The sequence below is a fragment of the Spermophilus citellus genome (assembly GCF_964194105.1).
Source record: "Spermophilus citellus genome assembly, chromosome: 16".
NCBI lineage: Eukaryota > Metazoa > Chordata > Mammalia > Rodentia > Sciuridae > Spermophilus > Spermophilus citellus.
The window spans coordinates 9,450,219-9,521,490 of record NC_138196.1 but is presented as its reverse complement, the minus strand read 5'-3'; the positions used below and the strand labels follow the sequence as shown (position 1 = coordinate 9,521,490).

Genomic DNA, 71,272 nt, shown 5'->3' with positions numbered 1-71,272 from the left:
AGAGAGAGATTTGGATATATATATATATATATATATATATATATATATATAGAGAGAGAGAGAGAGAGAGAGAGAGAGAGAGAAGGGGGGAGAGGGGGGAAGGGAGAAATAAAAAAAATCCAACCATTGTATTCCTTGGCTTAATATCTGATAATTTTTAAAAAATCATAAATTAGTTTTATTTATTTATTTATTCTTTGTACAGGTACATGGCAGCAGAGTGTATTTTGACATCATACATATATGGAACATAACTTATTCTAATTAGGCTCCCATTCTTGTGGTTGTGCATGATGTGGAGTTTATTGGTACTGAATATGATCATAGGAAAGTTATGTCTGACTCATTCTATTGCCTTTCCTATTCCCATCCCAGTCCCTTCCCTTAATTCCCCTTTGTCTAATCCAATGAACTTTTCTACTCCAAAACTTTTCTACTCCCTTCTTATTGTGTGCTAGCATCTGCATATCAGAGAGAACATTTAGCCTTTGGTGTTTTGGGGATTGCTTATTTCACTTAGCATGATAGTCTCCAAGTCCATCCATTTACCAGCAAATGCCATGATTTCATCCTTCTTTATGGTTGAGTAATATTCTATTGTGTATATATACTACATTTTCTTTATCCATTCATCTGTTAAAGGGCACCTAGGTTGGTTCCATAGCTTATCTATTGTGAATTGAACTGTTATAAGCATTGATGAGGCTACGTCACTGTAGTGTGCTGATTTTAAGTCTTTTGGGTATAAACTTAGGAGTGGGATGACTGGGTTAAATGGTGGTTCCATTCCACATTTTCTCAGGAATCTCCATATTGCTTTCCATGGTGGTTGCACCAATTTGCAGTCCCATCAGCAATGTACCAGTGTACCTTTTCCCCCACATCCTCATCAACATTTATTGTTGCTTTTATTCTTGATGATTGCCATTCTGACTGGAGTGAGATGGAATCTCAGTGTTGTTTTAATTTGCATTTCTCTAATTGCTAGCGATGTTGAACATTTTTTTTCCATATATATTTGTTGATTATATTTCTTCTGTGAAATGTCTGTTCAGTTCCTTTGCCCATTTAGTGATTGGGTTATTTGTGTTTTTGGTGTTAAGTTTTTTGAGTTCTTAATATATCCTGGAGATTAATGCTCTCAGGTGCATGTAGTAAAGATTTTCTCCCATTCTGTAGGCTCTCTCTTAAAATTCTTGATTGTTTGCTTTGCTGTGAAGAAGCTTTTTAGTTTGATTCCATCCCATTTATTGATTCTGGATTTTACTTCTTGCATTTGAGGAGTCTTGTTGAGGAAGTTGGTTCCTAAGCTAACATGATGGAGATTTGGGCCTACATTTTCTTCTAGTAGGTGCAGGGTCTCTAGTGTAACGCCTTGGTCCTTGAGCCACTTTGAATTGAGTTTTGTGTAGGGTGAGAGATGGGAGTCTCATTTCATTCTACTACATATACATTTTTCCAGCACCATTTGTTGAGGAGGCTGTCTTTTATTCAATGTATGTTTTTGGCGCCTTTGTCTAATATGAAACTAACTGAATTTATATGGGTTCGTCTCTGTGTCTTTTATTCCACTAGTCTCTATGCCAGTTTTGGTGCCAGTACCATGCTGTTTTTGTTACTGTAGCTCTGTAGTATAAATTAAGGTCTGGTGTGTGATGCCTCTTGCTTCGCTTTTCTTCTAAGGATTGCTTTGGCTATCTGGGCCTCTTACTTTTTCCAAATGAATCTCATGACTACCTTTTCTATTTTCATGAAGAATGTCAGTGGAATTGTAATAGGAATTGCATTAAATATGTGTAGTACTTTTGGTAAGTATGGCCATTTTGACAATGTTAATTCTGCCTATCCAAGAACATGGGAGATCTTTCCATTTTTTAAGGTCGTCTTCAATTCTTTCTTTAGTATTCTGTAGTTTTCATGGTAGAGGTCTTTCACCTATTTTGTTAGATTGATTGCCAAGTTATTTTTTTTATTTTTTGAGGTGATTGTGAATGGAATAATTTTTCTAATTTCTCTTTCAGTTGATTCATCATTGGTGTACAGGAATGCAATTGATCTATGGATGTTAATTGTGTATTCTGCTACTTTGCTGAATTTATCTATGAGTTCTAGAAGTTTTCTGGTGGAGTTTTTTGGATCTTTTACATACAGAAATCATGTGGTTGGCAAATAGGGATACTTTGAGCTCTTTTCCAATTTGTATCCCTTTAATTTCTTTCTTTTGCCCAATTGCTAGGTCTAGAGATTAAAGAACTGTGTTGAATAGAAGTGGTGAAAGAGGGCATCCCTGTCTTGTCCCAGTTTTTAGAGGGAATGCTTTCAGTTTTTCTCCATTTAGAATCATGTTGGCCTCGGGTTTAGCATGGATAGCTTTTACAATGTTGAGGCATGTCCTCAGTTTGGGTAGGTCATATGACTTTAGAAATTTGTTGATGTCTTCAAGATTTTCTATTTTATTGAAGTATAAATTTTCAAAATAGTTTTTGATTTTCGTCTTGTATTTCAGTAGTGTCTATGGTGATATTCCTTTTTTATGATGAATTTTAGTAATTTGAGTTTTTTCTCTTTGTTAGCTTGGCTAAGGGTTTATCTGTTTTATTTATTTTTCAAAGATCCAGTATTTTGTTCTGTTGATTTTTTTTGAAAATTTAAAAAAATTTCATTGATTTTGGCTCTAATTTTAATTATTTCTTGTCTTCTGTTGCTTTTGGTGTTGATTTGTTCTTCTTTTTCTAGGGCTTTGAGATGTAATGTTAGGTTATTTATTTGGTGACTTTCTATTCTTCTGATGAATGAACTCAATGCAATGAACTTTCTTCTTAGAACCACCTTCATAGTGTCCCAGAAATTTTGATATGTTGTGTTGATATTCTCATTTACTGCTGAAGTTTTTTTAAAATTTCATCCCTGATTTCTTTCTATCATTAAATATTTTTTTTGTAGTTCTACATGGACAGCATACCTTTATTTTATTTGTTTATTTTTATGTGGGGCTAAGGATTGAACCCAGTGCCTCACACATGCTAGGCAAGTGCTCTGCCACTGAGCTACAGCCCCAGCACCTCCATCGATCATTTAATATCATATAACTTAGTCTCAAGGTGGTAAAGTGGCTTCTATTTTTTATTTTATCATTGATTTTCTAATTTTGTTCCATTATGATCAGATAGAATACAAGGTATTATCTGTTATTTTGTATTTGCAAAGAGTTGTTTTGTGGCCTAAGATATGGTCTATTTTAGATAAGGATCCATGTGCTGCTGTATTCAGTCATTGAAGAATGAAATATTCTATATATGTCTGTTAAGTCTAAATTATTAATTGTATTTTTTAGTTTTATAGCTTCTTTATATAGTTTTTGTTTGGATGACCTATCCAGTGATGAGAGGGGTATGTAAAATTCACCCACTATTATTTTGTTGTGATCTACTTGATTCTTAAAATTGAGAGGGTTTATTTGATATATGTATGCATGTACTCAATTGTTTAGGCATAAATATTTATGATTGTTATGTCTTGCTGATATATAATTTGCTTAAGCAGTATAAAATGACCTTCTTTGTCCCTTCTGATTAACTTTGGCTTAAAGTTCACTTTATCTGATATGAGGATGGAAACCTCTGCTTGTTTATGAGATCCATGTGAATGATATGCTTTTTTTAAAATCTTTTTACCTTTAGTCTATGGATGTGCCTATGAGGTGAATCTCTTGAAGACAGCATATTATTGGGTCTTGTTTTTTAATCCAATCTGCCAGTCTGGGTTTTTTTTTTTTTGTATCAAGGATTGAACTCAGGGGCACTCAACCACTGTTTTGTATTTTATTTAGAGACAGGGTCTCACTGAGTTGCTCAGCACCTCACTTTTGCTGAGACTGCTTTGAATGCACAATCCTCCTATTTCATCCTCTTAAGCTGCTGGGATTACAGGTGTGTCCCATTGTGCCCAGCCAGTCTATTTTTTTTTTTTTTTGGTACTGGGGATTGAACTTGGAGGCACTCAACCACTGAGCCATATCCTCAGCCCTATTTTTATATTTTATTTAGACACAGGGTCTCACTATATTGCTTAGCACTCACTTTTGCTGAGGCTGGCTTTGAACTTGCGATTCTCCTGCCTCAGCCTCCCAAACTGCTGGGATTATAGGTGTGCGCCACTGTATTGATGAGTTTAGGCCATTTACATTCAGTGTTATTATTGAGAAATGATTTTTATTCACTGTCATTTTGATTTGTTTCTAGTTTTAATTTGAATTATTTTCTCTTTTCGTTGACTACTCTAGTGTTCCTCCCTTTCCTGATTTTCAATTTTCTTTTTCATTTCTTCTTCATGGGATATTTTATTGAGTATGTTTTATAGTGTAGGCTTTCTAGTTGTGAATTCTTTTAACTTTTATTTATCGTGGAAGGTTTTTATTTCATCATCAGTTCTGAAGCTTAATCCTGCAGGGTGTAGTATTCCTGGCTGGCATCCATTTTCTTTCAGAGCTTTGTATATATTATTCCAAGACCTCCTAGCTTTGAGGGTCTGTGTTGAGAAATCAACTGAGATCCAGACTGGTTTCCCTCTAAATGTGACCTGTCATTTTTCTCCAGCTGCCATTTATTTATCAATCTATTTATTTTTTTTTTTTTGGGGGGGTACTGGCAATTAAACCCAGGGTCACTTAACCAGTGAGCTACATCTGCAGTCCTTTTTTTGTATTTTATTTAGAGACAGGGTGTTGCTGAGTTGCTAAGTGTCTCGTTACGTTGCTAAGGCTTGCTTTGAACTCCTGCCTCAACCTCCTGAGACGCTGGGATTTCAGGTATGCGCCACCACACCCAGTTTCTCTGGCAGCCTTTAAAATTCTATTCTTATTCTGTATGTTAGGCATTTTCATAATAATTTGCCTTATGTGGGTCTGTTGCAGTTTTGTGTATTTGGGGTCCTATAAGCTTCCTGTATTTGATTTTTCATTTCATTCTTAAGATTTGGGAAATTTCCTGATACTGTTTCATTGAAAAGATTGTGCATTCCTTTGGTTTGTATCTCTGAGCCTTCATTATCCCAATAGGTTATTTCATGTTACCCCAAATTTCTTGGAAGTTCTTTTCTTTTTATTTGTTCTGTTTAGATATACATGACAGTAGAGTATATTTTGACATATTATACATACATGGAGCATTACTTACTTGGAAGTTCTGTTCATGATCTCTTAACAATTTTTCTCCATGGCCAACTTTATTTTCAAGATTATATATTTTGTCTTTATTGCCTGAAACTCTATTTTCCAAGTGGTCTAGTTTGCTGGTGATGCTTGCCATTGAATTTTAAATTTGGTTTATTGACTCTGTCAATAAATCAGAAATCCTCTCAAGGATTTCTGCTTGTTTCAGAATCTCTCTTTGATCTTTCACTTCATGTATTTTCTCTCTGACTTCACGACTTACTTCATTCTTTATCTTGCATATCAGTTTAATTATGATCATTCTGAACACCTTCTCTGACATTGATGTTGTTTTTCTCTACTGGCATATTCATTCCACCTTCTATATCTTTTGTAAAATGCCTCTTGACTGCACATTCCCCTTCACATCTGTTTCTTCCTTCCTAATGACTCTCTGAAAGAACTATCTACTTGCCTTGCCATTTCTAACTCCTCTGAACCCACTCCAGTCCAGGGTTGGCCTCCATTACTATAGAAAAACAACTCTTGTCAAGGTTGCCAGTAGCCTCCATGGTGCTAAACCCAGTTGTCAATCCTCAGTCCTCATCTTACTTGGTGGGTCAGCAACATTTGACACTGTTGTTGATAATTCCCTTTTCCTTCATGTGGCTCTTTCAGTGCCTAGTCCTGTTGACCCCTCTACCCCCCATGCTTTTCTGTCAGCTTTTGCAGATTCCTCCTAAATGTTTGAGAGCTCCAGGGGCTCTGTTTCCAGACTTCTTTTCCTAGGTTGGAAATCTTATCTAGTCTCAGGACTTGAAATACCATCTGCTGATTTTTTTTTTCTTTTAAGTTTCTAGCCTGGTTCCTTCTCCTGCACAGTACAGATTATTATATTTTTATATCCAACTGCTCATTCAGCCTTTTTACTTGAGTGAATATATGTATTTCAGATTTAGCAGTGCTTGTTTCACCCCAGAACTCCTCTTGTGATCTTTCCTGACTCAGTTTTTCCAGTTTCTCAGGCTGAGAACCTTGTGTTCATTCCTGCAAGTCCTTCAAGGTCTGCTTTCAGAACATACCTAGGACTTGATCGCTTCTTAACGCCTCCACTGTATAGGTCTAAGTGACTTTGCTTTTGGATTTCTGTGGCAAATTCTTGTGTGGTCTCTTGCTTCTGTCCTCACCCTCTTCTCGCTTATTTTCTGTGTAACAACTAGAGCATCTATGTCTACATTATGTACATCTCATCACATCAACTCTCTGCTGAGAATCTTACTGTAGATTCCCATGTCATTCAGGTTCAGGACCAACACAGTAGTTACCATGTCTAGGAAGCAGAAATTCCTACAAAGGTCTGTGCGAACTGGGCCTCCATTACTCTCTGACCTCATCTCTTAGTTCTCTCCCCTCATTGTTTGAACACACAGGAGCCACTGGTGCCGGAGACCCTTGGCATTGCTGTTTTCTCTGCCTCACTCACTTCCCCCTGGGTGTCTGCATGACTTACCGTGTCTTCTCTCACAACTCTCTCCTCACGTGTCACCTTCTTGGTGAGGCATGCTCCCACTGCTGCTGGCACTGTCTGTTCCCCCAAGTCTATACGGATTGTCATCTGACACACTGCAATTTAACTCTTTATCATTTACTTTGTTATTTCTCCCACTGGATTGTGAGCTTCATGAGGGCATCAGCTTTGTTCACTGCTGTGTCCCCAGTTCTTAAATGAATACTTGACATATAGTGAACACAATAAATTTCGGTTGATTGAAGGAATTTTAGTCAGCCTCTCAGAAATATCAATTCTTTTTATATCAACTGTCAAATATCAACTCATCACACTGGCTTTAACCATATAATTTACTTTTTCTCTGCTCAGTTACTCTTCTTTCCATTCTTCTTTAAGCCCTACTCTGACTTCTGTTACGTTGTAGAACATTTCCCCCTTATCCTCAGTTCCTTCCTAGAAGACCCCTCTGTTTACATTTCTTTACCAACAACTGGTTTTCCTTATGACACATGTCCTGTATTCTGAGGATTACTAGGAGGACGTGGTGTCTCTGTCAGTGTTCCCTAAGTAGCTGGTGTTCCAAATAGGTCCTCGGACTGTGCAGGTGCTCGTGAATGCTCTCATTTGTTCAAGGTCCATGTTGTATTCTGTCAGTTTTCCATATGTATTTGGAGAACTCTGACCCATGGTTTATAGTCTTCATTTTTGAGGTGTAATTTTCTAGATGGTGTCATTGATCATAGTGAAACCAGAGTTTTGAGATGAAACTCAAATTTTCTTCTTCCACTAGCAGGTGAGACGGATTTTTTTTGGATGAGGTCTGCCTCAGGTGCAGGTCTCTGCAGCCAGGAAGTGTTGCAGCTCTCAGTGCTGGGCCATGCCTTCCAGTGTTACAGCAGTAGGCCCTAGGCACTCACCATCAGTTCCTAATTCTTTATTGGTCCAAATTTATGTTAATTAGGGTTTAGAAATGTACTTATGCTATTGGTCGAAATTTATGCTAATTAGGGCTCAGAAACATAGTAATGCTATTGGCCAATACTTTTTTGTGAGTGTGGTGCTGGGGATTGAACCCAGGGCCTTTTATATGCAAGGCAAGCACTCTACCAACTGAGCTATATCCCTAGCCCCCAATATTGGTGAATTCTTGAGTCCCAACTGTCATTCAAGTCTGTCCCACTTTCATTTTTTTGTGCCAGGTCAGGAAACTGGAGGTTGAGGTTGTGGAATGGGACTTCAGAGCTTATCCACTCTGTGTGTGTGGATGAGTTTGCTGGTGGGGAGTACGTGGGGGGATGGGCCGACGCACCTTGGCTCCCCTTTGCACTATGAGCTGTGCCTGGAGCCTCTACCTAGCCTGTCTGGCAGGCTCCAAGCAGCCTGGTGGCTTGCTTTGCTGGAGTGAACAGTTACGCCCCGCTCCCCACATTGATTTGTGATGCCTCATTTATGTTAAGTTTTTACATAATAGAATCTATTTCATTCATCTATGAATTCTTGTTGCCAGCACACACTTTGTCACTGAAGCTTCCCTGTGTTTTGATATTTAGTAGGTAGTGGATTCTCATCGACTTTGCTTCTTAGACTTGTTGGTGATAGTCTGGTTCTTGACACCTCCATATGATTTTGAAAAACATTTGATCAAGTTATGAAAAGAAAACTCTCCACTGGGATTTTTACTCCCTGGAATAGTATTAAATGGATTAATTGATGAGGTCACATAAATTAGTATTTTAACAAAGCTTTATATTAGCAAAATGTCTAAAATTTTTACTTTTTTTTTTAAAAAACTTGATTTTATTTGTTCTTTCTTTATATGGTGCTGAGGATCGAACCCAGGGCCTCTCACGTGTTAGGCAAGCACTCTACTACGAGCCACAATCCCAGCCCCAAAATTTTACTTTTGTATAATGTAAATCCTTTTCCCTATAAATGCTAAAAGATGTATCTTGTATTAGTTAAGAAAAAGGCAAAAAAATGTAAATGATGTGTTAAATTTGTTTTGTTTCAGATATGTTTTCTTCTTTTTGCCATTCTGTACATTGTTTCCTACTTCATCATCACAAGGTACAAGAGAAAATCAGGCAAGTACAAACATTTTTGTTAAAGCTTAAACCAGGTCAACATCAGACTTGACATTTGCAGCCTGCTAAGGATCAGTGAACAGCATCCACAGTTGGGGGGTGGTGGTGGTAAAGACTACTTCTAAGAACTCACATATCTCAAAGATTCCATTCATCTCTTAAGGCAAAAAAGCAATGCTTATTCATTTCACATCTGTGTAGTGAGTAGTTAATCTGTGCGAGGCACTTTTCTAACTTTCATACTGAAGCAACAATTTACTAATAGCTAAAAATATTTTTTTTAAAAAAGACTATCAATGGACCTTTTCATTTTATTCATTTATATGTGATGCTGAGAATAGAACCCTGTAGTACCTCACACATGCTAGGCAAGCACTCTACCACTGAGCCACAACCCCAGCCCCCTAGTAATAGTCTTAAGCTAAGTCTCTTTTTGTAGAGGTCCTGGAGATTTAACCCAGGGGTGCTCCACCACATCCCCAGCCATTTTTGTGTTTTTATTTTGAAACATGTTCTCACTAAGTTGTTGGGGCTGGCCTCCAACTTGCGATCTTCCTGCCTCAGCTTCCTGAGTTGCTGAGATCACAGGCCTGTGTCACTACACCTGGCTATTAAGCTAAATATTTTTAAAGCATCAGTCACTGCTCCCTACTCATCTCTCCAACTCCTTGATCTTGTTAAACAACCTCAGCAAGATCAAGGAGTTGGGGAGATGAGTGGGGAGCAGTGAGTGATGATGAGATGAAACAGTCATGAGCTTTTCCTAGAAAGCGTCCCTGTGGAGTTAGAGAGCATTGTGTGGATATGGAATGGAATGAGAATGGGAAAGTGACCTTGAAGTGCCTAACACGGGGCGGGGGGGGGGGGATAAACAGGAATCCCACTAGCTGGGGAAAGAGGAAAAAAACAGCAAAATAGAAATTATAGAGTTAAATGAAAGGAGAAAGATCACCAGTCTCTCAGCCAAAATGTGGGTGGCACAATTTAGTCCCTTGATGTCACTGTTGAGCTGCTGGAAAACTCACTTGGAAGCTTACTCTATGTTCCAAGCTGCTAATTACGTGAACTTATTTCCTTACTTTTAAGCTACTCTGAATTTTCTTATTTAGTGGTGAGCTTCCTAATAGATACACCCAGTTTCACAGATAGGAACGCTAGGTTCAGAGAAGCATACACTTATAGGGGTGAAAAATTGAGAGAAGAAAACTATAATAAAATTTTGGAATATAGCAGACCTGAGAGAATTTTGGAAAAAGCCAATTTAGCAGAATCAAGAAAGCTGACACCTAAGCCAGGTGTCTTTGGTCTATATGCTAGTCTCCCCCAGAGTCTCAAAGGGTGGCACCACCAAGCGGAGTAGTGAGAGCTCAGTGAGGAGGGCTGCTTGAAAAGCCTATTGGGAAGGGGTCTCAGTCCCACATCATCTCCCTCTGAGCAAGGTTCCAGGCACCTGTCTCCCTCCTGAGGAGAGGAGTGAGGGTTACTCTGAGGGTAACACAGGGCAGGTCTTAGCCCAGTACAGTGAGGGTGGGAGTGCCACAGACGAGATGCACAGGCTCCCTGTCCTCACCTAGACAGCCAGGCTTCAGTCCTGTAGGGAGAGAAGGAGGGTCTTAGCTGAGGATCTGTCTTGTCTAGGAGGAAAGTGCTACACATCCAGCAATAAGCAGTTAGCTAGGTGATTCTACAGGAAGTGTCACCATTGTCAGTCCAATCCACAGAGTCTTGAGCTTCAAATTGGCATTTTTGTTGCTTCATTATTTATTTAAATAAAGAATTTAACCTTTATTTATTTTTTATGTGGTGCTGAGAATCAAACCCAGTGCCTCACCTGTGTTAGGCAAGTGCTCTGCCACTGCGCCCCAGCCCCAGACCTGTTGCTTCATTCTTAAACAGGAACAGACAAATGAGGTTCACCAGACTGTCTGAGGAAAGCCTCTCTGTGGCACAGCAAACAAGACCACTTGGGGGACAGAATATGCACGGGAGAAGAACAGCTCATCATAAACTCCCTCTTCATATCCCTAGGGACAGGGATTGTATTCTTGAGAAAGGAATCTTGTAAGCAGGAAGGGATTCTTGAAAATTAGAAACAATAGCATACTTAGAATATTGAACAATAAAGAAAAACTGTTCCAGGAAATTGGTCAAAATTACAAAAATAGGGAAAATAGGAGAGTTAATATTAGAGAGCTACTTCAGGAGATCTGATATATGGCTAGCAGGAATTCCAGATAGGGAGAAGAGAAGGAATAGTGCAGAAAAAATACAAAATCAAGAAAATTTTCAGTTTGAGGGACATGAGTTTGGAGATCCAGAGGGAGGGCTCGTCTTGCACTGAACAGCACATATGAAGATGGACTCACAGCGAGAACACCGGGAACTCGGATGCTGTGTACTTCACAGTGGGACTCACAAGCACGACTCATAAGACACACAAAGGGGCAGGAATGAGAACAGCAGCAGGCTTCTTAATGTAGCAGTGGCTTCAGAACTCTGAAAGAAAAGTTTTAGCCCAGTACACACCCAACTCTGTATTTAACCAAATGGCGAGAGAAAGGTATTCCCATTTGTGCAGTCTCATGTGATTTTCCTCCCATTCATCTGTTCTCAGCAAGCCACTGGAGCACACGCACCACCTAAGTGAGGGGGAGAGGATGGGCCTTGCAAGAAGGGCAGCCCTAGATGACCATGTGCACCTGGCAGGGCCAGCAGTCTCCGGAGCGGGCAAGTCCCAGACTCTAGGAGAAGCTCTGTCAAGATAATGAAATTCCAAAGAATATAAAACCCAGGAGAAAATAGAGACTATTGGTGCAAAGTTTGAATTGGTGATAAATACATAGAAAACTAATAAGTAAATGAAAAGAAATAATTTCTAATTCTGGGGGTAGAAGAATGTTAAAAAAGAAAGGAAAGCTGATCATAGTTTTCTACAGGGGCAAGCAGTGGGTAGCATTTCTGTTGTTACAGTGATGTGTACAGTGAGGAAGGTGGAAATGGAAGTGTACCAACTGCCACGCCGAGTTATTCTAAAGGCAGAATCAGATCTTAAGGATGTAAACCACCTGAATTCCACTGTTACAGAGCAGGCCCGGTCAGGCTGGGTCCTTCAACATGTGTTCCTCATGTTGGCTGCAGGCTCCATTTGCCCTTTCTTCCAGGAAAGCACCTAACTTTGACTTTGAGTTTTCCCATTAGATAAGATCTGTGGGATTGCTTTTCAAAGTTCTCCACCTCTTCTAGCCAAGGAACTGAATCTTCAAGGGTCATCTGAGCCCTGTCCTTAGGACACTTGCTCAAGGGTCACTCTGAGCCCTGTCCTTAGGGCACTTGCCCTGTGGGCTTTCATTCCTGACCCCAACAGCTTAAAGACTGAAAGTGGTTGGGCAGATTCCTCTTGCAGTGACCGTGGAGGGGGATCCTGATGGTCCTGCGCTGACGCTTCCAGCTGCCTGGTGTCCTCTGTTTGCCTCACTGGCAAGTTTCTTGCTATATCTCATGAGTTCCTTTTCCGTTTTAACTAGGGAATCAACTTCAGTTACAATAACCAATGATGTGGGTTTTAAACCTCAAATAAGTTTCGATTGGATAAGAGAAAACGTTTAAAATGAAAGGCGTGCGTGTGTGTGTGTGTGTGTGTGTGTGTGTATAGGTATGTGAATATGCAAGCAAGACAAATAAAAAAGATTAGAATTTAAGGCCATAAAATAGAATTTTAGTTATAAAGCATTGCAGATGGGGGTCACATGAAGTGGTAAAAGGTGTGATTCATAATGAAGATGCAGCAGTGATAGGTATGACAACAAAGAGAAACCTCAGCAGCTAATACAGGTTCATGAGGAGAAGCTTCTGCAGAACTGAGGAAATCTGACCAAAGCACAGGTGTGCTGGGGATTTTAACTTATCTGTCGCAGAGTTTAAAAGAATAGGGAGATATTATGTGCAAACCATTAGAGAAAGCAGCAGAAGACCTGAGTAGGGGGGATGCCCAGGTGGAAATGTGGTCAGTCACATCAAGGAAAGGACGTGTTAAGTAGCAGTGGGAAGGTACTTGTCACCCATCACTTCCAGTGCTGGGGAAGAGACTAGAAAACAGGTACTTTCAAAAGTTATTGATGGAAATATAAACTGTTACAGTAAATTAAATTATTACAGTAAATGACACTATTTTGGCAATGTAACCTTTAAATATCTAATAAAACTAAATGCTCACACCTTTGACTCTGATATGAATTTAGAGAACTTGTCATACAAAAATAATAGAATCAAAACATACTGGATGTGCAATGATAATTTTTATTACAACATTGTAGTGGCAAAAAATGAAGAAAACCTGAATATTCACAAATGGAATAATTTTGAGTAGAATTGTAGTACATTCCTATTATGGAATAACATTCCTATTATGGAATGTTATTCAGCTATTGTGGAGTTGGCCCTATGTGGCAACTTGGATGTAGCATTGAAAAGGACAGCAAATGGTCAAGTAAAGCTTCTTATTTGGTCCTACTAATATAAAATGCACAACAATATATGATGAAAGCTAAGCGCAAAAATGAAGAAAGGTAAGGAAGTGTCAGCTGTGCTGGTGATGGTGGTCACTAAGGAGGTGAAGGGAGGGGAGGAGACCTTGGTTCTTTTCCACTTGGTACAGTAAGCATGTGATGCTCTTACAGTTAAGAAAAGATAAAAAAGAATTTTATCAACTTAAGAAATTTTCTAGGAAACATTTTTTTCTTTTGAAATGTATTTCTTCTTTTTATTCTGATTTGTTATAATAGGACAGCATAATGCATTACAATTCATATTACATATATAGAACACAATTTTTCATATCTCTGGTTGTATACAAAATATATTCACACCATTCGTACATGTGCTTTGGATAATGATGTCCATCTTATTCTACTATCATTTCTAACCCTATGCCTCCTCCCTTCCCCTCTCAACCCTTTCCCTATCTAGAGTTCATCTATTCCTCCCATGCTCCCCCTACCTACCCACTATGAAACAGCCTGATGCAGGTTGTTTTAATGAATCATAATAATAGCCATTATTTATCAGGTGGTTAGTATGTTAGGAAACATTTTTAATCAAGAAGAACCTGGATGTCTTAAATAATAAAGATGTGAATGTGCTTTTTATAAATCACAGCAACATTTGTTTTTATTCCCAATTATCAGGATTTGCAGTAATGTTCTAATGTGCTAAGGGTTCTGTTGTTATACTTCTAAATATTTTTGCTTTGGGTAGGTCTGTCTTCATCGGTGGAATACAACATAATGGACTTGGAACAGGAACTTGAAAATGTAAAGGCCCTTAAGACAAAACTAGGTACTGTACTTCTTTTTCTTATGTATTGATCTTTAAAGACCTTTCTTATGTATTGTCTTTAAAGACCTTTCTTTGGTGTAGTCTGAAATACTAGAAAATTTGCAAAATCTTTAGATTATGTTAGAACTTTCTGTGTGAAGTCATTAGTAAAGACTGTCTTTTTGTTTGGGAAGAGGACAGTTATATATTCACTCACTTTTTTGTGTGTATATACTAATAACTTTCAAAGATGCTAATTCTCAAAGGTGTTACTCTTCTGTCTTCTCATTTACATTATTTATGATAAATAATCTGTAATACTTATCTTTTTTAATATTAATTTTTTAGTTATAGGTGGGCACAATATCTTTTGTTTTTATGTGGTGCTGAGGATTGAACTCAGTGCCTCACGCATGGTAGGCAAGTGCTCTACCACTGAGCCCCAGCCCCAGGCCATATTTATCTTTTAATATATCTTTTTAATGTATCTGCTATTAGGATACCTCCTTAACTGTTAATTTTGGGCAATCTGCTTATGATGAGCCTTTCAGTGTGCTGTATTCTTTGGATTTATTGAGTCTCTCAGATCTGGGAATTTATACTTTTCATCTAATTTGGAGAATTGTTGGCTGTTAACTTCTGCAAATATATTTTTCCTTGTCTCCCTACCCTTTTATCAGGAGCTCAAGTTATGTGTAGATTAGCCCATAGCTTGAGGATGCTTCTGTGCTTTTTTATCTCTTTTCTTTTTGTTTCATTTTTGACGGTCTTTGACTGTCCTTTCACTAATCTTTATTCTACAGGTCTGACCTGCCTTCTGCATGTCTGACCCATGTGTGTTTCTATTCCCAGTTACTAGGATTTATAATTTGCATCAGAGAGTGCAGTTTTCATTTCTGTAAGTTCTCTTTGGGTCTGGTATCTTTCACACCTCTAATTAACATTTCAATCTCTGTCTTCCACCTTTATGAAAATAAGGAACATAATCATGACACCACTTGGAATGTTTTTGTTTTATAAGTCTAACATTTGTGTTGATTCTTGAAAAGTTTGGATTGATTTTCTTCCTCATTATTGGTAGTATTTTGTGCTTCTTTGCATGCTTGGTAGTTTTTGATTTGAAAATTTTGGGGGTGCTGTTTTTTTGGGGGATATTGGGGATTGAGCTCAGGGGCACTTGACCACTGATCCACACCCCCAGTCCTGTTTTGTATTTTATTAGAGACAGGGTCTCACTGCATTGCTTAATGCCTCGCTTTTGTTGAGGCTTGAACCCATCCTCCCGCCTCGGCCTCCCAAGCCACTGGGATTACAGCTGTGCACCACCTCACCTGGCTTGGGTGCCATTTTTGTTACTTCCAGAAGTGAGGCGTTTTGTTTTGGAGAGCAGCGAATTCACTTGTAAACCATGTGATGTTACTGTGTCTTGGTGTGAAGCCTTATGAGGCCGGATGAGAGCTCTACCACATTCAGGGCTGATTTTCCCCTGCCTCTTAGGCAGCCACTGTTCTTGGCCCTTGCTGATTGCCAAGTTCTGTTCCCTCCGACTTTTGTGTGGAGTGTTTCCTGACGTGTCTGATCTGATCATTACTGAGCACATGACTGGCCCTTTGCAGGCCCTGGGCGTTCTTTGCCTGTGTTGCAGTCTCCTCTCAGGGACGGTGCTCTGTATGCGTCAGCAGATTTGGTCCCCTCAGGTCTTCTGCTCAGGAATGAGCAGATCTCTCCTTGGGTTCATCTTCCCTGTGCCATGGTCTGGGGACTCACAAGAAGGTTGGTCAAACAGACTTATACTCTTTGTTTCCCTTCTTCAGGGATCACTGTCCTGCCCCAATAAGAAGTCAACTGTCTTGAAAACTGTCATTTCAAATATGGGTTCTTTCTGGTTCTTAATTCTTTCAGGCTGGATGGCAAATCTGTGCCCTGTCATTCCATCCTCAAAAGTCCAGAATTAGGTTTTCAAAATCAGATATGTTCATTTTAATTTCTGTAAGTAATATTATATTGCCTCAAGTTATCTTAGTCATTTTACTGTGGATGGATTTCAGATATGTTTCCAGTATTTTGCTTTTAAGAATAATGTTGTTTAAGCATTTTTGTGCGTGTCTTTTAGTGTATGTTTTTTTCAGGACACACTCTAGAAGTGAATTACATTGTACTTAAGTATATTCACTTTTGTAGATAAATGCTAAGTTCTTTCCTAAGTATTTGCATTATTTTGCATTCCTACTAGGCATAGTAGGATTCCCTATTGTCCCCATCCTTGCTAACACTTGACAATGTAGAACTTTTAAATGTGTACCAATGTAGTGGATGGACATGGTGTTCCATTGGTGTTCTCATCACATGTTCCATTCTGTGATTGCAGGGCCCTTCTAGCTTCTGCTTGGAAACACTCTTTGGAATTTCACTTAGTACATGTGTCCTGCAGTGATTCTTTCAGTTTCTGTTTGTCTGGAAACATTCACTTTGTAGGGCATTTTTTAACAGAATGGAGAATTCTTATTTGTTACTTTTCTGCATTATGGAGATGTCATCCCAGTGTCTTCTGGTTTCTGGTTTAAAGTCATATTGTTGGTTTTCGAAGGGCTTTCGATATTTCCTTTTTGTCTTTGTTTAGCTGTTTTACATTGATGTGCTCAGATTTTTGTTTGTTTGTTTGTTTCATGTGTATGTATTTTTTTGGTTTCTTGATTATGGTTCTTAAGATGTCTGTGCCTTCATGACTGTGGCTTGATGTCCTTCACCCACTTGGGAGAATTATTGGTCATCATCTCACCAAACACTGTTTCTGCCTCATTCTCTCAGTTATATACATGGCAGACATTGTCACTCTTATTCTTGTCCATATGTCCCTCCTTTTTCATTTCCATGTTTCAACTGTGATACTTTCTGCAAGTCTTGTTTTCTATTTCACCATCTTTTCAGCTATGCCATAACTATTCCAAACTATCTGTTGAACTCTTAATTTTTGTTATAGTTTTTTTTTCTAGTTCTAGAATTCATGTTTGGTTATTTTTATTGGTTCAAACTTACTTGTGAAATTTCCCATTTTGTCACTTACCTTATTGAACCTATCAATCATTTCAGGCCTCTTTCTGATAAGCCCATAAGTGGATCAACTGAGGGTCTGTCTTGCTCTTTATCCTGCCTTCTGGACATGCTTGACTCAAAGCTAGACTTTTCTAACAGAATCATAGAAATTGAATGCTGTTTTCTTCTTTCTGAGCAGTTTCACTTTGGCCTCTGGTGGGCAGTAGAGTGAGACATAACAACTTAGTCCTTCTGGGCTGGTCTGTTTCCAGCATGACCTTGATCCTGGGTTATGGCATTTCATTGGTCCTCACTGAAAACCTGGCTATTTTGATCAGGCTTTTTTAATGAACTCTAGCTTGCTTCTCAAGAAACTTGAGCCAGCAGAGCTTTGCTGGGCTTCCAGCCAGGGCTCCATCCTTCTGCTCTCCACAGTCTCTTGGCTACTGAGGCTTTCTGGGAGAGTGGGTCTGCATGTCAGGTTCTCTTCTTTGCCCTTCCTTTCTCTCTATAATGGTGGCATCTCAAATTCTGGCTGCCCTGGTAGCCCCAAACTCCAGGGTTTGTCTCCCTGGCCCTGTTGAGTTTTCTGAGAGTTTTGCTTTAACTTCGTTGTCTCCTGACTACTGATTTCTGCTTGATCTCTGAGTCTCATGGGTCCATGCCAGCTGCTTATTGGAAAACACCTTTGGGATAAAGTGGTGTACATGGGGGGGCTCACCTGCACACAATTCAGAGAATATTGGCTCCTAGTTCTCCTATCTGGGTAGCTTTCTGTCTTAATGTAGATGCTTTAAAAGTGGAATTTCCTTTGTCCAGGTGTTCTTGGCAGGGGTACTGGAATAGTTCATGGTGTCCTTGGTATCTAGCCATGGATGTCTACTTCTAGCCTTCAGAAAGCTGGGAGTGTCCCTGAGACTAGAGGAAAGTTTATGTATGTTATTGTACTCATTCAAGGGTATGTCTATGTCAGTATGTATATCTATACCAAATGCAAAGCTTTCTGTATTTCAAGTAAGCTGTATATTTACAGTATGTTTACATAAAAATGGAATTGTCTTTACAGGGATAAAATTTAGGCCTCCCAGAATTGAGCTGTTTAACACAGTGAACTGATTTTTTTTTTTTTTTGTACCAGGGATTGACCTAAGGGGCACTTAACCACTGGACTACATATCCAGCTCTGTCTTTATTTTATTTAGAGACAGGGTCTCACTGAGTTGCTTAGCGCCTCACTTTTGCTGAGGCTGGCTTTGAACTTGGGATCCTCCTGCCTCAGCTTCCCTAGCCTTTGGGATTATATGTGTACGCCACTGCACCTGGCACAAACTGATGTTAAAACTCTGATTTTTGTAATTTATGAAGGAAAATTGAAAGTAATTTATGCTTTTCAAAATGGGAAAAAATAATGTATACTGCTAATATCATGATGGGATGAAAATATAAATCTGGAGATAATTTTTAGAAATTTCTGAAATTTTTGTCTTGTTTTTTCCTTCTAATAGAGAGGCGAAAAAAGGCTTCAGCATGGGAAAGAAATCTGGTGTATCCCGCTGTTATGATTTTACTTCTTATTGAGACAGTAAGAATTTATTTTCATTCTTCGTAAAGCATATTATATTTTATTTACTTTAGCCTTTGAGTATTGTAGCTTTCAGCTAAATGGTTTCTAGTGAACAAGATTTTCTATTGAACAAGATTAAAATGCGTTTATACTTTTGTTAGAGCAAAGATGGAAGGTAATGCCAATTAGAAAAAGTCCTCAATTGTCTGTTTCCTGAGGAAATTCAGACTTTTGTCTCATTTGAGAAAACAAGATGTTGTAGAAACCCTAGTTTAAACTTGGTGAAAGGATATGAAAATTACATTGTGAAATTAATTCTGTTGATACTTTACATGTCTGAGATCTGTAGAGTTGTGGGTTTCCAATTGGTGAGACTACTTAGTGAATGGTCTATCTCATTATCTTTTGTCATAAGCTTTGAAATCATAATAATTTGCAGAATTTTAAAGAATTTACCCTGGAGCATTTATACGTCATCTGCTTTGTTTGTGGAATTTGGTCTTGGCTGCTTTCCCTCTGTTCTGGAGCATGCATTTGGTCCTGTAGACTTATCATCTGCATGTTGGAACCAAGAGCTGACCCAGCCCAATCTTTGTGTTGCAGGCTATCTCGGTCCTACTGGTGGCCTGTAATATTCTCTGTCTGCTGGTTGATGAAACATCAATGCCGAAGGGAGCAAGGGTACAGTAAAGTGCTTTCCTCTCTTTTGCAAATGTGTTCTGTGTATAGACCTGAGTGTTTTTAGTAAGTGAATGAAAACATTTGCCTTTCTGTGAGGTCAAGTTGTATGACTTTCTTTATGGAAAGAGTTTTCAAACAGTGTTTTTATAAATATTGATTTCTCTATTTTTTTTTTTTTTTACTTTGAGTTGTCCTTTTTTTCAGGTTGCAGAGTTCTCTTTAAACTCTGGTATCAGAGTTAAACTTGGTTTTACTGAAATTCCTATTGGTGATTCTTTAAGAAAATGCATGCTCTAAAATAGTGATGTATAAAGAGTATACCTGTTAGACTCATTGGATTTTTTTTTTAACCCAGGGCCTCAGGCATGCTAGGCAAGCACTCTGCCACTGAGCTGCATCCCCTGTCCACTCACTGGATTTTTCAAAGATCTAAATATACAGCTATAGGGACTTATACTTTAACTGTATCATACATTTTGTGAAACTATAACAAAATATACAGTTACTGGATAAAAGTATTTCTTTTCATGAATTAACTTTTTTCCTGATTTAAAAATCGATGATGTTATTTAATTGTATTGATGAACCTCTTTGAATATATTATTCATATGTACTATAGTTATCCTGATGTATTCATATTTGCTATTCTTTTTTTATATATTACTACAAAAGTTTGAATCCTTAAAGTGGCATTTAAATTTTGAAATTTTATTTTATTTTTCCCAAGTCACCAGCTTTTGCATTCCCCATAGCCAGATTCATGATATCACTGATCCCTCTCTGACCCAGATGACATATCCTTGTCTCTCATAGGAACAAGCCAGTGTCTGTCTTAATTCCTTCCCTTCGGTTTCAGAAAAAGATCCCCTGTTCTTTCAAAGACCGATTTCTTTAGCCATTTTCTTGATTCACTCAACCACCAGCCTGCTTGGGACCTTGTGCCATCTGCCACTGCCATCGCCATACTTAGTTGTGCAAACCTACCGACTTCCCAGGTGCCTCATTCTGCACAATAAACAAGATGGTACTCCTTCTCCATCTTAGCCTTGTCTTTGTATCTCTCAAACCATGGGTTGACCAGGAAGTCATTCCTGTATTGACTGCCCGTTGACTCTTTAATCCATTTTAATATGCCATCAAGACAAAGTAAGTCCCAAGCTCTGTGGCACATTTTTATACTACCCCCCTGAGTGGATATTAGAGAGTGACATGTACCTTTAAGGGCTTCCTGTATGATTGTACAGATAAATTAGTTCATCTTAATCCTGCTATAGCTTTCTCTTAAAATGGAATATTCCAAAAATATTTTCCATTTTAGTCAACATGGATTTGCAGGGGAGTAAAGTGTCTTTTCCTCACCCAGCGTACGGTTCATGAGAGGTCTCTATATCAAAAGAGATCAATGAGAGAAAAGTGAACATATTTATTTAACATAAGTTTTATGTGACACAGGAGCCTTCAGAAGTGAAGACTCAGAGAAACAGGGAACCCTGTGTCTTTATTCTGAGGTTTGAAGCAGATTGGTCAGTGGAGTGGTGGCCCTAAGAGGGTATGGTTTACTTGGTGTGTCCTTTGTCTTCAGAGAGGGGAATTCTCCTGGTATCTGGGGTTAGAGAAAACCTAGGGTCCTCCCTTTGTCCCTCCCCACAATAAGGGTCCCATGGTCTGCTTCAGAGAACTTTGAGAGGTCAGAGAGTGATCTTTGTAGGTCTTCTCAAATACCGAGGTGTCAGGTTTTGGGGTAGCATGTTCTAAATCCAATCATTTTCTATTGACATCATTCTTTTTGTCTTCAAAATATTGGCAAGAAATTGATAAATTCCTTTCCCTTTGTTTATATCTGAGATTTTCATAGCTACTCTTACATTTGTTGGCAAAATTGAGTGGATATATAATGTGTATGATAATATTTATTGGCTTATTTTTTATTAGTCTGACTACACATTCTTATCTCTGGTGGTGTTATATAAGCTGACTAGTAGAACAGTAATTCATATGCAGATCATTCCTTTAATATTTAGTTGTAAGATTTGAAAATATTGTTTGCAATTTACTAGGGAATTATATTTTGCCTGTCAGGGCTCATTAAATTAATATATTTTGTCTGGTTTGATTTTTTTTTTAAAGTTCTAGGTTTTGAAATAGATGTGACATTTAGGGGAAAAATGATGCATTACTTTTTAACAATCTGTGTTAAGTTATATTTTTTGTAACTCTGAGTTTCTAAGAAAGATTTGGGGAAGGGAAATAGGATAGGCATCTACTTTCTTTCTAAGCTTAGCTTAACTCTGACACAATTAATTTGTGTAATTCTGTATGTTGCCTTAGCCTTCAGATGAGTATATTTTCTATCCCTATTGTAACATTCTATTTGTAAAACATTTATCCCAAGAATATTTAAGATCTATTTTCTCAAGTAGCAAATTGCTACACTTTTTAACAGTAAGTATAATATCATTTTGGCAAGTACATTAAATTACATTTGAGGTAAATCAGATTTTTTTTTTGAGCTTGTTAAAGTTGTTAACATGGTAGCTGAATTTGTTGATGAATTCAGTCTGATGTCATGTTTCATTGGCCTTTGAAAGCCTACATGTTATTTCAAGGTATTAAACATTCTTAGTTTCAACTGTCTAATGTTTGTGAAACAACGATTTTAGGAAAACTAAATATAGTGGTGTCAGTGGATTCTGAATTTTTTTTTTTTCTCTTCCAGGGGCCTGGAATAGGAAATGCCTCTCTCTCTACATTTGGTTTTGTGGGAGCTGCACTTGAAATCATTTTGATTTTGTATCCTTTCTTTAACTGAATTTTCTGTCTGTTAACAAGTTTTCTGTCTAGTTTCTGGGACAGTGGTAATTTACTAAGACACTTGTCTGGAAGAGAAAACAGGTCAGTCTTCCCCAAGCACTCAAAGTGGTGTTTTGTTTTGTTTTGTTTTTGCTGTGGGCCTTAAGACCTTTGGGAGGTTGCTGAGAACTCATGGAAACTCGCATTCTTCTGAAGAGTTTTCCTTGATTCTCACAGCTATCTTATGGTGTCTTCTGTTGTTGGTTTCTATAGTCTCCGATTTTTTGGAAACTTTACACCCAGGAAGGATGACACAACTATGACGAAGGTAAGGTAAAGTCTGAGGCAACTGTGGCCCTCTTTTGCCTTACAAGACAAACGGATTGTTTTATTTAGTAATTGCTCCGAATGGTTCATCTGCTGTGATAGGTGTTGGTTTGCAAGCTAAGTAAACACAAGCAGGAAGATTTTCAGAATGCTGAGTGAGTGGGAAAAAGGATGAGCTCTGTTTGATTTGGATGGGGTCCATTCACTTGTAAATGCACAGAACTGCAGAGCTTGTTCACTGCTATAGAAGGGTCCTGAAAGGACTCTTTTGCCTATAAAGAAAACGTATTGCTAATGAGTAACTTTGATTGTACTAACTCTACTTCTGGGAGCTTGTCTGAAATCTGAAGAACTTAGTTGCTACAAGTAGTAGAGACAAAGTATCTCAAATTTGAATAATTAAAGTAAGTCAGAAGAGTTTTATTCAGAAACATTTTGTAGTCTGAGGTTAATTTGACTTTGTACAATATGTCATTGCCTTCATAATAAAGGCTGTTATCTTATATAGTGATTGAATCTCTGGAAAATGTTCCCACAGGCTGACAAAGAATGACTAATAAGAGTTGCTGGCTTACTTTTTTCTTCCATCGTATGTTTCTTATTTTTAACTTATTTAAAAAGGAGAAGATATATTACACACACACACACACACACACACACACACACACACACTTACACACATATATAGTGTTACAGCTTCTTTAAAGTCAGTAGTTGAGGGTTTTTTAAAATCTAGTTTAAATGATCGTAAGTATTAATAAACATTTCGCTCCTCTTATTAAATGTGAACAAATAGCCTAGGACACCTTGAAAACGAGTGACTAAGTTCAGATGTTTAATAGCAGACACTTTTAAAATTAGATCTTAAAGAGAAGTAGATCTTACATAAGAGAACTTGAACAGTAGTCTGGTTTTAAAAATATAGTAAGAAGAATCAAATATATTTTTTTATATTTGACAAGCAAAGCTTTTTGAAATTGGCAATCATACCAATAATGTGAAGTATATTGTCTAAGTGAAAAGTGACATGAGTGTTCCATGACTGTGTGTGTGTGTGCCAGGTACTGTGAATATTTTATAGAATTCACAGTTTTATTCTCGCAGTTCTGTCCTGAGCAGTCAGCATCGCTCAGAAGCTGGCTGAGTGCGGCAGTGACCCACAGGGTGGGTGGTGCACTGTCATCCTGCTGCCCGGTTGCCCAGTATTCTTTCTGATCTCTCCTCATAGATCATTGGTAATTGTGTATCAATCTTAGTCTTGAGCTCTGCTCTACCTGTGATGTCAAGAACTCTGGGTAAGTTTAAATGAGAAATGTTCATTTAAAACCTTTTTTCTTAAAGATACTGTTACTAAACCTTTTTAACTTTTATTTTTTCAACTCTTTTAAAAAGATCACCTTTAAAATATAATGTTTCTTCCTACATTGTTATACCTTTAGTTCTGTACTTGGCCATACCAAGACAAACACTTTCATCAAATAAAAACCATTAAAAAAAATTTAAAGTGTTTCTTCTCCAAACAATAGACTCCCCCCCTTCTCAGCCCCCACCACATTCACAACTTTTGAATCTTCCAGTGAGGAAACTGTCTTTAAAAAAACATTTTCATCTAGAAAATATTAAACTAATGTCTTTTTTTGAATGTAAAATTTAGTATGTAGTTTAAAAAACTGGAAAATTGTAAACTCATTTTAAGCTGCTTTGTATCCATGAGAGTAGAGTTGAAAAATATGCATGATACAGTTTCTGGGAGCATATGCTTGTTCCAAGGACGTCCTTGGTCCTCAGTCTCTCTTTGCCTGTCAATCAGATCATTTCCTTAGTTTGTCATTATACAGAGGATTCTGATCATCTTTTAAAAGTAAAACAGATTTCTACTTTGTCACTGAAAGGTCATTTGACCTTCTATATAAAATATTAATTATAGAGGTTCAGTTCTTGCCTAGGTATTATTTCAAACAATACTTTCTATTGGACCGTTTTGTATAATTTTCTAGATTCAGGTTTTAACTTAGGAAACTAATGATTATAGAAACATCAGTAACGCACTCTGAAACAACTGTAGTGCCTCTGGGTTTCTTCTGCTTTAGCTGTCATGTTGCCTCCATTATTGATTCAAGGCTAACGGCCATCAGCAGTGCAGGCTGTGCATGAAAGTGGGGGCTTCATTTTTTTAATAGAAAGTGTAAAGTGGACATGTAAAGGGACCACTGGAAACCCATTTACTTAGTCCATCAAATAATTTTGGTGATATGACAGCCACCCTGCCATTTAAACATTTAGAAAGCTTATGTACTGTGCTCTGTTACTTAAGATTAGTTGCTCATTATTAATAGATACTGATTTTATGAAGAAAATTACAGACTGAATATAGTTTTAATACAAAGAAAAAAAAGCAGGGCAAAATTCACTTTTTGAGGCCTGACAAATTAAATTCCTGAGTAGTTTTCCATAGAGATAAATAAAAAGGAGAAAAGAAAGATGGAACAATTAAGATGCAGCTAACAAATGCCGGGGCCCAGCTGTCCAAACAGGATTAATGGAGTGCATTAGGGTACAGTGAGTCATGTGGCGCTTTGCAAGGTGTCAGCCCGCTCGGCAGTGCAGGGTATGCCCAGTGGCACTGCACAGATGAAAAGGAGTAGATACGCTAAACAGATGCACAGAGGCTTTTCACAGTGTTAAAGCAAATTTCTAGACTAAAAGATAAAGCTTTATTTTAGTATTATGGGAAATGCAAACTAGAGAGTTACTTTGTAATTCCTCTATTAACTCTTTAGAATTGAGTCTTTGATTTTAAGAAGGTAAAATATAGAGAATTGTCATGAATATTATCCTAGTGTATAGCAGGATTTCAATTTACTAGCTGAAAAGCTTATAAGACTAGAATAGAGGACGTACTTAACAATCAAATTCCAAGCTGTGAAATTTTCCACTCTTTTCTCCTCGCCTCTCACAAGGAAATCTGACCTTACGTGGTCTCATTTGCTCCTGCAGGATCAGCCAGCAGTGTCTCATCACTTAGGTGACATAAGAGAGACAGTAACAAGGAGAATCATAATTTAACTGAATCGTGCATTTTCCCTCTTATTCCAATAATTTTCTAGTGAAGACTGTAATTTTAATTGGAAATTGAAAATACATCAAACCTAGTAAGATTAATTTGGCGATATTTTTGCTTCAAAAGTGAAAAATGTTCTGTGGGTGTTTTTCTCTTTTGAAAAAATTGCTGAATTCTATTATTGTTTTATTATAGGCATTATAAATTAAAGCTTTAAGTTCATAATGTGAAATAATACATTTATTAAAGAATTCCTTTTAACATTTAAAGCTTGTTAATATTTGAATGAAGAAAATTTTGTACTATTTAGATAAAGTCACCAATAAATTTAATAAGGATGTCACATGCCACAAAGAATTAAGTGGCAAGGAATGTTTTGACCAGGTTAAAAAGGAATGTTTTGACCAGGTACTTCAGTCAAACATAATGATAGTTTTATTGCCCATAGGAAGTACAAAGACTCTTCTTAAAATTTTGTGTTTGAACCCTTTAAAGCCCTTCTAAAGTTTTGAGCCATGCCAGTGTTCCAAAACATTATTTTGTTGAACATTTAGACTTTAGTTTTGAAGAATCCAAATTGGGTTTGTGGGGTCATTTGATATCTGTTACCTTTAGTAAAGGGTTTACTGTTTACTTTAATGAACTCTCCAAGTGGTAAGAGGAGATGGTTGCAAACGGGGTACAAACAGAACAGGATCAAATTGGTCATCTAGAGATATCTCAACTTCTCTATAACTATTTCAAGTTTAGATGTTGCAGTGAATTCCTTAAGAATAGATTTCGTATGATTGCTGTCATGCTCTTCATTTTGCTTAATCAAGAAAACAATGAAAGGTTGACATCTTTTCATTGCTCTTCATTTTGAAATTTCTAATGATGGAGAAATTTTTCTCAAATGCAGATAACAGTATTTGAAATGCTTTCGCTAATTTTTGCTTCAGAAATATTTTATCTTTATTCTAGATGGTCTTTCTTGCATAAAATATGCAAAGTCCATAATACAGATTTTTTTAAAAAGTGTTTTTTGGCATTTTAATAAAAATATAATTTCAAATGAAGTTGAATTTATTTTTAGTATTTCTACATGTTTCTCATCCAGGTCCATGCAGTCTGTCACCCATAAAGGAGACACAGTGGGTTACTCTCTTATTCTCTGATGAAGGGCTCTTGTTAAAAAGTGGTCTTTTTTGGAGAAGGCTTTATATGAGTTTTTTTTTAATATGTTACTAATATTTGCCCCCAGATATACCTCTTCATTTCTCTCTGTAAAATGGAAATAAATGATCCTTTTACAGATGCTTAGCAAGGGCAAATTATGATATTGATATAAAAGTAATTTCAAGACCCATATTGAAAGTTTCTCAGCAAAAAATATTGAATGACTTAGTTATATTTAGATATATTATAGAAAATAATGAGTGAGTGGAATTAATTAACTTTTGATTATTAATGTTTTTATAGCAAACTATAAGTTTGTATATATAGTTAGGATTTTTAAGAATAAAGAATTCTTAGAAGTATTTTGTTTACGGGGCTGAGTTGTAGTTCAGTGGTAGAGTGCTTGCCTTGTACGTGTGAGGCACTGCGTTCAATTCCCAGCACCACATATAAAGAAGTAAATAAAAATAAAGGTCCATCAACAACTAAAAAAAATTTAAAGAAATATTTTGTGTCAAATGTCTAAGGGGGCAACTAATGATAATTCCCTGGAAATTCATGTTCCCTGTGTCTCCTTATTGTGTTTTTGATACTACACTGATTTAGGGAGATGAAAAATGGTCTGAGAAAATGACACATTGTTCAGATGAATCTAGACTTAGCCATCTGTTGATACTCAGATACCTTAGTTTGCTATAAAATAAAATAAATTTTATATGAAAATAATCCCAGATCATTTAGCTAGAAGGAACCTGAAGAGGTAATTTTAAAAATGTTACAGTTAAAGTATTAGTTAAAACTAGACAGTTACAATGAGGGTTCAGGCTAGAATGGCTTCAGACCACCAGTTTGAATCCTAGTCCCTAGTTTCCAGAAACCATTTTGGTTTATAGCTTTTCAAATATTATCTTGTAAATGTGGGTGTGAGTGTGTTCTCTACAGGAAATTTTAACTCTCACCTGGATGTGACTTTGTTTCTAATTATTTTATTAGCATTCTTGTTCCCTTTGATGGCTCTTGACTTTGTGTGCTGCCCAGTGGGAGTTAAAAGAAGAAAAGATTTTGAAATAATTTACTCTATCAGAACTCAGTCATCTGAAACTGAATTTCAAACCCAAACATATGACTATCTCTATGTGTAGGTTACTGGTGACCTCCTAATTGTCTACTCTTGTGGATTCTGATTTTATCTTAATTAATCTGGCATTTGCTGTTTGTAACCTTGGCCCTCCCCCACCACTTCTTTATTTCTGAGCACCAAGGCCTTCTTTTCTCCTTCTCCTCTAGCTTTGCTGCTGTGCACCTACTACAACACATCACTTGTTCCCACTTCCAAACCTTCAACTTACCACCCACCCCTAAGCTAGGCAGAGGGGCCCAGCTCTGCTCCAAGCAGGGTTCCACTGCCATCCCATACTGGTCCTTTCTAAATCAGAGCCTGTTGTGCTTTTCTCTGAATTCAGTCTTTGGAACACTTCTATCCAAAAGGCCAAATCAGAACCTTAAAGAATTTTGGCAGGCTCCTCTGCCATCTTGCAGTGATATTCAGTAGCAGTACTAGGTTTCATCTTCCTCCCCATGTTTCTCTTGGAAAAGTGAAGAGTTTGATAGTGTTGAAAGCAGAGAGCTGTATGTGACTTTCTCTTAATAGTTCATCCTTGAAAGGAGTGTCGTGGATTCTAAGCAGGTGTCCTCCCTCCCTCCCTCCCTCCTTCCTCCCTCCTTCCTTCCTTTCTTTCCTTTTTCTTTTTTTTTTTTTCTTTTGAGAAGGGTGGAGTAAGAAGACACTAAGCCAAACCAGAAGAACTAAGAAAGTATTTAGTTTTGCAATTTAATTTCTCCCACAGTGAGAAAGTGTGATTGGGAGGTGTCGCAGAGGCCCTTTCTGGAGAGTTTCTCCAGGAGGATAGACAGCTGCCTTCCACCTTGCAAGGCTAAGGCATTCACTTGTTTGCAAATTAGTTCTTTCTTGGAATCTGACTCGAGTTTTCCTTGGTTGGCTCTGGCTTGTCTTCAAGTTCACCTGACTGCTAAATTGAACCACCTTCTCAGGTGAACAGAGCACCCTGGCAGCGTGTAGTCATCATGAAGGTTGTTCTGAGGACTACAGATGCATTTTCCATTCCCAGGCTTTGGCTGGAGGGCTCTTGTGGCCTTCTCCCCTGACCTTTCTGTACCTGTCCAGTCTTCTGCACTCTCTGAGGCCAGTCAAATCCTGTATTGTGTGGGAAGGTGGCTTAAACTCTTGTATTTTAAACCTTGCGTCATGCCTCCTGAGTTTCTCAAGAATCTTTACATTACTTCAAGGACAAGGCCCTGTTTCTTGCATCTTTTTATCTTTCACAGCATTGGTCAGTAAGCATTTGTGATGTGAGTGCTGCTGCTTGTTGAGGTGGGCTGTGTTCTCAGAGTAGATGAACCAAGACATTCCAGTTGTCCTGATTCTATCCTGCTTCTTTTATTCTCCCAGAAGCAATTTAAAAACTTTTTTAAATTTGTTCTTTGTTAGTTATACATGACAGTAGAATATATTTTGATATATATATATATATATATATATATATATATATATATATATATATATATAGAGAGAGAGAGAGAGAGAGAGAGAGAGAGAGAATAACTTCCCATTTTTGTGGTGCTACATGATAGGAACATAGGAAAGTAATGTCCAATTCATTGTACTGTTTTTCCTGTTCCCATCCCCCCTTACTTCCTTCACTCTGCCCTGTTTAATCTGGTAAATCACTTCCTCCCTCCACCCTGGCCTATTGTGAGTCAGCATCCACATATCAGAGAGAACATTTGGCCTTTGGTTGTTTTTTGGGGATTGGCTTATTTCGCTTAGCATGACAGTCTCCAGTTCAATCCATTTACCGGCAAATGCCATAATTTCTTTCTTCTTTATGGCTGAGTAATAGTCCATTGTGTATTTGTACCACAAGCACTTAGGTTAATTCCATAGCTTACCTATTGTGACTTGAGATGCTATAAACATGGATGTGGTTGTGTCACTGTAGTATGCTGATTTTAACTGCTTGTCTTTATTTCCATGTTCTAAACTGGTTTGACTAAGATTTTATTATTTTAAAAAGCCCTTATAACAATAGCCAAATGTGGAGGTAGCTAAAGTGTCCATCATCAGCTGAGTGGATAATCATGGCCTACCCATACAATGAAATGTTACTCAGCCCTAAGAAGGAATAATTTCTAAGTGAAGCAAGCTAGTCATCACAAGGACAAAGGCTGTGGGATTCCACTTACAAGAGGCACCTGACTCATCTCGTGCACAGAGAAAGGAGGATGGTAGTTTCCAGGTGCTGGAGGGAGAAGAGAGGAGTCGTCATTTATGGGTTCAGAGTTTCAGACTTGCCGGTTCTGGCAGTGGATGATGATGAGGTTGTACAAAAATGTAAATACCATTAATACCACTGAACTGTGCATGAACAGTGGTTAATCTGCTAAACCTTGTGTTATGTATCTTTTACCACAATTAAAAACAACAAGATGGGATGACTTACTGATTGATACATGGTACAGTATGGATCAGCCTTGAAAACATTATGCTGAATGAAGTAAGCCTGACACAAAAGGCCACACAGGGTATGATTTTGTTTAGATGAAAAGTCCTGCATAGGAGAATTCACGGAGACAGAAAGCACATGCGTGGTTCAAGAGGCAGGTGTTGATGGGTGCAGGGTTTCACTCAGAGTGATGCATGGGTGCTGGGGCTGGGCAGAGGTGGTGGTGGTCCAACATGTGAGTGTCCAGTGCCCTTGGATTATTTATTTAAAATGGTTAATTCTGTGCTATGTGAATTACACCTCAGTAAATTATTTAGAAGGAAAGAGTGTTACGTAGTAAATACTGGTTTTCTTCACTGTTCCCTGGCCACACACGACATACATAAATCCCAAGGCCTTAACTACTTCTAACTGTGTAAGTCACTTTCTCTCATTCATCTTCCAGTGCTGCACACAGTGGACAAAGGGAGCAGGCAGGAAGAACACCGTAGGTGGCTTTTGCAGTGCAGAGTCCTATCCCGGAGGGCCTCCTCTGTCCCTTCTCTGTTCCATCCCTGCCACACCCACCCCATACACAGTGAAAGCATGGCCCTGTGGTCCCCTGCTCCAAATGCTGCAAGGGTTTTTGCCATTCAGACAACACCCAGCCTCCTTAAGGGGCACCTGTGCCCTTTTATACCTAGCCCTGCCTGCATCTCCTGCCATTCCGGAGACATTCTGAGCTGTTTCTAATAAAGGCATGCTCCTCATTGTGTTGGGCAGAAAGTGTGGCTGCTGTGTTTACTCTGCCCTTGAACACACTGCTTCCTCTACCCTGAGTGTTTTTCCCCTGTCGCCAGGTGGGGCCTGCCTTGCCCAGAACCTGACATGGTGCTCAAGATGGCTCATCAGCTCAGTGGGCAGTCTCCAGGAGCCTTCCCTCTCTGCTCTCAGAACACAGTCAGACCTGCTGTGTCACACTGCATCCTGATGTCTCAGTTTCTTCTCCTGACCCAGTAGCCCAGAGGAAAGGAGCCTGCCCCACCCCATCATGCTGTGTGCACAGAGGGGTCCTGTGCTTCCTGCTCACTTTCAGATGCGCTGGGAACGCTAAGTGTCCTGCGATCTTCTCTTCCTGAGAAGACAGTTCTAGGAGGGGAATCACTGCCTTACATGCTTACTTTGAAACTCCTACAGAATCTGTATAGTGTTAAGAATATGGTAGGAAATTAAAAAAAAATCATGTCATGTATCGTGACACAAATACAGAAATATAGTTTCTCATTATCATTTCAAGGGCTGAGCCATATACTGACATATCCATGCAGGATATTGATTATATAGTCTGAAGTTTCATAAATACATTTAAACAGTTTTATTGAGATATCATTAGCATACAATTAACCCACATATTTAAAGTACAGCTTGATAAGCTTTGATTGATGTGTGCAGTCAAGATCAACAACATGCCCATCACCTTAAATGTTTTCTTTTGGCCCCATGTATTTTTCCGTCATCCTACTCCCCAGCACTACTGCCAGGCAACCAAAGACCTGCTCCCCCCCCCACCAGAGCAGTTTTAGGTTCACAGTCTAGTTGAGGGGAAGGTACAGAGATTTCCCACATACCCCTTATCACTGTCCCCCACCAGAGAAGTCTGTCTGTCTGTTATAATTGCAGTACTGCGTGGGCCCCTCTATGTCACCCAGAGTCCATAGTTTATACAAGTGTTCACACTTGGTGGTGTGCATCCTGTGGGTTTGGGCACAGGCACAATGATGTGTATCCACCATTGCCTGGAAGTCTTCTGTGCACCTCCTGCTCACCCCAGCCCCCAAGCCCCTGGCAACCACCCATCTTTTTATTGTTTCTATAGTTTTGACTTTTCCAAAATGTCACATAGATGGAATCATGGTGTATATAGTGTTTCAGAATGGCTGCTTTCAAATAGCAGTGGCATTTACTGTCCCTCCGGTCTGTTTTCTTTCTTTAATTTTTTTTAAGTTGTAGATAGACACAATACCTTTATTTCTTTATTTGTATGTGGTACTGGGGATTGAACCCAGTGCCTCACGCATGCTAGGCAAGTGCTCTAGCACTGAGACACAGCCCCCAGCCCCCTCCATGTCTTTTTGTGGCTTAATAGCATATTTCTTTTTGTTGATGAATATATCCTGGGATTGTTGGGATCTATGAAACAAGTTGGAAAGGATTAACATTATTACAATATTCTTCCAACTTCTGAACACAATACACTTAGTTTCCCCTGATGTTTTGTAGCTTTTGTTGTTGTTCAGATTTCATTTACAAAAATGATATTCTAAAAATATTCTGTTCTCAATACTTCACTACCAACAATGTAAATTCAGATGATTTTAATGTGTTGATCTTTTTTATTTTGTAACCTTGGTAAACTCACTAGTTTTAGTAGCTGTCTTATGAACATCATCAGATTTTTCTTCTTAGATGGTTTGACATCTTAGATGAGTCCTTTCTGGTAGAATCTTTTATTTATTTTGTTCCCTTTGTATTTGGTGCCTCCAGGACAGCATGAGTGAAGGAGGGGAGCAGACTTCTTGCCTTGCTCTTCCTCTTTCTAGGAGAAGCATCTGTCCTTCACTATCAACTGTGAGTAGCTGTAGCCTTTGTGGTGTTCTTTCTCATTTATTTATTTTTTGTAGTTACATATACCAGCCAGGTTGAGGATATTCCTTCTTTTTCCTGCTTTTTTGGAGTTTGCTTTTTGTTTTTTAAACCAGGGATGAAGTTGTTGTTGTTGTTGTTTTTAATCAAGGATGGATGTTGGATTTTTTAAAAATGTTTTTTGTGCATCTTTTGAGATAATATGGCTTTGCTTTTTAGTCTACAGATATGCTAAATTATGTTGAGTAGTTCTCAAGTGTTTGTTAAAACCACCCACTTCCTGGGGTAGGATCCTTGAAGTTTTTTCCTTGTTTATATTGGATGTGTTTTTCCTTGTTTATATTGTTGGATCTGCTTCACTGTTTATGACTATATTGGTCTGTAGTTGTCCTTGTTAGTATCTAATATGGTTTAGATTAGGTGTACTCCAAAAACTCATGTGTGAGACAATCAAGAAAGTTCAGAGGTGAAATGACTGTGTTACGAAAGCATCAATCTAACCAGGGCCTTAATCCCCTGATAGGGGTTCAGGTGGTGGTAGAAGTAGACAGGTAGGGTGTGGCTGGAGGAGGGGTCACTGGGGTGTGCATTTGAGGTTTATGTTTTATCGGTGGTGAGAGGAGCCTCTCTCTGCTTCCTGATCATCATCGGGTACTGAGCTGCTTTTCTCCACCACATTCTTGTGCCTTGATGCTCTTCCTCACCACTGCCAGAGCCGTGGAGCTGGCTGTGGACTGAGACCTCTGAAACTGGGAAGCTCCAAATAAACTTTTCCTCCTCTATTTGTTCTTGTCATGTCTTGTGGTCACAGTGGTGAAAAGGCTGACTAAAACACTGTCTTTTACTCTGGTTTTGATGTACATATAAAGAATGCTCTCCTCATTCAGAATATTCTGAAATATACCCTCTTCTTCAGTTATCTGGATAAGCTTTTGTAGAATCAGTTTTTTCCCCTTTAGTTCTAATATAGTTCCTCACTGAAACCATCTAGGTCTGGAATTTATTGTTTTGGAAAGGTTTTAGTAACAAATTCTTTTATAAATAGAAGGCGACTGTTTTACCTATTTCTTCTCCAGCAAGCTTTGTTAATGTCGTTTAAGCAATTTGCTTTTTTTATCCAACTTGTTTATTGACAAGAGTTCTCTTACTTTCAGTGGAAGTAGATTTTGCAGTGAAATAATCTTTTGAAGCAGATTGGGTAATTGATATATTTTTTTCCTGAATAGTATGACTGCAAATTTACGAAATTTTATTGATCCTCTCAAGGACCAGCTTTTGGTTTCATTTATTTTCTCTGTTCTTTTTCTATTGTCTAGCTCACTGATTTGGCCCTTATCTTTATTATTATTTTTTTCTTTCTACTTACTTTGGAGTTTATTTTCTCTGATTTTCCTGTTGCCTTGAAATAAAAAGATGGGTTCATTGATCTGAGGTCTTTTTCCATTTCTGATATTGTCACTTAACACTAAAAATTTCCTTTTAAGTTCTGTTTTGGCTGCCTCCTCCCAGTTTTTATAGTAAGTATTTTGCTTCTCATTCAGTTCAAAATACTTTCTGATTTAATCTCTTTATTTCATCTTTGACCCATGAGTTATTTAGGAGTATGTTATTCAGTTTCCACATATTTGGGGGGATTTTCCAGAGATTTGTTACTGATTTTTAATTTGTTTTTTATTGATTTCATTATGGTGAAGAAGTGTATTTTATATGAATTGGATCATATTGAATTTATTGAGACTTGCTTTATGACCCAGAATAAGGTCTATCTTTAGTGTACAGTTGAAAAGATGGAATATTTTGCTATGGGTAGATGGTGTGTCCTATAGTAAAAGGTGAATTCAGTTGGCAGTGTTACTTGTACCCTCTATACTGTTCTATACTGTTCACTGTTTTATCAGTTATTGAGAGGAGAGTTTTGAAATTCTGACTCTATTGTGGATCTGTTTATTTCTCCTGACAATTCTGTCAGTTCTTACTTCATGAACTTTGAACCTCTGGTATCAGATGCATAAATATTTACGGTTGTTCTGCCCCCTTGATGAACTCACTCTTTCATAATTATGACAGTGCTAATGATTTTCCTCATCCTTAGTAATATTCTTTGAAATTTTCTTTGTGTTATATTAATGTAGCTATTTCAGCTCTTCAGTTAGTATATATATTTTTTTATTCTTAAACTTTTAACCTGTTTGTGTCTTTATATTTAAATAGTTGGTATTTTATAAACATACAGTTGGATCTTGTTTTCTAGCTGGCCTATCAGTCTTTGTGTCTGAGTTTGGACACTTGAGCCATTCACTCTGAATGTGGCCATGGACATGACTGGGTCTTAATCAGCTCTCATGGTGCTTGCCCGTCTTTCCTTTGTTCCTCTTTTCCTCTTTATCTGCATTCATCGAAATAAATTACATTTGAAAGAGATGGTTCTGCTTTACCTCCTTTGTTGACCTATTTGCTATAACTCTTTGTTGTGTTATTTGACTGGTTACTGCAGGGTTTGTAGTATTAGTAAGATATTTATATATAGTTTATCACCGTCTGTCAAGTAAAGTGCCATGTAACATAAGAACCTTCCAACAATCTTCTTTCATTTCTTCTCTGCTAATCTTGTGCTATTATTTATTAAAATCAGATTTATTGTAGTATCATTGACATATTCAAATTTTATATATTTAAGATGCTCAGTTTTACATTGTGATATATATATATATGTGTTCTGAAATGATCATCGTGATGAAGCTAATTAGTGTCATTACTTCTGTGTAGTTACCAGTGTGTGTATGGTGAAAGAATTTAAGATTTATCCTTTTAGCAGATTATAAATATACAAAATAGTTTGTTAATTATTGTCACCACAAAGCACATCAGATTGTGTAAAACTTAACTCATATTACTGAAACTTTGTACCCACTACCTAATGTCACCCATCTCCCCCAATCCCTGGCAGCCACCATTCTACTTTCTGTATAAATTTGACGAGTTTACATTCTACTTATAAGTGAGATCAATGCAGTATTTGTCTTTCTATGCCTGGTCTGTTTCACTTAGCATAATTTCTTTATCCATGTGGTCATAACTGGCAAATTTCCTTTACTTTTAGGACTGAATAATATTCTAGAGTGTGTGTATATGTGTACATCTATGTGATTTGTACATGTGTGCATTTTCTCTATCCATTCTTCTATTGAAGGACACTTTGATTGTTTCAGTTTCTTGACATTGTGAATAATGTTTCAGTGTACGGGAAATGTGGGTATCTTTTTGTGTGATCTGGTTTCAGTTGCTTTGGATATACACCCCAAAGTGAGATTGCTGGATCATGTGGTAGCCCTGCTTTTAATTTTAAAGAATCTTCGTGCTGTATGATTCAAATGTATGATATGTCAAGGTCATTGTACTGTCATGTGTAACTAATTAAAACAAATTTTAAAAAATCATGAAAAAAAACCCTTCATACTGTTTTTCATGGTTGATTATACCAGTTTACATGCTCATAGCAATGTACGAGTGTCCCCTTTTTTAGTGTCCTTGCCAACTCTTACTCTTGTCTTTTTTATAATAGTCATTCTAACAGATGTGAGGTGTTAGCTCATCATGGTTTGGATATACAATCCCTAATCATTAGAGATGTTGAGCCCCTTTGTATATATTTATATTTGCTGGCCATTTGTATATCTTCTTTTGAGAAGTGTTTATTTAGGTCCTTTACCTATTTAAAGTCAGGTTATTTATATTTTTGGCATTGAGTTGTAATGGTTTTTAAATATGTATTTTGGATATTAATCCCAAATCAGATATATGGTGTGCAAATATTTTCCCCAGTCCGTTGGTTGTCTTTTCATTTTGTTAATTATATCTTTGCTGTGCAGAACCTTCTTGACTCTTTTTGCTTTTATTGCCTAGCCTTTTGTGTCATAACCCCCAAGACTGTTGCCAGGGTCAGTGTAAAGAAGGTCATAAGAATGTTTTCTTCTAAGAGGTTTTTATGGTCATGTTTAAGCCTTTAGTGTATGAGTTGATTTTGTGTGTGTGTGTGTGTGTGTGTGTGTGTGTGTGTGTGCAATGTGAGACAGGGACCTGACTGCATTCTTCTGCATCGAAGATGTCCACTTCTCCATCTTCATAGTTGAAAAGACTGTCCTTTCCCCCCTGTGTGTTCCTGGTGCCCTTGCTGTTCTTGTGCTCAGCTCATGATAATGCATAGATTTATTTCTGGGTTCTCGCTTCTGTTCTAGTTGTCTCTGTGTCTTTTTTGTCAGTATCAAACTGCTTTGAGTTTCTGTAGCTTTACAATATATTTTGAAGTCAGGAAGTGTGGTGCCTGCAGTTTTGTTCCTGCTCATGATTGCTTTGGCTTTTGTGGGCCTTCTGGAGTTCCAGAGGAATTTTAGGGTTGTTTTCCTATTTCTGTAAAAAGATTCTATTGGGAATGTAATATAGGTTTCATTGAATCTGTGGATTTCTTTAAGTAGTATGGATACTTTAACAATATTAAGTCTTCCCATCTACAAACATAGGATGTTTTCCCATATATTTCTATCTTTTAAAATTCCCTTCATTGTAAATTAATTTTCAGTGCACAATTTTTTTACTTCTTTGATCCAAGTCAGTTCCTAAGTATTTTATCCTTTTTGTTAATCCTATTTCTAATTTAAAGGATTGTTTTTGGATAGTTTGTAACTAGTGTATAAAAATGTCACTGATTTTTTTATGTTGATTTTGTATCCTGCAAGTTTACAGAATTTATTAGTTCTAAGAATGTGTGTGTTTGCTCGTGAGCACACATGTGTGCATGTCCTGTAGGGTTTTCTGCGTATATGATTATTTTATCTGCAAACAGAGACAGTTTTACTTCTCTTCCAATCCGGATTTCTTTTCTCTCTCTGTCTAGTTTCACAGCTCCAGCTAGGACTTCCAGTATTGTGGTTGGTAATAGTGACTAGAGGGGGCATCTTGACCTTCCTCCAGGTCTTAGAAGCTTTGAGTTTTTCCCCACTGATTATGATGTTAGCCATGAGTTTTCCATATGTTGCCTTTAAAATGTTGGGGTAAATTTCTTCTTACTATTTTGTTGAGAGAATATATAAACCATGAAAGGATGCTGTATTTGTTAGACACTTTTTCTCCATTTTCTGAGATGATCAGGTGTTTTTTTTTTTTTCCTTTGATTCTGTTAGGAAATCACATTGGTTGATTTTCATATGTTGAACCTTCCTTATTACCCACAAGTACCACTTGTTTTGACATATAATCATTTTAATATTGCTGTTGAATTGTTTGCCAAAATGTATTCATCATGGATATTGATTGGCCTGTACTTTTCTGTGTCGTCTTTGTCTAGCTCTGAAATCAGGGTAATACTGGCCTCATAAAATAGTGAGAGTGTTTCCTTCTGTGTTTTGGAAGAGTTTAAGAAGGGTTTGCACTAGGCATGATTGTGCATGCCCATAATTCTATCTACTTGGGAGGCTGAGGCAGGAGGATTGCAAGTTTAAGGTTAGTCTCAGCAACTTAGTGAGCCCCTCAGCAACTTAGTGAGACCTTGTCTAAAATTTTAAGAAAGGACTGGAGTGGGGGGTTGGGGCTGTGGCTCAGTGGTAGCACACTTGCCTGGCATGTGTGAGGAACTGGGTTTGATTCTCAGTACTGCATATAAATAAATAAATAAATAAATAAATAAATAAATAAATAAATAAATAAATAAAGTACTATCAACAACTAAAAAAATGTTTTAAACAGTGGGGAGGCTGGGGATGTAGCTTGGTGGTAACCCAGGGGTGCTTTATTGCTGAGTTGCGTTCCTGGCCCTTTTTATTTTTTGCGACAGGGTCTCAGTAAGTTGCTTAGGGCCTCACTAAGTTCCTGAGGCTGGCCTCGAACTTGTGAGCCTTCTGTCTCAGCCTGCTGAATTACTGATGAGCTTTTCTTTATTGGTAGGTTTTTGATTACTGATTGGCTACTTGGGCATTTTGTTTCTTCTTGATTCAGTCTTGGTAGTTTGTATGTCTTTAAGAATTTATCCATTTCTTCCAGGTTATCTTATTTGTTGGTGTATAATTGTTCATATTAGTCCCTTAGGATCTTTTTCTTTTCTCTGTTATCTGTTACAATGATCCTACTTGCATTTCTTATTTTAGTTATTTGAGTCTTCTCCCTTTTTTTCTTGACGTTACCAAGGGTTTGTCAATTCTTTTCAAAAAAAATCAACATTTTATTGAATTTTTTTTTGGTACTGAGCATTAAATCCAGGGGCCTTTTACCACTGAGCTACATCTTCAGTCTCCCTTATTTCAAATTATTTTTTATTTCAGACAGGGTCTCATTTGATTGCTGAGACTTGTCTCAAACTTGAGATCCTCCTGCCTCAGCCTACCAAGTTGCTGGGATTATAGGTGTACACCACTGCACCCAGCTGATTTTTTAAAAATGCTTTTCAAAATTTTCATGTATTTCTTCTCTAATCAACATATTTTTCCTTCTTTATGCTAACTTTGGTTTTTTCCCCCTTCTTTTCTAATTTCTCTAGTTTTAAAGTTAGTTTGTTTAATTGAGTCCTTCTTTTTAAACATGGACATTTATCACTATGTACATCCCTCTTTTCCCTTGCTGAAGCCCTTAAGTTTTGTTAAGTTGTATTTTAATTTTTGTTTATCTCAAGGTGTTTTTCAGATGAACACACAGATATGTATTTACAATCTTGTTGATTTGGCCCTTTGATAATTATATATGACCTTTGTCTCTTTTGACAATTTTTGACTTCAAGTCTATTCTGTCTGATATAAGCATGGTCGCCCTTATTCTGTATTGGAATATTTTTTCCATCCCTTCATTTGATACTATGTATAGCTTCATATATAACATGAGTCTTATAAACAGTGTATTGCTAGACCTTGTTTTTTTAAAAATATTTTTTTAGTTATCAGTGAACCTTTATTTTATGTTTGTATGCTGTGCTAAAAACTGAACCCAGTGTCTCACACATGCTAGGCAAGCGCACTACCACTGAGCTACAATCCCAGCCCCATGGACCTTCCTTGTTTTTTATTTATTTGTTTTTTCTCATCCAGTCATCCTCTCTGTCTTGTCTTCTCCCCAATATCAAACTCAGAGCCTCATGCATGCTCGGTAAGTGCCCTACCAGCGAACTACATTCTTAGCCCTCTATGCCTTTTGATTGGAGAGTTTAAGCATTTACATGTAAAGTAGTGATAGATAGGTAAGGACTTACTGTTATCACTTGGTTGTTTTCTGTTTCATAGTTTTTAAAGAATTTATCCAGAATTTTTTGGATGCATTATAATTATACACAGTGAACTTGATGTTATATATTTGTATATGCACATGATGTGACAATACAGTTTGGTTAGTATCAATCCCTAGTGACTTCCTTTCCTTGATTCTGCTAGCCTGCTTCTTCTCTTCTACTTGTCGTCTTTCTATTTTCCTTTCTTTTTTCTTTTTTTCTCTTTAGCTTCCACATATGATAAAAAATATATAACCATTAACTTTCTGAGTTTGACTTATTTCATTTAATGTAACACTTTTAAGTTCCATCCATTTTCCTGACATGACACAATTTCATTCATCTTTATAGCTGAATAAGCTGTGCAACTCCTAGAAGAAAATGTGGGGTCAACATATAGATGCATAAGACTTCCTGACCTTTAGGGGCCCTCAGGAGGAAGTCATTGTAATGTTAATAAGTGGGATGGCATCAAGTTGAAAAGCTTCTGAACAGTAAATGAAGCAATTGAGAATGTGAAGAGAGGATCTACAGAATGGGAGAAAATTTTTGCTAGCTACACTTTTGACAGAATATTAATATTTAATATACAAAGACCTCAAAAAACTTAACACCTAGAAAACCTGGTAACCCAATTAATGAATTGGCAAATGATCTAAACAGACACTTCTCAAAAAGGAGAAATGTAAATGGCCAACAAATACTGTTCAGCATCTTTAGCAGTTAAGGAAGTTCAACTCAAGACTACACTGAGATTTCATCTTAGATTGGCCATCCTCAAGATACAAGCAATAGGCTGAGGTACAGTGGCCCACGCCTGTAATCCCAGTGGCTTGGGAGGCTGAGGCAGGAGGATTGCAAGTTCAAAGCCAACCTCAGCAAACTCTAAGTAACTCAGTGAGACCCTGTCTCTAAATAAAAAACATACAAATAGGGCTGAGGATGTGACTTAGTGGTTGAGCGCCCCTGAGTTCAATCCTTGGTATCCCCTTCTCCTTTTGTTCTTATATTATTTTCCCGATTTCATTAAACTGTTTATGTGTGTTCTTGGGTAGCTCATGAATTTATTTTAGAGTACTGTTTTGGATTCTTTGTTAGGTAGGCAATGTGTGGATGTGGATTTTTTTTTAAATTTATTTTTTTACTGGAAGTTCATTTTATTCCTGATTTCCCATTTTCTTGTATCCTTGTGTTGACATCTGGGCAGTTGAGGCAATAATCAACTTCTAGACTTCATGGATGGTCTTGAGTAAGGAAAGCTCCCAGCTGTGGGGGACACGGGGTCACTACCTAGGCAATGTGTGGGAGTGTGCTGTTGCACGAGGCGCAGGCATAATGGCATGCATATGTCAAGTGTGGGATTTGCAGGGGCTTTGGCTCTAGGGGATGGGGTCAGTGGTGTGGTGGCTCAGGCAGTTGTGGGGTTTCAGTGGTGAAGTCTGTGTGGATATTGGTTATGGCTGCCAGGGCTGTTGATGTCCTCCAGGTGCCCCTGGGTCCAGCAGCAAGTATGCATGGGTAGGCAGGGGCTGGGCCAGTTGTCAGTGGGGGCACACACAGCATTCAAGGCCAGTGTTTGGGGCTGAAGCTGGCCTCTAGCAAACAAAACACTGGGCTCTAGGAGAGCCGTGTGAGGCTCGTATACCGGCTGTTCTAGGTCTTGTGACCAGAGCACCTGGAGCAGCAGTTGTTGGAGCAGCAGTTCTGGACTCAGTATGGTGGTGATGGCTTAGGGCAGCTCCATCTACAGAGGCAAAAATCTTGAGACTCTCAGTGCCAGAAGCTGCAGGATGTAAGCCGTGGTTGCACCAGCTGTCAGTTTCTTTAGTGGCAGAATCTGTTGGGGGCTTCTGGTGACCATGGTGGCACATGCCACTTGATGGGGATCAGTGGCTTCTGCACAGCTGTGTTGGACTGCCAGTGATCTGTGTGTGTGACAGTGCAGCTGGGGAGGCCATTGGCTTGTCCTGTTCTTCTGGTGCTAAGGTGCAATAAAGTGAAACTTCTTCCTGCACTTCTCTGTTTGCTTGGCTCTTTGCCTCACCCTGAGGTTGTTCCTCCATGGCTGTGCCCGGCTCTTCCAGAGCTGGTCTCCTTTGTGGGTCTCTGTCTGGTTGTGTTTTTATAGGTGGGCAAGGTGCAGTCTTCCACTATACCATGCTTCTGATGTCATTCTCGAGCTGTTGTCATCAGACATTTTACTTTTACACATGCTGTAAACCTCACAATATGTGGTCTTTGCTTTTGATTTAAATGATGATTTGTTTTTTCCTTTAGTGCTGGTGTTCAAATCTAGGACCTTATGCATGCTAGGCAAGCACTCTACCACTGAACTACATCTACCCCGTCCTAAAACAATGACCTTTTAAAAAAGTTTAACAGTGTTTAAAGAAGTTTTTTAAAATATATTTATCCACATGGTGATCATTTCTGCTGCTTTTCGGGTCTTTCTGTAGAGTCAGATTTCCTTCTGAGGTTGCTTTTCTTCTACCTCAAATACTTTCTTTAACATTCTTTGCAGTGTAAGTCTCTGGGTAATGAATATTCAGCTGTTTGTAAGTGAAAGTTCTTTATTTTGCCTTGTGTTTCAAGGTATTTTTGCTGAATATGAAATTTTATGTTACTTTTTTTCTCTCAGTACTAAAAACAATTACTTCATTGTCTTTGCATTATCTTTAACAACAAATACTTTGCAACCAGAATTTTTGCTCTTTTTTACGTGAGTTCTTTTGGCAGCTTTATTTATTTATTTTTTTATTCTTTTAAACAGATTGGTTGCTATGTGCTTTGATATAATTTTCCTTGGATTTCTTTTCTTTGAGTTCATTGTGCTTTTTGATCTGTTGGTGTGCAGTATTCATTAAATTTGGAAGATTTTCATTTATTATTTCTTCAAATAATTTTTCTTCTGTTCCCTGTCTTTCAGGGACTCTGATCACAGGCACATCAGTCATCAGGAGTGAAATAACAAACAGTTCTCTGATGCTCTGTTCACTATTTGGTCTTCTTTTGCTCTTGAGTTTCTATTACTTTATCTTTAAATTTGCTAATTTCTTTTTCTGCATTGTCTAATCTGCCATTAATCCCATCTGCTACTATACTTTTCATATTTTCCATTGTAATTTTCCTTTGAAGAAGGTCAATTTCAGACTATTTTATATCTTTCATATCTCTACTTGTAGAGTCAATCGTTTTTTTCCTAGCTTTTGAAATTAAAGGACTGTTAAGGTTATCTTATCAACTGTGCCATTTCTAGGCTGGGAGTTCCCTCACATGCCTGCAGTCCTGGGCTCCTGTGTGCAGCTCTCTGGACACAGAGCCATCTGCATGCTCTAAGCTATGTCTCTTCATCTCGGGGAGGTGGCTGAGCCTGACTCCTTCTTTATACACTGCAGCCTGAAGCCTACCTCAGGCTGTGAATGGTGCCACATAGGGGTCCACCTTACGTCTCATCTCCCAGCAGTCTCTGTCCCTCATTGCCTGGTGTCCAGGATCTTGAAACCATCATTTTGCATATTTTGTCCAGTGGATATTGAAGTCTGTGTGGATATTGGTTATGGCTGCCAGGGCATATTTAAATAGGATGGAAAATCTAATTGCCTTTACTCCATCTAGGCTGGCATCTGAAGCCAGTAATTATATTTCCAGTTGATGTCATTTAACAAAAATATACTTTCACAGTAAAATGTGTCACAAGTTAAAATCTTTGATCTAGCAGTGTCATCTACCTTTCCAGCCCCACGTTGGAACCTTCCTTAGTCTGTGAATACCTTGATTTTTCTAGCAAATAAAATAGTTGACAGTGAGCCTAAGTACATTATCCTGGAAGTCATGATGTTTAAAGTGATGTAGACTTTATTATTTCATATTCTTGAGTCATGTTTGGTTTTTGATACCATCTTAGCTAAAATTATTTTAAAAGTTTGGTTTAGAGAAGGGAATTTGTAAACCTAGTCAGAATAGTGATTTAACCATTTCCAGAAAGAGAAAATATGTTCATCCTAATATTTCAATAGAATTTAATGTATGAGTTTGTTTTTTATAATGAGATGACTGTGTGCTTTTGGGCAGCCTTACATCTAAGTCATGGATATTTGCGTCAGCCATTTGTACAACAGGCCACGTGTGTAATTCATTGACAAAGTCCCTTTGCTGTCCTTTGTGTGCCAAGCTTCTGAGTGCTCTCCTACCACCTCCTGCAGAACACGAGTGTGCTTGCTAAAGGCCAAGTCCACTCAGCTGGGCTAAGAACAGCAGGAGTTGTCTGACTCACCTTGTGGGTGGAGTAGCCATCTCTTTCTTAAAATGAGGTTTTATTCTGTACATTAGTTCTTTTAAAGTATGAGTAGAAAAAGATTGTTATTCAAAGAATTACACCTAAAACATTTTTGATTGAATCCTGGGGGTGGGGGTGGGGAGTTGTCATGCAACTTTTTATGAAGAGTATTTTATTCTCAGCAAAGAATATGATGCAGGTGATGTGACCTTCTGCCCAGGTGCGGCTTGACTAAGCTTCTTACTTACCTTTTAACAAAGGGAACTTCTGAATGGGTGTATTTAGGCATGTAGTGTTTTAAAATTTGCTGTCCAAATACCCTTTTGCCTTTCTCCAGAAATACAGGTTTTGAAGCACTGTATGTTCATATGATAAGTGTTAATAAATCAAAGCTTTGTCTGAGTGTGGCTGCATTGTGTTAAGTATTGGCGCTTTTTAATTTGAAAATAATTTTAATTATTGCTGTTATAGAAGCCTCAATGCCAGTATCTTAAGTGATTACTTCAGTTTTGTTTTTTTTTTTTTGCTTCAAGTTTCAGAATTAAAGAGCTATGTGTGTTGTCCACAGTAATCTTTGTCAGTATCAGTTCAGTTTTTTAAGAAAAGTTGCAGTGGAAACAGCAGTTATTTTAGACTAGTCCCTAGGAGCTAGTATTCTGTCTGGATTCCCAGTACTCTATGGCAGCAGGCTCCTGGGTGTGTCTTTGTGAGGTCAACCTGAATGATCCTGGGAACCACACCTACTGCTAAAGGCTGTCCTTTCCCTGGACATCCCTGTTAGGCCTGGGCCCTGATTCTCTCGGATGCCAGGTCAAGTCCATTGAGGTGGTCTTAGTCAAAGCCCACCCTCCTCTTCTAGCACACTACCCATTCCTACTGTGGGCTTTCCATGACCTCACCTCTCCACTCTCATACTGCTGTCACAGTATAGGGCAGGCCAAGTCCAGGGTGGTCGAATGACCACATAGCAGGTTCTGTTGGTTTCCAAGTTTCTTAAGATCAGCCACTGAACCATGGGAAGAAAACGTTAGACCTAGTATTTGTATTAGTAACTTTCAAAGTGTTTGATATTAGTAAATAGTACATATATAGTTTATGAATAACTAAAAGCACATGGTAGGTATATGTGCCCAGATTTTGTCTTTACTCAGGGCAGTATATGATCCACACATTGTTGGGCAGGTGAGACTGCTCTGGACCTTTGAGGCAGGGTTTTCATCCTAGGCTGGGGCCTGTCAGTTCTTAACAAATAAGCCTCATGGAGTGCAAAATTTGGGGTGTATGTACATATGTGTGTTTTTCTAGTAAGGCAATGCATAACCCTTACCAGATTCAAAAAGGGATGTTTTGCTCTGCAGGTCAGATAAACTGCCAATCTAGGGTCTTAGTTGAAATTACGGAGACTTGTTTTGGTAGGACCATAGCTCGTTTACGGGTAACTTCCTAGGCTCCCTCAAAGTCTGCTTTATTTGAAAAATTGAAATATATAATTAGATACCCATTCCTTTAACAAAGTGAAGCTTTACTGGACTTACAGCTGAGATGCTGCAGCCAAGATGGCTGTCACCATCTCATAACAACAAATTCCACATGCACTTCTGAAAGTCTCTGGTAGGAGTGACTACAGAGCAGGCTTGGATCCCCTGTTCTTACCCTTTCTGTGAGAGGGTTTTCTGTTGTGTGTATGCAGTTCTGTGCTGCTCTCTGCAGTTGGCAAGGCTGAGAGTCAAGGTCACAAGTCAGCTGACAGTGTGAGACTGAGTCAAAGGTATTCTTGAAATCGCCTGTAGAATCCTTAAGGCACCCATATTATATGATGTACATAACTGTACAGTTCTGTAGATGGTTTCTGTTATTTCTTGTAATTCTTTGGAATTCCATTTTTTCACGGCTCCCTAGTAGCTCTTCAGTTTATTCCTTGAAGGCTCTTATAATCCCTTTATGTCACTTGACTGACCACCTAAATGTTGGGATTTATTTACCTATGAGTGGTCAGAAAAATCTTGCCGTTCACATTTTCTTTCCAGTGAGTACTGAACCTGGGGTGCATGCTCACTGAATAGAATGACTATTATTTTTTTTTAAAATAAGACTTTTAAAAATATGTGTGTAGGTAAATTTAAGTAACTTAAAAGCATATATGGCATAATCCCATTGCATTTCCAGTTTTGCCCTTTTAGTTTGTAAACCTGTAGCATTTAATTCAGATTAATGATGTTTTATGTTGGGGGTTCAGTAGAGAGCCACGATTTCTTCAGACCTCTAAAGCACTGCCAGGCAGAAGAGAAAGATGTGGTCCAGTGGCCCCAGCAGTTGGAAAGGAATCCTTCTTATTTTAAAACATGAGCTAACAGTCTGACTCTCTAAAGAAGAAATTATCTGTGTCTAGAGATGGTGCCCTTCCTGTCATTGACGGCAATCAGAGAATCTTCTATCAGAAGTACTGAGAACAGAGTCCTGTGTTGGGAGAGAGGTTACACCAGGGGACTTCTGAGACTGATTCCAAATCTCAAAATTCAAGCTGTATCTCAGTGGTAGAAAGCCTACCCAGCATGTGTGAGGCCCTGGGTTCAATCCCCAGCAGTGCTAAAGAAAAAAAAATCTGAAATTCTGAGACCAGTTAAGCATGCATCTCTAAAGATGGGCCTCCATGGATTTGCATCCACCCCTTCCCAGCTGTGTGATCTTGGGCATGTTACTTACCTTCTCTGTTCCTCAATCTTCTTAGGCTGTAAAAGGGAGCTAATAGTCCCTCCTGCACACTGATACTGTGAATATTCATGTGGTCATGTGTCAAGGTTCAGCAAGATGCCTGGCACATCATAAGTGCCTAATAAGTGCCAAATGCCATTCTCTAGAGGGTACATAATGTCCAAACATGAGTCTCATCAGCTGCATTTGGGCTCTAGCTGTAGATTTTCCTAGGTAAATTCTGGGAGCCGAGCTCCAAGAGAGCCCCTGATGACCGCTTCCCTGCCTCCTCTGTGCTCAGGGAGGCTGTCCAAATGCAAGCCTTGAAGAGTCTCCTGACTGTGTTCCTGTGGTCCTCTTAACCACGAGGAAATGACAGCGTTTGTTTGGCTTACACATGACTTACCTTAGGAGCAAGCATGCACCCCCACAGAGGGGTGGTACTCCTTGCTTGAATGACAGACAAGTTTTTTCTCCACTTTGCAGGTAAGGACACTGTGCCTCAGAGAGCTTAAGTCACTTTTCCAAGGGCACACAGCTGAAACCAAAGTCCTCAACATCCAAATTCATTCCACACTGTGAGCTTTTATCCATAACCTCTTGAAGATTCTGGAATTCACTTAGAGCGTCGTATGTATTTCATCAGGAAGTCCACGAAACTAGGACTTTTTAAAAGGTGGTCCTGAGAAGATTAGGCAGTTTGATGATCCCTTTGTGGACGATTTTATGGTGGGTGAGGGTTATCAGAAAATAAGACACCCCCCCACCACACACACACACACACACACACACACACACACACACACACCTGACCTCACCTCTCAGCTCACTTCTTTGTCCTTCCTGCAGGTGTGGGTCGATGCTGGGACACAGATCTTCTTCTCCTACGCCATCTGCCTGGGCTGCCTGACTGATCTGGGAAGCTATAACAATTACAACAACAACTGCTACAGGTGAGCACCCCCGGGCCCCGCCTGCCCTCCTCCCTGCTCCCGGGGACCCTTCTGCAGCATCACACCAGTCCCTTCAGCTGCCTGCCTTGCAGGGAACATATAGGCTGTTTGCTGACCTCCTCCTGCCCAAGGGTCAAAGAGGGGGCCACCAGAGGAGGTAGGGCTTCTAGAGCAATCAGAGTCTGCGGCAAGGTGAATCTGCCCCCCAGAATCTCTCTCTAGCCTCTGTCGGTGTCACCTCACATGGAGACACAAATTTAGCCCAGAGCCGGCAAGGAACTTGCCCAAGGTCACGCAGCTCACTAGTGGCAACATCAACAGGTGACCCAGGTGTTCCAGCATACAAGGGCTTATCCTTCCACCATCTATTCAGAAATCATCTTCCTTGCCTGTCTTACTTGACTGTAGGGTTCTCTTCTGTCCCACCTGGAGTGGCTGCTGCCCCGCCTTGCCCCTTGGCCTGACCGGCCTCCCTCCCTGACCTCCTATAGATGGCCACACCCAGGTGACAAGGGGAGCCCCACAGCAGGGCTGAGACCTGCACGTGCCCAGAGTTTCCCAGCAGCACGGGGGCAAGTGAAATCTGTACCGTGATTATCTGTTGGTTGAGGTCTCTGCACCTCTGGACTCGGAGCCCTCCACAGGTTAGGGGAGTACTTACAGGTGGATGGTAGAGGGTCTCTTTCTAAGACCCCCCAGATCACCAGAGATAAGACTGTGGAATAATGACAGGAAAGCTGTTCCCTGTCACATGTTGGTGGAGAAAGGAAAGGGGTTGGCACAAGTGATTCTGAGATGAATATTTGGGGGAAATAAGTTAGATCCTCAAACCTCATCCCATATAGTCACATAATACAATTGACTAAAGAGTTAAATTTTGAAAGGGAACTATCCTCAAATAAGGAATAATAAAATACTTAATTTCAGAATGGGAAAACATGTAAAAATCATGAGAAAAAAAGAAAGCACAAAGGAAGAGAGTGACATTGGCTCATGTAAAAATCTACAATTTTTTTTCTCTTTTGGTACTGGGGATTGTATTTATTTTGAGACAGGTTCTCACTAATTTGCTGAGGCTGGCCTTGAACTTACAATCCTCCTGACTCAGCCTCCTGAGTTGCTGGGATTATAGGTGTGCATCACCACACCCAGCAGAAATCTAGATTGTTGGGGCTGGGGTTGTGGCTCAGTGGTAGAGCACTTGCCTAGCACATGCAAGGCCCTGGGTTCGATCCTCAGCACCACATAAAAGTAAATAAATAAAATAAAGATATTTTGCCCAACTACAACTAAAAAATAAATATTTTTTAAAAAATTTAGATTGTTAAATGTTAGACTTCTAAACTTTAAAATTTTCTACAAAGAAATTTTTAAAAACTGTTCAAAATAGCCTAGAGACTGGGCCTGGGAAGTCAGAGGGCGGAAGATGTTCCCCCCTCCTATACCATTAAGACATTTTTCTTTTTTTTTCTATTACTGTGAGTACCTATTGACTTTAATTTAAAAAAAAAAAACACAAGTTAGTACAAATATCTACATGTTGTATTTTATTTAGATGTTGATGGACATTTATTTTATTCTTTTTATTTATATGCGATGTTGAGAATCGAACCCAGTGCCTCATGCATGCTAGGCAAGCACTCTACCACCAACCACAGCCCCTGTATTTTTTATCTCTAAATAAAATATGAAAATCATCCTCAAAACTAAAGGGCGTAGTAATATATAATATGTGGGGTTAGATCCATGCTATGTTAAGGTGATGAATGTGTCAATATGAAAAACACTAAAATACAAAAGAAAAATAAACTATAGCGAGGCACAGGGGAGGGGCACATGCCTGTGATCCTAGCTACTGAGGCAGGAGAGTGCACAGGGCAGGATAATGGGCAATTTAGCAAGACCCTGCGTCAAAATAAAAATTAACAAGGGCCGGATGACGTAGCTCAGTGATAGAGCACCCCTGGGTTCAGTCCCCCATACAATGAAAGAGAGAGAGAGAGGGAGGGAGAGAGAGAAGTCCTATTAGGGCTGGGTGTGCAGCGTGGTGGTGGAGTGCATGTCCAGCCTACATGAGGCCCTGGGTTCCATCCCCAGCACAGCAGAGTAAATAAATCAGAAAAGAAAAATAAGCAACAGACTCTTATAAAAACAAGATTGTTTTTCTCAACTAGATCAGGAGCAGTAACCCCAAAAACGAATCCCCGTTCAGTGTAGGTGAGGGCATGTGGGAGGGGCGTGTTCCCCTGGGCCGGGAACTGATGACCACAGAACCTGACCGCGACCTGGCTCCCGTGGAATCGCCACTTGAAAGACCTTTTGTGGATGGTCCATCCCCTCCCCCATTCTCCCCGTCTCTGAGAAAGGGAAATCGGGGCTTCCGGAGGTGGTCCCCAGGTGGAGGTGGTGGAGTCTGGACTCTGACCGGGCCCTCTCTGCTGTCCCTCCCAGGGCTCTCTGGAAGCCACCTTTGTGCTCACTTCATGAACCCGTTTGTTAAGTCTGCAGGGTCTGCCGTGACATCTGTGCGTCCGCAGGGCATGAGGCAGTGGAATGGGCAGCACAGGAGACCGACAGTAGTGACCCAGTCTGCTGAGTTTGTCATTTGGGGAAACTGAGGCACAGAGGAATTTTTTTTTTTAAGTAGACAGATCCAACATGCTAACGGCACACTAGGCCACAAGTGCCATCGTTTCTGGGGCCCTTGGGCTGAGGAGCAGTTGAGTATGGCTGGAAGGAGGGATGCCAGAGAGGTGGGCGGTTGGGCCAGGTTTCTGTAAGACCCTCGCTGTGCTCCAGGCTGTCACAGAGGAGATGGGTCTCGGGGTTGAGAGATCAGGCAGTTTGTCAACCACAGTATGGAGTGGGAACCACGGGCAGCAAGGGACAGGCCCTCAGCTAGGGACAGCAGCACAAGCAGGCTCCCAGCCCAGGCTGACGATGACCCCCTTGGGTTGTCTCAGAGAGGTGCTGGCACTCAGCACGGGACCCTATAATCCCAGCGGCTTGGGAGGCTGAGGCAGGAGGATGGTGAGTTCAAAGCCAGCCTCAGCAAAAGCAAGGCCCTAAGCAACTCAGTGAGACCCTGACTCTATATAAAATACAAAATAGGGCTGGGGATGTGGCTCTGTGGTCGAGGGTCCCAAATTCATTCTCTGGACACTGGGAATCCCGTGGTCACTGACTATCCCCTCTAGCCAGGCCATCAGGAGCAAGAGGACACCAGCAAGTTTCCTCATTCTCCCTGTGTCCTGTGGGCCTGGTCTCGTGCTGGCTTTCATGCTATAAGACACCCATTTGTCACTTGTACCCACAAGGAGACAGGGGCCCATGGAATTTAAGTCACTTGCTTGTGTTCCCATAGCTAGTGATAGAATATGGCTTTCCTGGCCCTGGTACCCCTATTCCTCACTACCACGGATGGCCAATTCCTTCCAGGCTATTAGAACTGAATCTGGACGAGGCTGTCTTGTCACCAGTCTGGGTCCCTGGGCAGTTGCTTCTTCCAAATGTGCACACGAGTGACCAATACCAGCTACCCCCCAATCCCTCTGCATTCCCATCCAACAGCTAGGGATTTTTTTTCTTTTCCTTTCTGTCTCTTATTAGCAGAAGAAAGGAAATACCCTAGGTGACATTGCAAAAATCAGAAGGCTCATTTTAGTCCTGTTTCAAAATCGTTCTGCAAGCGGGTCTTTCCCATCTCAGACGGAGTAAATTAATACCCTCTCTCCTGACAGCATAATCGCTTCTGGAGGTCTTACCAGCCCAGCTGAGCTCCTGCTGACTTCAAAGCACTGGTTATGTAAGGCTTTCACCTAAGCAGTGCTCGAGCTGGCGCAGGGAAGGAATTAGAGGGATGGGAATGGACCCACGTGGACAGGGGTGAGCGTCCCCTCAGAGCACACAGCACTAGGCTACAACTGCCTGATTGCATGGATGCCCTGGGCGCTGGCAAGCAGGTCACAGGGATGGAAGGGACCCTAGGACCCTTGAGAGCTCCCCTCTCTGGCTGCCTGTCACTCTGTGGTTGGAGGAAGGCACCCAAGAGACCTCTGCAGGAAGATGGGGATTTTGTAACTGGGGACATTTTCTTTTTCACCCTCTGTATGGATGCCCAGAGATAACTGTCCAAAACCCGGGCTCTGGAAGTCTTACTGCTTGGGGCACATCATTTTTGTTCAGCTCCTGGAAATAGCATCTGAGACGCATCCCAAACTTCACAAGTGACTGTGAGACTTGCAGTAGATGATTCTCCTTTTCTGGTCCTCCAGGTCTGAGTGAAACCTAGTGTAGGGCCTGACACGCTGGCTGCAGCTCCTTTAAAAACGATATAGGAGCCGGGCATGTGGGGGTGAACACCTGTAATCCCAGCAGCTTAGGAGGCTGAGGCAGGAGGATGGTGAGTTCAAACCCAGCTTCAGCAAAAGCAAGGTGCTAAGCAACTCAGGGAAACCCTGTCTCTATATAAAATACAAAATAGGGCTGGGGATGTGGCTCTGGGGTTGAGGGCCACATCCTGAGTTCAATCTCTGGTACCCAAAATAAATAAGAATAATTCAGGAGAAGTTCAAAATGTGACCCACATGGAGGCAATGCATCCATTGCATTCCCAACACATCTCATGTCACTCTGTTCAATAAAGCAGGCCCATTTTACCTCAGACTCCAAGACCCAGGCAGGAGAAGCAGATTTGTCTCTGCCTTATGAAGAGCTTGGCCCTCATCCAGGCCTGGACTGAGTTTCCTGTATAGCAGATGCAAATGAGGTTTGCAGATAATGTGGCAGGGCTACCAGCCCAGCCGGCATTCACAGAGCGATTTAAAAAAAAAAAAAAAACAACAAACCTGTATCAGTCATCCACTGCCACATTAATGCTGTGTAACAAACAGCCCCAGACATCAGGGAAGTTTGACCATAACAAACATTTTCCCTTACTGCTCTCCAGGCTGCCGGTCAGCCAGGGAAATTCTCCGGGCTGAGGGTTGGATGAGTCTGACTGCAGGCCAAGCTCAAGTGCGTGCCATGTGTGTGCATTCTGGGGTCCAGGCTGAAGAGATGGCAGCTCCCCTGAGGAATTCTTCTCATAGAAAATCACAGAAATGATAAAGGACAAGTCCAATTAGGCCAGCACAACTCAAGCCTCTGTTTGTGTCACATTGGCTCACGTCTCGTTGTCCACAGCAAGTCACATGGCCAAGGCCAGAGTCGGAGGGGCAGGGAAATACACTCATCTGAGAGTGATTTGATGGGACACAAATCCCAAGAGACCCAGTTACCCAAACAGCTGGCCTGGTCGTGGGTGAGATCAGACCCCAAATAAAGATACTTCAGGGAGAACTGGAACCCACGGGTCCTGACTGCTAGTCCAGAGGCTCTCCCTTAGAATCATGGTGTCAGTCGCCAACCATGTTCTTATCACCTTTGGTTGCATTTCTTGAAGCACAGTGTCAGGAGAAGAGGAGGTGAATGTCTCACTCCGTGCCTGAGCCTCGTGCCCGGGTATAATAATTGAAGAGGGGCTTGGCGAACAGGGTACATTAGAGATCAGGAGCAGGATGAAGAGCTGGTAACGGAACTGGGATGTTGAACTGGGAGAACAGAAAACTCAAAGGGATATAAGTCCACTATCTTTAGATCTCCCCAGCCTGAAGGCGCGCCAGGCTATTTTTTTGAGGGTAAAACCAAAACTTCCCAGAGGAAAGCAGGTTTTGGTCTCATGCAGTCTAAGCAGTGGGTGTAGTCCAACAGGGGGAAAGGACTACTGAGAACAGGGGAGGGTCCTGCAGAAGCAGGCTCGCCACCCACTGGGTCACTGTCCCGCCCCGAGTCATGGCAGGGCATTGACACAGGCCGTGTGCCCAAGCCACAGCCCCACCCATGCTCTTTGGTGGCTGGGATTCTGGGAGGCGGATGCCCCAACTTGGCAACAGCCTGAGACGTCAGGGATCCGTTTTCTCCAGGTTGACAAAGCCCTGACATTTGTAGTCTGATTTCTCCTGGGCTTTGTGCAGCGAGTCCCTCTCCAGAGCAGATGAGAGCCGCTGCCCCAGTAAATCCCTCCACGAGGGGGTCCATGCTGGAAGGGGCTGCTCCTCATAGCAGCAGAACAGAGACTGATCCGTGAGTTCTGTGAGATGTGGCTCTGGTTGGTAGCTGGTCCCAGATGGATGTCACAATAAAACCTCTTCCTGAAAAGCAGCTGGAGCACCAGGCGTGAGGTCCGGCGTGGTCCCCTGGCTCAGAGGCACCATCTCACAGGGAGGCTTCTCCCAAACTCTCAGTTTTGAGTTCCCAGGAATATAATCCTCTCCTTTCCCTGGCTTTCTCTCCTTCCAGGGATTCAGGGGAGTGTTGGTTTTTCTCCCAAGTTTCTTCTCACTCGGTCTGCACTGTACCACATGCCAGCCTCCGTTCCTTCCTTCACCACCCCCTCTCTGTGCTTGTGATCCATGCCCTACCTAATCTTGGAGAAATGCAGGAGAAGCTGTGTGACCGTGGGCCAGCCACCTAACCTCTCTGAACTATGGGTGCTTCACCAGGGAAATGGGGCTGTGCCTGCCCATACTTCCCTGCCTGCCCCCCCCCCCACAGTGCTCAGGTGGACAGTGTTCCGGCAATGCACCTGTCCCGCCCACTCTGACCTGAGTCCCTCTTGCTGCTTCCCCACAGGGACTGCATCGTGCTCTGTTGCCTGAACAGCGGCACCAGCTTCGTGGCTGGGTTTGCCATCTTCTCAGTCCTGGGCTTCATGGCATATGAGCAGGGGGTACCCATTGCCGAGGTGGCAGAGTCAGGTGAGTTTGCCGCAGGTTGGGGGTCTAAGAGGCCCCGGGGGAGATGGATGAGCAGAATGTCAATGCAGTCTTCATCTCCTGGGTTCAGGTCCTAAGAGGTGGTTCCACCAGTCATCCACAGGCCGGGACCTCAGGAGGGAGCACCTTCACACTTCCCCTCACTCCTGTAACCCAAAGCCTTCCTCGGCCGCTCATGGTGCTACACTCAGCATGGGCCAGACCCCTGGGGTTTCATCCTCCCATGCCCACTCTGCCCAATTTCAGTGGTCTGTTCCCTTTGGCAACATAAGTCACTCCCTCGTACCGCAGGGCCTTTGCACGTGCTGCTCTCTCTGCTTGGAGAGTCTCCCTCCCTCCCCTGTTCTAGATGTAGGATAACCCCAGTTTGTCATGGCCTTAAGCGTAGATGGACGTGTTTGTGTCAAACCCAGCGTGGGCAAGGTTGTGGTGCCAGTGGTTGAAAACCCTTCCCTTGTTTTTCATGGTGTTTGAATTCTGGGCAGATAGAGTATATATTTAAAAAAAATAGTTTTGTTTGCATGACATAGGAAGCTAGGCTCCAAACTCAGAGAAGTGCAAATAGGTTTTTCCCATACAAGAATGTCCAGGGGGATGGTCTGTCAAGGGCAGCACAGGGCGGTCTAGCCTCCTTGGCTTCCATCTGCTCAATGCCAGTTGTGCCCACCTCCATGGTAAACAACCACGCTGCCTCCCTGGTGAGCCCCAGTGCAAAGTGTGGCTACCTCTGTCTGCTGTGCAGAGTCAGGGCCAGCACCCTCTGACCACCAGGCTGGGCAGGCCGGCGAGTGTGGACTTCACAGGAGGAATTTGTACCTGCTCAGGGCCCTCCCTTCTTGGGATTGTGTGTATCAGACATAGACATGGTCCCTGCAGAAACCAGGGGTCCAGAGCTAGACCAGAGGTTTGCAAATGCAGGCAAAGCTCTGTCAATGGGCTCCTGCTCTTTGGGTAGGAGATAGCTCACATGTGACCTCATATGATTCTTAGCTCAAAATACCATGATTAGACAGCTGCCAATACACTTCAGAGGAATGTTCCAGAACACCTATGAGGCTGAGCTAGGGAGGCAGAAAGTGCAAGACTCACTCTATCCTGCTCTAATCCCAGTGCCCAAGATTTGCTGACCTTCCTCGAATATCCCCTAGTCTGTCTTTCTGGTACTCCTTGCGGTCCAGGTGCTCTTTCCTGATATAGAGATTTTACACTGCTTATAGTTGAGTCTTACTTTGAAATCCAGACTGATCATATTCTGCCTTCTAACTGGAGTATTTGGTCCATTTTTCAGTTAGTGATATGATTTGGTCCTGAAGTCAGCTTCAAAGAAGAGAATGTCAAAATAATAATCAGAAATGGGAAGGGACAGATGTGTAGAGGAGGTACAAAGGGATATGTTGTTAACTTTAAGTCGACTCTGCTGAGTTATAGATGTGTATTGTTAGCCCAGCTCCTTAGAAAATAATAAAACAGAGCTAAAAAAGCCAACAAATGAAATAAAACCGAGTATCAAAAAATACTGAGAAGTTGAACAGAAAGCTGGAGATGCACAACAGAGTAGAAGAAAGCAAAATAAACAAACAAGAGAAGGGACAGAAATAGAGGAAGAGGCTCCCATTCCATTCCAGCAGGGGAGGCTGGATGGACCAGCGTGTGATCAGAGTGGATTAGGGCGCCAGGGAAAGTGCATGGGAAGGAGACACTGGCCAGACCCTAATCAGGAGGCCAGGAGGCCAGGCTGGGCTGCCGGACATGCTGATGGGGCAGCCTGTGCTGCGGGCAGCATGGCTGGCCTGGGCCCTGGTGGCCCAGCCCGTGGCCATCTCCGTCTTCCTCTGGGTGAGCACAGAGTCGCTGTTTGGAACTGTCAGAAGTGATTAATTCATCAAAAAAAAAAAAAAAAAAGACAAAACCCCAGCACACTGGAAAAACTGGCTCTGAATCAATGGCTCGTTAATAAGCCAACCCCGATCAGCTCCCAGATGCTAATTAAAGCCACTCTAAAGACATGGTGGCCTCCTGAGGGCTCCTGCAGGAACTTCTCCCTCGGTTCCCTTTGCAAAGGCACCCTGTAGGCCCGTGAGAGGTGAGCATGGAGCAGAAGGAAGGACAGGAGGGGGAAGGAGCGAAGCCACAAGCTTCAGCCTGATCCCCAGTCAGCAGGGCTCAATTCTGGCAGCAATTTCATCATATCCAACTTTGCACCCAGCCCTCGGCCCAGCGCCTGGTACAAAGGGACTCGACAGACTCATGAATGAGGGGGCTCTAATCCACGATGGAACCTAGGAAGGTGTTTGAATCAGGACTCAAGTTCTCTGTGAGTCCAGAGGAAGAGGAGATCAAGGCAGGCTTCCTAGAGGAAGAAGCATCAGAAATGGGCCTTCTAGGAAAGAGGCAGAGTCTGATCCCAACCTGCCTGGGGATGCTCTGAGCATCTTCTCATTTCATCCTCAAAATAACGTAATGGTTATTAGATCCATTTTTTAAATATTTATTTTTTAAGTTTTAGGTGGACACAATATCTTTATCTTACATTTATGTGGTGCTGAGGATGGAACCCAGTGCCTCGTGCATAGGTGAGCACTCTACCACTGAGCCACAAAATATCCATTTTGCAGATGGGGAAACTAAGGCAGGGTCAAGCTAAGTCCTATACTCAAAAGTCCCACTGCCAGGAAATAAATGAATTGGGACTTGAATTTAGGTCTTTCTGACATCAACACCACGGTCCCATGGATATCTGGAAGAATAGCTCTGAGAGCTGTACCCAGGAGACACCTGCCCAGAGTCCCCCAAAGATGGGGCAACTCACTCCTCAGGATCCCAACCCCAGTCCATCCCAAGACCCCTTTTGCCCCTCCTGCTGTGGGCTCCGGTCTATAAAGGGGGTCAGGCTGTGAGTCCCACAGAGGTCTTCAAAGGGCACCTTGATGCAGATGTGTCCCCCAAGGGCTCCTGTGGGGGATCTCATGAATAGATGTGCTCAAGGTGATGGGCTCAGCTCTTGGACACAATCAGCACTGTCCCAGGTCAACGGGGAATTTGCAGGTCGCCTGTGGCTCTGCCTCCTGAAGACTGCACCCTGGGACCCAGATTGCACGGGAGGATGCTGCTGCTCACCATGCAGAGGGGGAAGAGAACTTGAAGGGGCCCGGACCGCCTCTTCACGCTCCTGCCCAGCAGTGACAAGCAGCAATTTCATTGCCAACACTGACATGTGGCCAAGCCTGGCTCCAACAGTAAGGGAAGTGTCACCTTCCTTCCTGAGGAGGTATAGGACTGATCTGTGAGCCAGAACCCAGCCCGAACTGCTAGCATCCCATGCACACAAGAAGCCAATGCAAATGCACATTTGCTCAGACATGGGGAAGGTGCTCCCTCGCGATGGTTTGTGGGAGAAAGTGCAGGGGTGTCCATCTTCCTGTTGGAGCGCCTGTCCCCTGGGTGTGGACACAAGCCAGGCTGGCATTTCTGAATGCATGAAATCGTGCAAGAGGGGTGTGCAAGAGCCTGGGGATGAATGGAAAGATGTGAACGTGCATGTGGTGGTGGAGAGAGGGGGGGGGCGAGTGTGTGACTGTGCGCATGCACACTCACCCTGGTCCCAGCCCTGGTGCGGCCTCTTGTATGTACACAGACAGGCCCCCACACTCCCACCCGCGCATGAGCTCCCTTCCACGGGGAAAAGGCTGTCACAGATGGGAGGCGAGATGCTCAATTTCCCAGCTGATCATTTAGCGGGTTCCTTCACCCCTCATTTGCAGCCATCTGTCACCTCCCACGTGGTGGCTGTCTCCACCTGGCTTGCACTTGACTGTGGCCCAGATTTGGTCTGTGGCTACCAGCTCTGCAGATAGAGGTCCCTCTCCTGGTCTCAGGATGACACCTAGGGATAGGAGTCAGAGGCTGGGGTTCGGGACAGGTCCAGCCTTGACATTTCACCAGGAGGGGACTGGGGGGTTTCCAGAATTCTCTGGACTCCCCCCAAAGCTTTCAGCAAAAATTTCTCTCCTCCTGGTCGGGCCCTCCAGCCAGAAGGAGCCAGCCCTATTAGTCACTGAAAGGGTGGCCCTGTCCTTGGGTATTGGACCTGTGACAGGCTCTTGTGGTCAGCATTTGATGTGAGAGTCTCAGTGGAGCATTGCAAACCCCAAAAGACAGTTCTCCCCATTGACAGATGAAGAAACTAAGGAACAGAGTGGTGCCCAGTCATGCACAGGGCACTTACAGCCAAAGTGAGGCTGGGCCATGGCCTCTGTCTCTTCACACCTTCTAAATGGGCCCAGGCAGCTCACACAGCCTCCAGGAAGCCTTCTCAACACACAGCCTGGTGACACCCAGCCTGGGCTGTGGCAGGACAGAAGTGCTGGGGGTGGACGTTGGGAGAAACAGAGCAGAGAGGTCAGGTCACCCTATCTTCTTCTGTGTCAACCACCCCATCCTTCCCCCAGGGCCAGAGCATCCCCTGGGCCAAGACCCTCCCTGGGATTTGATTTCTGATTCTAATAGATTCTTGATATGGGCCCTCCCACCTGGTTCAGCCTCGAACATGCTACACAAGGTCTCACCACCTGTGCCCTTAGGTTCCGAGCCCCGCCGTCCTCTTGCTTCAAGTTCCCCACGCCTGCCACGACGGATTCTTTGTATACACTGTTCCCCTCCAAGGACTCTTCCTGTCTCCCCTGGCAGCTCCTGACCACCCTGAACTCTTTAGAGGTCAGTGATATAAGAAGGAAAAAAGGGAGGCTCAGGTAGGGCTGTGAGACAAGGACAATGACCAGGATATAGAGACTTAAATAATCAGGAGGAAACAGCCAGGCAAAACTCAGAGAAGGGTTGCAGCAAGTGCAAAGGCCCTGAGGTAGAGGAGGGGGTTTTTTATATTCAGGGCATACACCTATGTAGCTGGAGTGAAGAGAACTAGGAGAGGTGAAGGACCACTAAGGTGGCAAAGGGGTTTATGGACATTTTTTTTAATGTGCCCTCTGAATTTTCTAGCCTCTCTCCTCTAGAAAGCCCTCTAACGGCTGCCCATCCCCCAGCTCCTATGCCCCAGTCCTCTCTTGGCTCCATTAGATGGAGGAGTCCCCAAGCTCTTGCCCAATCACATAAAGAGGATGGAGAAAGCAATTTGCAACTGGAACTTCCTCCAGTCCTGGATTCCACGGCTGGAAGGCATCCGTGGGATTTGGAGAAGGTCCCAAGCAGGACACTCTTCTCCATATCAGCCCTGGCTCCAAGCTCCAGTTAGCAGATCCCTAGGCGACAGGGGTTGGGCTGGGCTGGGCTGGCTGGGGTGTGAGGCTCAGTTATTTATGGATTTCAATTTCCCCGGCTGGCTCCTGCGTCTACCAGGAGCATCACAGGGAAAGCTTCAGAAAAGAATTTTGTCTAGGCCTAACGGAGCAAGACAGTTGCCAAGTGAATCAAGCACCTTTGGAAAGCTCAGGGACAAGGAGAGACAGCAAAAAGGCTTCCAGACCTTGAATCAGAAAACCCTGGGTAGCTGTGCCCCAACTTTAGTAGGCAAGGCCTTCTCTGAGCCCCAGTTTGTACCTCTAAAAGGTAAGAAGAGATTAATCTAGAAGATGAATCTGGAAGATCTTGTTTGTGAAAGTCCACATAGTAAATATTTAGGTTCTGAGGGCCACGTTGTTTCTGTCACAACTGCTCAACTCTAACTCGTAGTGCAAAAAGAATCAAAGATAATATGTAAGCATGCCTGTGTTCCAGTAAAACTTTATTTAAAACAAAGAGGTAGTAGACCAGGGCTGGGTGCCATGGCTTAGTGGTAAAGCAGTTGCTGAGTCTGTGCAAGGGCCTGAGTTCTATCCCTGACACCAAACAAAACAAAAACGCATAAATAAGGCAAATTTGGTTTATGGGCTGAAGAATGCTGCCCTTTGACCTAGATGCCCCTGCTGGTGTATTGGGCAGGACTCTTTCGGATAGCCAGCAACAGAATCCCACTGCCAACCAAGCTTAACATGAATACATATTATCTGGGGCAGAAAACCTTCTTAGGTCACGTAAGAGAAAAGTTCATGGCAATTTCAGGCATGGCTGGATCCAGGGACTCAGGATATCATTAGGACCCACAATGACTCTGTTCACTGCCACCACCACTATTTGCCCCTATTCTAGCTTTATTTTTAGACAGATAAGTGGATTTTTTTTTTTGTAAGGGACCACAGGACTGTCAGCTGCAAAATTCGCAGGATTCATTCTGATTGTCTCACTTGAGTCACATGCTCTTCTCTGAACCAATCACCATAGTGGAGAAGATAATTGGCCAGGCGTGGGTCATTATTCATTCCTGAATCACTGCAGCCACCAAGTGATGCCTCTCAGTCCCCATCCCCTCTCTCCTAATATATCCCACACCACATACCATCACCAGATTAATTTTGCCAAGGCTTCCAAATCATTCTCCTGCTCAAGAACCTTCCTTGGCTCCCCACTGCCCCATGAGGACTTTGTCTTCATGCCTCTGTCTAGGACTCAGGATTCCCCATGGTCTCTCCTTACTTCTGCTTGTTAGCCTCATCTCTTCCACTTTTTGATGCTGGATTAAGAGCTTTAACATCCGGGTCTCTCCCATGCCTTCCCCTTTGCTCTTCTTCCTCCTCTTTCTCCAAATGCAGACAAAGTTCCTCAGATACTTTTGCCCATGACATGGCACCTGAGGCACCTGGCCCTCCTCTTCCTCCTGGGCCACGCCCCCCCTCCATCCTGGTTCATTTAAAGTGCTAAAGCACCGGCCACTAGGTCAACAGCAAGAACAGCTCCCACCTGTCTCTCTGCGCGCAAGGGCTCATGCATCCCATTCATGTGGCACAGAGAGAGCTTGGTTCTGTCCACAGGGCTGCTGTCCTGTTCTGCATCCCTCCCTCAGAACACCATTGCCCTGCTGCTGAAGTCAGGGACTCTTGAGTCATGGTCCCTTGGAAATTGGGTTTGGCTCTTCTGAACTAGACATCACAATGATCTGTTGGCTGGGTGTGGTGCGTACATAACTAAGTGCAATGATCAAAATCAACTTCTGTGTTCAATATTGGAATAGTTTCTAAGGCGTAAATACCTGAAATGTCTGCATGCTTTAGAAGAGGGAAAGGGAAGGAGAACAAAAGAAGAAGAGAAAGAGTCTGAGGCAGGAGGATCACAAGTTGGAGGCCAGCCTCAGCAACTTAGCCAGGCCCTCAGCAACTCAGTGAGACCCTTCGTCTATATCAGCTGTTTGCCATCACAGGTGCAGCCATTACTGCTGGTACTTCTGCTTCTGCTTCTGCTGATGTCACAGAGGGATGGGAGCTAGAAATTTAGAAACTGACAAATCTTGGCCCATAGCCCTTATCTGCCAATCATTTACCAGGGCTATGGGGCAAGAGACTTAATCATTTTAAGCCTCAGTTTCATCATCTGTGAAATAGAAGTAATGATGGTATTCATCTCCTGGAATTACTGAGAGCTGTAAACAGGACCACCCCCCACCCCTACACCCAAGTTGATGAAGCCAACCCTGCGGAGGGGGCAGTGCCCTCTGCCCTGGGTGAGGGGTAGAGGGGGAGCTCAACCCCCTACTCCAACACCCAGCTTCCAGAGGCCTCCCCCCCCAGGAGGGTTAAGGTTAGGGTTAGAGTGGGGAGTGCCCCTCTTTGGTGGGTGCACAAGGGAGCTCCCCCAGCCACCCAGGTTACAGGCTCCTCCCCCCTAGAGAGGGGAGTTCCCCTGTGCCCTGGGTGCACTGGGGAACTGCCCAAAACACCCAGGTTAGAGGGGACTAGCCCCTGGAGGGGGGACTGCCCTCTCCCCTGGGTGTGGAGGGGGGGGCTCCCCTCCAACACCCAAGTTAGAGGGGCCTTCCCCTGGAGTCGGGAGAGCCCTCTCCCCTGGGAGCGGAGGAGGAGCTCCCCCACCCACACCCAGGTTAGAGGGGCCTCCCCCCTTGAGATGGGAGAGCCTTCTGCCCAGGTGTGGAGGGGAGCTCCCCCCCCAAACCGAGGTTAAAGGGGCCTCCACCACAGGAGGGAATGCACTCTCTACTGGGTGCTGAGGTGGAGCTCCCACCCCTCACAAACAGGTCGGAGAGGCCACCCCCCCTAGGGTGGAGTGCCCTCTCCCCTAGGTGCCCAGTGGTGGCGGGAGATCCACCCCCCACCCTGATACCCAGGTTGGTGAAGCTTCCCCTGCAGAGGGGGGAGTGCCCTCTGCCCTGGGTGAGGGGTGGAGGGGGAGCTCAACCCCCTACTCCAACACCCAGCTTCCAGAGTCCTCCCCAAAGAGGGTTAAGGTCAGGAATAGAGTGGGGAGTGCCCCTCTGTGGTGGGTGCACAAGGGAGCTCCCCCAGCCACCCAGGTTACAGGCTCCTCCCCCCTGGAGAGGGGAGTTCCCCTGTGCCCTGGGTGCACTGGGGAACTGCCCACAACACCTAGGTTAGAGGGGACTAGCACCTGGAGGGGGGTGTGCCCTCTCCCCTGGGTGTGGAAGGGGGGGAGCTCCCCTCCAACACCCAAGTTAGAGGGGCCTTCCCCTGGAGTCCGGAGAGCTCTCTCCCCTGGATGCGGTGGGGGAGCTCCCCCACCCACACCCAGGTTACAGGAGAGAGGGCATTCCCTCTTGGTGTGGAGGCCCCTGTAACCTGCATTTGGGGGGGGAGCTCCCCTCCACACCTGGGGAAGAGGGCTCCCCCGACTCAAGGGGGGAGGCCCCACTAACCTGGGTGTCTGGGGGGAGCTCACCCCTCTGCACACAAGGGAGAAGGCAATACCCCCTGGGGGGGTGAGGCCTCTCCATCCTGCGTGTTGGGGTGGGGGGAGGAGCTCCCGCCCCTAACCCCTCACCTAGGGGAGAGGGCACTCCCCAGTCTGGTAGAGGTAGAGGACATTCCCCCCTCTGGGGTGGATGCCCCACTAACCTGGGTGTGGGTGGGGGAGCTCCCCCTCCGCACCCAGGGGAGAGGGCTCTCCTGACTCCAGGGGAAGGCCCCTCTAACTTGGGTGTTGGAGGGGAGCTCCCCCCCTCCACACCCAGGGGAGAAGGCACTCCCCCCTCCAGGGTCTAGTCCCCTCTAACCTAGCTGTCTGGGGGAGTTCCCCAGTTCAACCAGGGCACAGAGGAACTCCTGTCTCAAAGGAGGCAGAGTCTCAAACCTGGGTTTCCAGGGGAGCTGCCTTGTGCACCTACCGCAGAGGGGCACTCCCCACTCTAACCCTAACCTTAACCCTCCTGGGGGAGGCCTCTGGAAGCTGGGTGTTGGAGTAGGCGGTTGAGCTCCCCCTCCACCCCTCACCCAGGGCAGAGGGCACTCCCCCCTTCGCAGGGGAAGCTTCACCAACCTGGCTGTCAGGGTGGGGGGTGGAGCTCCCGCCCCCACTGGGCACCTAGGGGAGAGTGCACTCCACCCTAGGGGGGGTGGCCCCTCCGACCTGTTTGTGAGGGGGGGTGGGAGCTCCACCTCAGCACCCAGTAGAGAGTGCATTCCCTCCTGGGGTGGAGGCCCCTCTAACCTCGGTTTGGGGGGGGAGCTCCCCTGCACACCTGGGGAAGAGGGCGCTCCCGACTCAAAGGGGGAGGCCCCTCTAACCTGGGTGTGTGAGGGGGAGCTCCTGCCTCCATACCCAGGGGAGAGGGCACTACCCCCTGGGGGGGTGAGGCCTTTCCATGCTGGCTGTTGGGGTGGGGGGAGGAGCTCCCGCCCCTAACCCCTCACCTAGGGGAGAGGGCACTCCCCAGTCTGGTAGAGGTAGAGGACATTCCCCCCTCTGGGGTGGATGCCCAACTAACCTGGGTGTGGGTGGGGGAGCTCCCCGTCCGCACCCAGGGGAGAGGGCACTACCCCCTGGGGGGGTGAGGCCTTTCCATGCTGGCTGTTGGGGTGGGGGGAGGAGCTCCCGCCCCTAACCCCTCACCTAGGGGAGAGGGCACTCCCCAGTCTGGTAGAGGTAGAGGACATTCCCCCCTCTGGGGTGGATGCCCCACTAACCTGGGTGTGGGTGGGGGAGCTCCCCCTCCGCACCCAGGGGAGAGGGCTCTCCTGACTCCAGGGGAAGGCCCCTCTAACTTGGGTGTTGGAGGGGAGCTCCCCCCCTCCACACCCAGGGGAGAGGGCACTCCCCCCTCCAGGGGCTAGTCCCCTCTAACCTAGGTGTCTGGGGGAGTTCCCCAGTTCAACCAGGGCACAGGGGAACTCCTGTCTGGAAGGAGGCAGAGTCTCAAACCTGGGTGTCCAGGGGAGCTGCCTTGTGCACCTACCGCAGAGGGGCACTCCCCACTCTAACCCTAACCTTAACCCTCCTGGGGGAGGCCTCTGGAAGCTGGGTGTTGGAGTAGGCGGTTGAGCTCCCCCTCCACCCCTCACCCAGGGCAGAGGGCACTCCCCCCTCCGCAGGGGAGGCTTCACCATCCTGGGTGTCAGGGTGGGGGGTGGAGCTCCCAGCCCCACTCGGCACCTAGGGGAGAGTGCACTCCACCCTAGGGGGGGAGGCCTCTCGGACCTGGGTGCGAGGGGGGGTGGGAGGTCCACCTAAGCACCCAGGAGAGAGGGCATTCCCTCTTGGTGTGGAGGCCCCTGTAACCTGCATTTGGGGGGGGGAGCTCCCCTCCACACCTGGGGAAGAGGGCTCCCCCGACTCAAGGGGGGAGGCCCCACTAACCTGGGTGTCTGGGGGGAGCTCACCCCTCTGCACACAAGGGAGAGGGCAATACCCCCTGGGGGGGTGAGGCCTCTCCATCCTGCTTGTTGGGGTGGGGGGAGGAGCTCCCGCCCCTAACCCCTCACCTAGGGGAGAGGGCACTCCCCAGTCTGGTAGAGGTAGAGGACATTCCCCCCTCTGGGGTGGATGCCCCACTAACGTGGGTGTGGGTGGGGGAGCTCCCCCTCGGCACCCAGGGGAGAGGGCTCTCCTGACTCCAGGGGAAGGCCCCTCTAACTTGGGTGTTGGAGGGGAGCTCCCCCCCTCCACACCCAGGGGAGAGGGCACTCCCCCCTCCAGGGGCTAGTCCCCTCTAACCTAGGTGTCTGGGGGAGTTCCCCAGTTCAACCAGGGCACAGGGGAACTCCTGTCTCGAAGGAGGCAGAGTCTCAAACCTGGGTTTCCAGGGGAGCTGCCTTGTGCACCTACCGCAGAGGGGCACTCCCCACTCTAACCCTAACCTTAACCCTCCTGGGGGAGGCCTCTGGAAGCTGGGTGTTGGAGTAGGCGGTTGAGCTCCCCCTCCACCCCTCACCCAGGGCAGAGGGCACTCCCCCCTCCGCAGGGGAATCTTCACCATCCTGGCTGTCAGGGTGGGGGGTGGAGCTCCCGCCCCCACTGGGCACCTAGGGGAGAGTGCACTCCACCCTAGGGTGGGAGGCCTCTCGGACCTGGGTGCAAGGGGGGGGGAGGTCCACCTAAGCACCCAGGAGAGAGGGCATTCCCTCTTGGTGTGGAGGCCCCTGTAACCTGCATTTGGGGGGGGAGCTCCCCTCCACACCTGGGGAAGAGGGCTCCCCCGACTCAAGGGGGGAGGCCCCACTAACCTGGGTGTCTGGGGGGAGCTCACCCCTCTGCACACAAGGGAGAGGGCAATACCCCCTGGGGGCGTGAGGCCTCTCCATCCTGCATGTTGGGGTGGGGGGAGGAGCTCCCGCCCCTAACCCCTCACCTAGGGGAGAGGGCACTCCCCAGTCTGGTAGAGGTAGAGGACATTCCCCCCTCTGGGGTGGATGCCCCACTAACCTGGGTGTGGATGGGGGAGCTCCCCCTTGGCACCCAGGGGGAGGGCTCTCCTGACTCCAGGGGAAGGCCCCTCTAACTTGGGTGTTGGAGGGAAGCTCTCCCCCTCCACACCCAGGGGAGAGGGCACTCCCCCCTCTAGGGGCTAGTCCCCTCTAACCTAGGTGTCTGGGGGAGTTCCCCAGTTCAACCAGGGCACAGGGGAACTCCTGTCTCGAAGGAGGCAGAGTCTCAAACCTGGGTGTCCAGGGGAGCTGCCTTGTGCACCTACCGCAGAGGGGCACTCCCCACACTAATCCCAACCTTAACTCTCCTGGGGGAGGCCTCTGGCTCCCCCCCCAAACCGAGGTTAGAGGGGCCTCCACCCCAGGAGGGAATGCACTCTCTACTGGGTGCTGAGGTGGAGCTCCCACCCCCCCTCACAAACAGGTCGGAGGGGCCACCCCTCTAGGGTGGAGTGCACTCTCCCCTAGGTGCCCAGTGGGGGCGGGAGCTCCACCCCCCACCCTGACAGCCAGGTTGGTGAAGCTTCCCCTGCGGAGGGGGGAGTGCCCTCTGCCCTGGGTGAGGGGTGGAAGGGGAGCTCAACCGCCTACTCCAACACCCAGCTTCCAGAGGCCTCCCCCAGGAGGGTTAAGGTTAGGGTTAGAGTGGGGAGTGCCCCTCTGCGGTAGGTGCACAAGGCAGCTCCCCTGGACACCCAGGTTTGAGACTCTGCCTCCTTCGAGACAGGAGTTCCCCTGTGCCCTGGTTGAGCTGGGGAACTCCCACAGACACCTAGGTTAGAGGGGACTAGCCCCTGGAGGGGGGAGTGCCCTCTCCCCTGGATGTGGAGGGGGGGAGCTCCCCTCCAACACCCAAGTTAGAGGGGCCTTCCCCTGGAGTCAGGAGAGCCCTCTCCCCTGGGTGCCGAGGGGGAGCTCCCCCACCCACACCCACGTTAGTGGGGCATCCACCCCAGAGGGGGGAATGTCCTCTACCTCTACCAGACTGGGGAGTGCCCTCTTTCCTAGGTGAGGGGTTAGGGGCGGGAGCTCCTCCCCCCACCCTAACACGCAGGATGGAGAGGCCTCACCCCCCCAGGGGGTATTGCCCTCTCCCTTGTGTTCAGAGGGGTGAGCTCCCCCCAGACACCCAGGTTAGTGGGGCTTCCCCCCTTGAGTCGGGGGAGCCCTCTTCCCCAGGTGTGGAGGGGAGCTCCCCCCCCAAATGCAGGTTACAGGGGCCTCCACACCAAGAGGGAATGCCCTCTCTCCTGGGTGCTTAGGTGGACCTCCCACCCCCCCTCGCACCCAGGTCCGAGAGGCCTCCCCCCCTAGGGTGGAGTGCACTCTCCCCTAGGTGCCCAGTGGGGCTGGGAGCTCCACCCCCCACCCTGACACCCAGGATGGTGAAGCTTCCCCTGCGGAGGGGGGAGTGCCCTCTGCCCTGGGTGAGGGGTGGAGGGGGAGCTCAACCGCCTACTCCAACACCCAGCTTCCAGAGGCCTCCCCCAGGAGGGTTAAGGTTAGGGTTAGAGTGGGGAGTGCCCCTCTGCGGTAGGTGCACAAGGCAGCTCCCCTGGACACCCAGGTTTGAGACTCTGCCTCCTTTGAGACAGGAGTTCCCCTGTGCCCTGGTTGAACTGGGGAACTCCCCCAGACACCTAGGTTAGAGGGGACTAGCCCCTGGAGGGGGGAGTGCCCTCTCCCCTGGGTGTGGAGGGGGGGAGCTCCCCTCCAACACCCAAGTTAGAGGGGCCTTCCCCTGGAGTCCGGAGAGCCCTCTCCCCTGGGTGCGGAGGGGGAGCTCCCCCACCCACACCCAGGTTAGTGGGGCATCCACCCCAGAGGGGGGAATGTCCTCTACCTCTACCAGACTGGGGAGTGCCCTCTCCCCTAGGTGAGGGGTTAGGGGCGGGAGCTCCTCCCCCCACCCCAACAGCCAGCATGGAGAGGCCTCACCCCCCCAGGGGGTAGTGCCCTCTCCCCTGGGTACGGAGGCAGGAGCTCCCCCTCACACACCCAGGTTAGAGGGGCCTCCCCCTTTGAGTCGGGAGAGCCCTCTTCCCCAGGTGTGCAGGGGAGCTCCCCCCCCAAACCGAGGTTAGAGGGGCCTCCACCCCAGGAGGGAATGCACTCTCTACTGGGTGCTGAGGTGGAGCTCCCACCCCCGCTCACAAACAGGTCGGAGGGGCCACCCCCCCTAGGGTGGAGTGCACTCTCCCCTAGGTGCCCAGTGGGGGCGGGAGCTCCACCCCCCACCCTGACAGCCAGGTTGGTGAAGCTTCCCCTGCGGAGGGGGGAGTGCCCTCTGCCCTGGGTGAGGGGTGGAGGGGGAGCTCAACCGCCTACTCCAACACCCAGCTTCCAGAGGCCTCCCCCAGGAGGGTTAAGGTTAGGGTTAGAGTGGGGAGTACCCCTCTGCGGTAGGTGCACAAGGCAGCTCCCCTGGACACCCAGGTTAGAGACTCTGCCTCCTTGGAGACAGGAGTTTCCCTGTGCCCTGGTTGAACTGGGGAACTCCCACAGACACCTAGGTTAGAGGGGACTAGCCCCTGGAGGGGGGAGTGCCCTCTCCCCTGGGTGTGGAGGGGGGGAGCTCCCCTCCAACACCCAAGTTAGAGGGGCCTTCCCCTGGAGTCTGGAGAGCCCTCTCCCCTGGGTGCCGAGGGGGAGCTCCCCCACCCACACCCAGGTTAGTGGGGCATCCACCCCAGAGGGGGGAATGTCCTCTACCTCTACCAGACTGGGGAGTGCCCTCTCCCCTAGGTGAGGGGTTAGGGGCGGGAGCTCCTCCCCCCACCACAACAGCCAGCATGGAGAGACCTCACCCCCCAGGGGGTAGTGCCCTCTCTCCTAGGTAAGGAGGCAGGAGCTCCCCCTCACACACCCAGGTTAGAGGGGCCTCCCCCTTTGAGTCGGGAGAGCCCTCTTCCCCAGGTGTGCAGGGGAGCTGCCCCCCCAAACCGAGGTTAGAGGGGCCTCCACCCCAGGAGGGAATGCACTCTCTACTGGGTGCTGAGGTGGAGCTCCCACCCCCGCTCACAAACAGGTCGGAGGGGCCACCCCCAGTAGGGTGGAGTGCACTCTCCCCTAGGTGCCGAGTGGGGGCGGGAGCTCCACCCCCCACCCTGACAGCCAGGTTGGTGAAGCTTCCCCTGCGGAGGGGGGAGTGCCCTCTGACCTGGGTGAGGGGTGGAGGGGGAGCTCAACCGCCTACTCCAACACCCAGCTTCCAGAGGCCTCCCCCAGGAGGGTTAAGGTTAGGGTTAGAGTGGGGAGTGCCCCTCTGCGGTAGGTGCACAAGGCAGCTCCCCTGGACACCCAGGTTAGAGACTCTGCCTCCTTGGAGACAGGAGTTCCCCTGTGCCCTGGTTGAACTGGGGAACTCCCCTGGACACCTAGGTTAGAGGGGACTAGCCCCTGGAGGGGGGAGTGCCCTCTCCCCTGGGTGTGGAGGGGGGGAGCTCCCCTCCAACACCCAAGTTAGAGGGGCCTTCCCCTGGAGTCCTGAGAGTCCTCTCCCCTGGGTGCGGAGGGGGAGCTCCCCCACCCACACCCAGGTTAGTGGGGCATCCACCCCAGAGGGGGGAATGTCCTCTACCTCTACCAGACTGGGGAGTGCCCTCTCCCCTAGGTGAGGGTTTAGGGGCGGGAGCTCTTCCCCCCACCCCAACAGCCAGCATGGAGAGGCCTCACCCCCCCAGGGGGTAGTGCCCTCTCCCCTGGGTACGGGGGCAGGAGCTCCCCCTCACACACCCAGGTTAGAGGGGCCTCCCTCTTTGAGTCGGGAGAGCCCTCTTCCCCAGGTGTGCAGGGGAGCTCCCCCCCCAAACCGAGGTTCGAGGGGCCTCCACCCCAGGAGGGAATGCACTCTCTACTGGGTGCTGAGGTGGAGCTCCCACCCCCCCTCACAAACAGGTCGGAGGGGCCACCCCCCCTAGGGTGGAGTGCCCTCTCCCCTAGGTGCCCAGTGGGGGCGGGAGCTCCATTCCCCACCCTGACAGCCAGGTTGGTGAAGCTTCCTCTGCGGAGGGGGGAGTGCCCTCTGCCCTGGGTGAGGGGTGGAGGGGGAGCTCAACCGCTTACTCCAACACCCAGCTTCCAGAGGCCTCCCCCAGGAGGGTTAAGGTTAGGGTTAGAGTGGGGAGTGCCCCTCTACAGTAGGTGCACAAGGCAGCTCCCCTGGACACCCAGGTTAGAGAGACTGCCTCCTTGGAGACAGGAGTTCCCCTGTGCCCTGGGTGAACTGGGGAACTCCCCCAGACACCTAGGTTAGAGGGGACTAGCCCCTGGAGGGGGGAGTGCCCTCTCCCCTGGGTGTGGAGGGGGGAGCTCCCCTCCAACACCCAAGTTAGAGGGGCCTTCGCCTGGAGTCAGGAGAGCTCTCTCACCTGGGTGCGGAGGGGGAGCTCCCCCACCCAAACCCAGGTTAGTGGGGCATCCACCCCAGAGGGGGGAATGTCCTCTACCTCTACCAGACTGGGGAGTGCCCTCTTTCCTAGGTGAGGGGTTAGGGGCGGGTGCTCCTCCCCCCACCCCAACACGCAGGATGGAGAGGCCTAACCCCCCCCCAGAGGGTATTGCCCTCTCCCTTGTGTGCAGAGGGGTGAGCTCCCCCCAGACACCCAGGTTAGTGGGGCCTACCCCCTTTAGTCGGGGGAGCCCTCTTCCCCAGGTGTGGAGGGGAGCTCCCCCCCCAAATGCAGGTTACAGGGGCCTCCACACCAAGAGGGAATGCCCTCTCTCCTGGGTGCTTAGGTGGACCTCCCACCCCCCCTCGCA

The 71,272-nt window shown here is 44.3% G+C and overlaps 2 protein-coding genes across 2 annotated transcripts; both read left to right on the top strand.

The window, feature by feature from the left end:
* Positions 1-13,298: 13,298 nt before the first annotated feature.
* LOC308635077 (limb region 1 protein homolog) lies at positions 13,299-31,187 on the top strand (the record flags this gene model as incomplete). The annotated part of the gene is made up of 9 exons (XM_081269333.1): positions 13,299-13,308; positions 13,988-14,077; positions 18,595-18,671; positions 19,257-19,334; positions 22,051-22,124; positions 22,362-22,452; positions 23,680-23,746; positions 30,640-30,681; positions 31,034-31,187. 9 exons carry the CDS (start codon positions 13,299-13,301, stop codon positions 31,162-31,164), a joined length of 660 nt encoding a protein of 219 aa, XP_081125459.1. The 3' UTR covers positions 31,165-31,187.
* A 1,111-nt stretch (positions 31,188-32,298) lies between these two features.
* Positions 32,299-56,099, top strand: LOC308635093 (sodium- and chloride-dependent GABA transporter 3-like). Its single transcript, XM_081269345.1, has 3 exons — positions 32,299-32,801; positions 47,876-47,979; positions 54,652-56,099. The coding sequence occupies exons 1-3, from the start codon at positions 32,724-32,726 to the stop codon at positions 54,869-54,871; spliced, it is 402 nt and encodes a 133-aa protein (XP_081125471.1). The 5' UTR covers positions 32,299-32,723; the 3' UTR covers positions 54,872-56,099.
* Positions 56,100-71,272: the final 15,173 nt, after the last annotated feature.

Bases quoted from the DNA above. Each gene is read 5' to 3' on its own strand.
- LOC308635093 (XM_081269345.1), top strand. From the start codon at position 32,724: ATGAGTGAAGGAGGGGAGCAGACTTCTTGCCTTGCTCTTCCTCTTTCT. The intron at 32,802-47,875 runs GTGAGTAGCTGT...TCCTTCCTGCAG, and splicing joins TCTGTCCTTCACTATCAACT to GTGTGGGTCGATGCTGGGAC. The intron at 47,980-54,651 runs GTGAGCACCCCC...GCTTCCCCACAG, and splicing joins TACAACAACAACTGCTACAG to GGACTGCATCGTGCTCTGTT.